This window comes from Megascapheus bottae, chromosome 6 (genome assembly GCF_031878675.1).
Source record: "Megascapheus bottae isolate mThoBot1 chromosome 6, mThoBot2.hap1, whole genome shotgun sequence".
NCBI classification, from domain to species: domain Eukaryota; kingdom Metazoa; phylum Chordata; class Mammalia; order Rodentia; family Geomyidae; genus Megascapheus; species Megascapheus bottae.
The window spans coordinates 73,026,483-73,097,632 of NC_143514.1; the positions used below are offsets into that span (position 1 = coordinate 73,026,483).

At 45.7% G+C, this 71,150-nt stretch overlaps 2 protein-coding genes and 1 pseudogene across 4 annotated transcripts; 2 read left to right on the forward strand and 1 right to left on the reverse strand.

The window, feature by feature from the left end:
- The first annotated feature begins 3,140 nt into the window (after positions 1-3,140).
- Positions 3,141-4,340, forward strand: LOC150062390 (rRNA-processing protein FCF1 homolog; annotated as a pseudogene). Its single transcript, XR_016535876.1, has 2 exons — positions 3,141-3,151; positions 3,615-4,340. The product of XR_016535876.1 is annotated as an rRNA-processing protein FCF1 homolog (transcript).
- Positions 4,341-11,493: 7,153 nt separating this feature from the next.
- On the forward strand, positions 11,494-24,497 carry Pla2g2e (phospholipase A2 group IIE). Its single transcript, XM_090333882.1, has 5 exons — positions 11,494-11,600; positions 20,400-20,476; positions 21,072-21,210; positions 21,373-21,479; positions 22,935-24,497. The coding sequence occupies exons 2-5, from the start codon at positions 20,431-20,433 to the stop codon at positions 23,075-23,077; spliced, it is 435 nt and encodes a 144-aa protein (XP_090190008.1). The 5' UTR covers positions 11,494-11,600; positions 20,400-20,430; the 3' UTR covers positions 23,078-24,497.
- Positions 24,498-33,474: 8,977 nt separating this feature from the next.
- Positions 33,475-57,641, reverse strand: Otud3 (OTU deubiquitinase 3). Of its 2 annotated transcripts, none has more exons than XM_090335690.1 (8): positions 57,387-57,641; positions 51,769-51,917; positions 46,403-46,515; positions 42,863-42,985; positions 38,781-38,912; positions 38,096-38,192; positions 35,306-35,499; positions 33,475-34,004 (listed from the first exon to the last, which is right to left on the reverse strand). In XM_090335690.1, the coding sequence occupies exons 1-8, from the start codon at positions 57,608-57,610 to the stop codon at positions 33,828-33,830; spliced, it is 1,209 nt and encodes a 402-aa protein (XP_090191816.1). In that variant the 5' UTR covers positions 57,611-57,641; the 3' UTR covers positions 33,475-33,827. The 2 variants fall into 2 exon arrangements, with proteins under 2 accessions (XP_090191816.1, XP_090191817.1); XM_090335691.1 differs by having other exon boundaries at positions 57,401-57,488.
- Between the last annotated feature and the right edge of the window lie 13,509 nt (positions 57,642-71,150).

A 71,150-nucleotide genomic window follows, 5' to 3' on the forward strand; every position in this document is an offset into this window, starting at 1 on the left:
AGTGGAAGATCACTAGCTTTGAGCAAAAAGAGAACTCAGGGACAACACCCAGTCCCCGAGGTCAAGCCCTGCGACCAATGAAATTAAAAAAAAAAAAACAACAGCAACTCCACCCTTCTACTCAGCAACTCTATCCTTGGTGGTAAAAGCTGGGGAAGCCTCTGAGATAGAGACCAGATAGAGATCTCTACACAGTGTTTCGGGCTCTTGTCACCCAGAGTTCTAGGCCAGATGCCCAACTCCCTAGAGCTCTATATGTCAGAGCCAGCCGCTTACTTCAACACAGCAAGCAGAACTGAGCAGATGGAGGGCAGAGGAAAGACGGTGATGAACACAGAAGGACAGCCTCAAAGAGACCAAGGAAGCACCACAGCCCCTCTTCCTGCTCCAGACTTGAGCTTCATATTTAAACAGAGAAAGAACTGGCCTAGGACAAGGGATATACATAATGTCGAAATAGCCCCAGCTGCTGCTGTGGTCCAGTAGTCAGAGGCAGTCAACAGTGCTGTTTAGTTGTTCATTACACAGGGGCTCCAGAGATGTGGTGAACCTTGACAATACTAGAATGCAGAAATTTGTCACGGGAGGAATCATTATTGTTGGCAGGTAGTCTGTGTAAAATTTGTTTTTTTAGACTTGGGGCCCAAAGTCCAGGCATCCTTCCCTCTCCATGTCCAACGCAGAGACTGATGAGGGTAGAGAAAAATGTATCACATAGCAGCTTTGGGAAGACGGCACTTCAGTGCATTTTCAGCCATATTCAGGGCTACAAACATTTGCCTTGGGTTTAAACAGGGAGACAGAAAGGCAGGACTGATGAGGTGTGTGAACAATTCAAACAGTCCCAAGACACTGTGATAAGCAATTCTCCAGACAGACCTTCCCGGAACTCCATGATTGCTGGCAAAGTAACTGGAGAGAATGGCTCAGGAAAAAAAAAGAGAAAATGGAAAAGTTGGAGATGCTTAGCCTTTTTTCCTATTCCTGGTTAATTTATGCGTCCAAGTAGGGAGTCAATGTTTCTCAGCAAATAATAGTAATGATTACGTGAATCATCTCTGTATGTCCTGCAGAGACCTTTCCTTGTGGGTAGTTTCCATCCCTTCTTAGTTCCTGTGCCCTGTCCCTTATTATAAAGATGTTATCCATCAATTATTGCAAAAGAGACAGAGAACGGGGAGGAGAAGAGAAAGAAGAGGAGGAGGAGGCAGAAACAAATGAGGCAGGTAGAAAGTGGAGCCAAGGCTACCAAGCTTCTCTCTTTAATTACCCTTTGGACATTTGCAGGCCTAGGTGAGGAGAAGTCAGCGCTGCTCAGCAAAAGCACTTGTTACTTCATCACAAGGGAAAAAAAGGGGGAATTTGGAAACAGATAAGGTCATGTGTTGTTGAGAGAAGGTTTATTTATTTCAGAACCAAAGTCCACGCGCTGGAGGGAATTCGGGTTTCTCAAGAATGAGTCACACCATCCAGAGTTTTGTACAGCTTGTCCTATGAGCAGACTTTAATGGTGGGGAGGCCAGGAAATGGGGGGGGGGGAATTCGAGGAATGAGTTGAGATTTTTCTCAGAAGAGGGTAGATTTCTTTTTCCTGTGTTTACACAGGGATCTTTTGGATGCCTCATGGCACCAGATGCATGATGGGAACAGTTTGTTCAATTAGGGCTTTGGTTGGAGTCAGACAAAATGTTTACAGTAAGTACAATGACCTCCAACTCTCTCCATGGTAACAATGCAAGCAAGGTGTTCTTGCTTCCACTGCTGCGTTCACATTGGCTTTCAGTGGAGTTGACGACCCCATCCTCTTTCCAATCTCTGTCTCTCTTAGTGTGGACACCATTGGTTCCTGGTTTCCTTCCCCCAAGTCATCCTCTGTTCTGTCTTCTTTGCTAACACACCATCCTCTACCCAACCACAATATATTGCAGTTGCTCATTGCTCTTCCCAGAAGCTTTATTTTCTTCATTTCATACCCTATGTGTTTGTTAGTTTCTTCATCACAGTGGCATGGTAACTGACAGATTCACAACGGAAAGCTCAGAGGCTGGACACTATTGAAGCAGAGAGTCTGCCAACAGTAAGGCAAACTTTGGGGGCTACTAAGTGCTCAGAGTCTGGGCTTTTGGAGCTCCATGCTGACAACCTAAGAGACTGATGATAACCTTCTATGTCCCTGTGTACAAAGAACAACAAAATATGTGACAGTGTATATGAATTTCTATGTTGTTGTTGTTGTTTGTCGCTTGTGGGGCTTGAACTCAAGGCCTGGGCTGTTTCTGAACTTTTTCACTCAAGGCTACCATTCTACCACTTGAGCCACAGAACCACATAGGGTTTTCTAGTGGTTAATTGGAGATACAAGTCTCATGGACTTTAGTGCCAGGGCTGGCTTTGAACTGGGATCCTGAGATCTCAGTCTCCTGAGTAGCTAGGATTACAGGCTTGAGCCAGCAGAGCTGGGCCATGTATGGTGTCTTTTGGCTTGTTTACATCTGAGGTAGGCCATTTACCATTTAAGTTTTACTGTTTAATATTTACTCTGTCTCATTTTTTGAGTTCTGTCTCTCCCCCCCTTCCTTTGCCTAAAGCCAGTTTATCTGAATCATAACATCTACCTCTCAGTATTTAATTTTAAACTACATTTTCACCTACTTTCTGTAGACTTCCCCTATTATACCTTCTTCCTATCTACAAGTAGAATTGCTCTGTTTTCTTGTAACCTGTTCCCCTCTCCCCAAGCCTTCCTCACTAGTTACACTCTTACTGGTTAACTAGATTACCCATTTTTCCTAGCTTTTTTATATTCATGTTAGTTGTTTTTAGTTTTGCTTGGGTTACTTTTTTCCTCCTCCTCTTCTGTCTTGTTCTTTTCTCTCTCTCTCTCTGTCATTGTTGGTTTGCTTAATGTATGCCTATGTTTACTTATTCAGTTTCCTTCGTTGGCCCTTTCTTTCTCTGACCCAACACCACATTAACTAGACTTTTCTACCACGCCATTCCACTCTCAGAGCAGCCTCTCATATTAGGTTCAGCCAGTACCCCTTCCTTCTCTATATTCCTAAATCACACTAAGTAGTATTTGCGTTATCCCCACCATATTCTTCCTACTGCTACCCTGATTAAGACAGAGCTTCGGTGAGGCGAGAACATGGTGAGAAGAGTTGGACCAATTTCGGGGATGGAGTTGTGGGAATTTAACGCTACAGTGAGATTCCTGTACTTCTTTTTCATTCTGAGCTTAGAGCTGGGCCTTCTTCTAACGGAACCTGTGCTTTGGGGGGGAGACTGAGGAGAGGCGCTTGGGGAAAGGACAGGGGGGTGTTACTGTAGAGATGAAAAATAACCACCCCCAGACCCAAATTATTCCCCTCCAGTAAGCAGAATCAAAAGAAAACTCTGACTCGAAAAATCTCCAAGGACCCAGAGGCTGCACAAACAGGAACTTCTGAACCGTAGTCAGCCATTGTTCACACAGGTGTCCATAAGCTCAAGGAACTAACCTATTTTGTGTCAAAATTAGACTGCACATATAGCATTGTATAGCATTTGCTTCCCAAACCATAAAACTACTCTCTGACAGTTGAATGGGACCCAGCCGGCATGAGAACTTCCAGGGGAAGCAAAAGAAAACGAGGAAGTATGCGACCATGAAAAGAATGCTTAGTCTCAGAGATGAGAGACTGAAAGAAAAGGATAGGTTAAAGCCTAAAAAGAAAGAAAAGAAGGATCCCAGGGCACTGAAGGAAAGAGAAGTCCCCCAGCACCCTTCCTGCTTATTTTTTCAATATAATACACAGCTGGGTCCACCATACCACATCCTGGTTGATACCAACTTTATCCACTTTTCCATCAAAGCCAAACTGGACTTAGTACAGTCGATGATGGACTGTCTATATGCCCAGTGTATCCCTTGCATAACTGACTGTGTAATGGCTGAAATTGAGAAATTGGGACAGAAGTATAGAGTGGCTCTAAGAATCGCTAAGGATCCACGATTTGAATGATTACCATGCACACGCAAAGGAACCTGTGCAGAGGACTGCTTAGTTCAAAGAGTAACTCCGCACAAGTGCTACATTGTGGCTACTGTTGACCAAGACCTTAAACGAAGAATCCGGAAGATCCCGGGAGTTCCTATCATGTACATTTCTAATCATAGATACAACATTGAGCGGATGCCAGATGATTATGGAGCCCCTCGGTTCTAATACTTACAAGACACAGTTACACTACCTTCCTTGGACCAGCTTTCTCTATTGCCTGTTCCTAGTAGTTCAATAATCAGCATGATTATTATTCTCTTCACTCATTGGCTCTATTATGAGCTGATTATGGTTAAATATACTCACTTTTTAACATTTCTATCGAATCATAATCCCAAATGCAGAAATCCCAGTGTGTGTGTGGGGGGGGTGGGAATCACTAAATTTAGGAATAAACAAGATAATAGGTCTCCCTCAAGGGCCAACAACTCTTTGATAAAAACACTTAAACACAATAATGAAGAGGAAAAAAGGCACAAACAAGTGAACTCAATGAAATAAATGATAAGAAGGGCCAATGGAATAAAGGAAGTGAAATATATATATATATATATATATATATATATATATATATATATATAGAGAGAGAGAGAGAGAGAGAGAGAGAGAGAGAGAGAGAGAGAGAGAGAGAAGGGATCCAAAGATGATTCAAACAGAAAGAGACTAAAAACAAGCAACTAGAGAACAGAAACAGTGGCCAAATGGAATGAAGAAAGCAATGCAGAAAATGTGAGAGGGAAATTCATAAGGATAAGAAATCCTAAAAATAGATCAAGGGCCAGTGGTAGAGTGCTTGCCTAGCATGCACAAAGACCGGGGTTTGATTCCTCAGTACCACATACACAGAAAAGGCTGGGAGTAGTGCTGTGGCTCAAGTGGTAGAGCTCTAGCCTTGAGATAGCCCGAGGACAGTGCCCAGGCCCTGAGCCCAAGCCCAGGACTAGCAAAAAAAAAAAAAAAGGTCAAATTGAAATGCTGAAAATAGCTCAAAAGCACAAATTTTAAATTTAAAAAATGTATTTATAAACCTCCCCAAGAGAAGAGAAAAAAATTAAAAATATGGCATCAGAGGTTGAAGATAAAGCAAAGAAATTGAATTAACACTTGTTAGAAGATATTAAGGAGCGGGGCATGGTGGCTCATGTAATCCTAGCTACTCAGGAGGCTGATATCTGAGGATCACATTTCAAAGCCAGCCCAGGCACCAAAGTCTGTGAGACTCTTTTTTTTTTTTTGCCAGTCCTGGGCTTGAGCTCAGGGCCTGAGCACTGTCCTTGGACTTTCTCAAGGCTAGAGCTCTACCACTTGAGCCTCAGCACCACTTCCGGCTTTTTCTATGTATGTGGTACCGAGGAATCGAACCTGGGTCTTCATGCATGCTAGGCAAGCACTTTAACCACTAGGCCAAACTCCCGGCCCCGTCTGTAAGACTCTTATCTCCAATTAACCATCAGAAAACTGGAAGTGGCTCAAGGGGTAGGGTGGTAGCCTTGAGCTGAAGAGCCCAGAGTCCAATCCCTACGTCCGCCAAAAAAAGAAGATATCAAGGAGACACGAAAGACCTCTGAGACTCCATCAAAAGATCAAACCTATGCTATGGATTACGGAAGGAGAAGAAACTAAATCAAAAGAGCATTGAGAACCTATTCAATAAAACAATGGCTGAAAATTTCCTCAACCTCGAGGAAGAGTGGGTCTTTTGTTTGAGGTTTATGGAACACCAAGAAACACTAAATAAACAAAAGAAAGAACAAATTCTGAATGCTGGAGAAAAAGAGAGAGAAGGCAAGTCACTGACATCGCAAACCCATTAGAAAAACAGCACATATTTTTTTTTTTCCAGCACAACTTCTAAATGCATATAGGACACGGAAAGTCATCAATCAAACCTTGAGAGGTAACAACTGTCAACCTAGATGACAACACCCAGCATAATTGAGGGGGAAATAAAAACCTTCCAGGATGCACCAAACCTGAAGCAGCACTGCACAGGTATTTAAAAGGTATTATGGTGGCTCACGCCCATAATCCTAGATATACAGGCTGAAATCTGAGGATCAAGGTTTAAAGCCAGCCTGGGCACAAAAATCTCTTTCTCTCCAGTTAACCACCAGAAAACCAGAAAGTAGTGCTGTGGCTCAAAGTGGTAGAACACTAGCCTTGTGCTGAAGAGCTCAGGGATAATGCCCAGGCCCAGAGTTCAAGCCCCATGATGGAATTTTTAAAGGGGAGGAGGTCTGATAAAGACGCTGATAGAAATCCTGAGGGTCAGACAAACTTGTACCCAGTCCCAAATAGCTGGGAAGTGTCTCTGGCAATGTGTGTGTGCATGACGATGAGAATGATGACCTTACAGGATCTTCTTCTGGCCCTAGGGTACCCAGGACCTAGACTCAAGACTATTCAGTCTCTATAAGGAACATGCCCAGAGCCAACCCAACACACCTGGGCGTGCACAGAGCCACATCTGTGACATAAGCTCCACCTGTCCATTAACCTGTCCATCAGAGTTGTAACCAAACGAAAACACTACCTACATCTAACTCTGGCCTGAATAAAACCCAGTCAAGCAAAGCCTGGTGGGGGTGGGGCATGGGGGGTGGGGGGTGGCTAGGGGAAAGGGCATCCTGGAGCCTGACTTGAGCCCACTGCTCCTATTTCCACTTTAATAATTAAAATTCCTATGTCATCTCATGATGCTCCTGGTTTTGCTTCAGTTCTCTTCCCAATACCAAAAGAACTGAGAGGATTTGCCCCCCCACATCCATAATACCTCCAAGTGTTTGGTGACCCAGGATCTCTCTGAATCCTGTCCTGTTGACACCGTGAAGAAACCCTCTGGTTCTGCTTGCCTTTCTCTTCCTTTCTTGTCACTGGCTTTATGGGTGACATAACTAAGCAGCGTATTCCCATGAGCCCCAGTGTAGACAACAGGTCTGACCTAAACACCTTAGTGGGCAGGGTTGAGGCCGCTCTTTTGGCCAGCTCACACCCACTGAGACCATCAGCCCCTTACTTGGGTCTGTGAAAGTGTCCAATGTGTGACCTTTGGGTCTCAAGAGGAACAATATTCTTCCCTCAGAGCTCACTAATGCTGTCATTTCCTCATCATGTGTCCTATGAGAGACCGTGAAATTTGATTAGTACACGCAGAACCACAAATCGTGTGTCTCTTTCTTATTTCCAATCACCTGCCTCCCAGCCTTACAGCACCCTGCTTCTGTCTACTATGTATGCCCCTAAACACAACTGTAGGGGAGGGAGATTTACTACTTTCTTGAAACAGACAAGAACCTCCATGAGGAAAAGGACAGGTGCAGGCCTAGAGACTTAACTCAGCAACCCCCCCCCACCGTTTTTCATAAGGAGTATGATACGTATCCTTTCCTTCCCCCTCAGTCTCCTAAACAATGCAGTCAGTCTTAAAACAAAACAAAACACCCTCAGGTATACCAGTAAAACCAGGATGCGTTTGCTATACCATCTCCAAGAATAAACTAGAGGAGAGAATGGGGCCATTCATCTCGGGGGTTTTAGTCCTTGGTCCCTTCTGACCCACAGGAGGGATAGAGAGAACACACCCTGATCAGAGGAGCCGAGAAAGGAGAGGACCAAGAAAGGAGAGGTCCGACTGACCGCCTGCACCCAGCCCTCCCTCGACAGAGGACAATCAGACGCGTCAGGGAGACCTGTCAAGGCAGGAGCTCATTTATTGAGGAAGTATATTCAGCTAATATAGGATGCAGGAGCCTATCAGCACAAAGGTGGGCAGGGTGGAGGAGGTCCACGTGTTTACTCTCACTACAGGTCTCAGCAGAGAGTGATAAAGCAGTAACACATTTGTACCCAATGGTAATCAAGTCTCAGCAGAAAGTGATTCACAATACCGACGACATAGCTCAAAGTTAGGCATGGCGTTCATACATGACAGCTCATTTCTTTGTGTGGTTATCTTACTCAGTGATGCAGATTCATGGGCCAGCCTGACCCTGCACTCGGCTCCCAACAATTCAGGATCCCACTCAGAACAGAAGACAGAACTCCTGGGCCCAACCTCTCTCACAAGTATAATCCATGCTTTTCCACCTCTCCTTCTCTGAACAGCTACGAGCCCTGTCCTGATCACAAAGCCAGGATAATTTCATAGAATGAATTACTGAAGGAGGGGAAGCATACGATAGCTCCCAGGACTTCTCAAGGCCAGGGAGTATACGTAAGAGAGAAAATCTGAGAAATCAGAGAATCTATTAGTACTGGAGCTTGAACTCAGTGCCTAGGTGCTATCCCTTAGCCTTTTCCACTCCAGATTGGCCCTCTATCACTTGAGCCACAGTACCACTTCCAGCTTTTTGCTGATTAGTTGGAAATAAGAGTTTCACAGACTTTTCTGTCCAATCTGCTTCAAACTGTGATCTTCAGATCTCAAATTATCTCTTCTGAGTTGGTAGGATCGCAGGCCTGAGCCTGTAATCTTTTTAAACTATGCCCAAGAAGCATGCTACAACTTTTGCAAATGACTAGAAACCTTGCCTCTTTCTTTGCTCTGTCCAGGGGCAGCTTGATACCATTTCATCTCCTGATTGGTACTGTTCCTCATCAAAGTCAGCCTGACACCATTCCGCATCTCTTCAGCCCCAAACTCCTTCGCTTTCCTGTTTGAACTTTGTCTGCAAAGTTTATGCTCTGCCTGTATTTCATTTCTGTTGCCACAGAGAGAAATCTCCTTGTGTCACTGTTGGATGCCATGTCATGACAAGGCTTTCTCTTTTGGGGGAAACTTGTCATTTTACCTGCTGGTAAATCAGGCCTGGTTGAAACAACACTGTGTGTGTGTGTGTGTGTGTGTGTGTGTGTGTGTGTGTGTGTGTGTGTGTGTTCCTTCTGGAAGTTTATTAAGTAAGTGTGATTGAGTAAGTCATTAGCCGTTGCTGATCAACTCTACTTTCCTCCCCACAGGTCAGGGGTTGGAAGGTACACAAAAGGCCTAGCCCTCTATTCCCATGGGTTCCCCTGACAACCAGCCCCCATCCCCAACCTCTAGGCAGCCATAGTCTCATTACAATGCAAAGCATCTGATATTTGGAAGATTCCAATGGTTTAGGAGCTGTGTACGAGAAAAAAAAATAACCACATTCAGTATAATATAAATCTATTTTCTCATAGGGTCTTTGCTGTTACTCGCTGTCTCTCCTTCTGCTTCCGTTTCAGATGTCCATTATTCTTGTCCCTGAGGCTGGAGGCAGACACAACCTCCTTATTGTCATGTAGCAAACATTCCTTTCACTCCAGAAGACTGAACTTACACAGGTGGTAAAGAGACCCAAGGTTTCTGGGACAAGAGATTCTGGTCATAGACACGTAGATAATGGTTCACAAGTGTAGTAGTACATAGCAAACCTCCCCATCCTAGGGTTTACTCTTAGCTTCTGTAACTCCATTTTGCTTTTGTGACGCCATCTTAAAAACAGGACCGCACTCCTACTGGTGAGACAAGTTCCTTTTGTTTTGTTTTGTTTTGTTTTTTCACTTAAAGCTATATGCACCCATTGTTCAGTCTATGTTCCTAAGTAATGGGTCATAGAAAGGGGTCACAGAAATAAGTCCTAGGAAGAGGTCGTGTTTCCCTAGCTCAGTGCTGTGCTTGGCTTCTGTAATTTCCCACTTGGCTTGCATCAGCAGGAAAGAACTGTTAGGAACTTTCCTCCCCTGAGCAAAGAAGGAGGTCCATGCACTGAGGCAGACCCAGGCCTTGGTCGAGGGGTTCTCATTCAGGACAAACATCAGGATGTACCTGAAAGAACTGGCACCATCTTGGCAACATGGTAGATGACAGGAATTGGATCTGACTGGCGCCATCTTGGTGGATGAAGGTAAAGTCTCACCCTCACCTAATGAGCATGCCTGAATTCCTACAAGCACGGGCTGGGGCTTGGACAATAAGTTACTGGATCTGCTAGTCCTGTGTCATGATCTCAAGAGGCCCTCAAACTGTCTGTGACCCTGGCCCCCCACCAGCTCAGCCACCATTTTTGCACCATGCCTCGTGTCTCCTGACTCTCCTTGGGTCACCATGATGTCCTCTTCAGCTCTCCACTGGAGTTCATCTGGTTTGTTGGGACCATTTTTCTGTTCTTTCTTTACTCTCCTATCTTCATGGCTCAGTTTCCTAACCCTGTTAAGTGTATTTGAGGCTGCAAGTGTTTGGGGACATGTGTCCAACTGCAGTCTTCAGCTTTCTAATAAAGGCTCCCTGACTCAACCTCTCAAGAAGTGGCTTCTCGGCATCCTGCTAAGTCATTCCCACATAACATACCCAAGTGCTAGGATGGTCTTGCTGCTTATCTCAGCTCTAAAATGGATTTTTAGAGAAAGGCTAAGTTGAAAAAGGAAGGAAGGGAGGGAGGGAGGGAGCTTGTCATTATCTCCCCACAGTGCACCTTTACTTTGATATCCCGTTCTCTTATTTGGAGCATGTCTGGGCTCTTGGTGGTCCCTAGAAGCCATCAAAGCCAAATCCAGACCATCTGCGCTTCACAGTCACTTCAGCCCAGGGGACTTGTTAAGGGCAAAACTGTATTAATTCCATTTGCGTGAGAGGCATAAATCACATCAACCACTTTGGAGGTGACCGCTTGGAGGTAACAGAAAGTGGGCTCTCCCACTTTCCAGCCCACTCACCACCTAGGAATCATTTTGATCCAAATGAGAGCCCAAAAGAGGAAGGGACTCCAAAGCCAACGCCTTGATGACAAAACTACAACAACGTCATAGTGGTGCCTTGCGCCAAGAACTTCATTTTCTCATCCAGTCTTTTGAGGTTCAATTCTACCGGGCAGATAATAGCATAATGGCTCATCTTTCGCTCATTATTCCACAAGAAATCACAGGATTTCCATAAGAAAGTTCATTCAGTGCTCTAGATGCAAAACTAGACATTAAGGAAACAACAAAAGCCAAACAGGCAAGATCTCCATCTCGTTTCTGCTCAAAAGACCACACCATGATTTAACCCCAAATAGACATAACAAAGGACTGCCACCAAGCTGCAGAATGAACGTGTGAGAACATTATATTGATTTTTAAAGATATTATTGCTATTTTTTATCCAACTTGGCTAAAACAGTATAATTTTAAAAGCCATGAATAAGGAGGGCTTACTTATTTGGAGATCAAGTGTCAGCAGGGCTGAGAGGGCAGAGCAGAAGCGTGAAGGACATTAATTAGCTAATTTCATGCATGCCTCGGTCTGAAGCAAACAGACATTGTCTGCTCGCCTCCCAATATGGCGTCAGAATTGTCTCCTGTCTGCTCCGGAAGGCAGATATGCCTGCGATGTCCTGCCCCCACAAGAGGGGGCGATAGAGAGACGGGATCAGGAACCAGGAAGGAAAGAGGGCAGGAGAGAATCCTGGGAACTGGGGAGGAGATGGAGCCCAGTCAGCAAGGAGGCCTCAACTGATACAAGACTGATGTGTGTCATTCAGGGGACCCCAGCTCCTGGCTGTCACAGGAAAGGGACAAGCAGCCAGCCTCACTGTCACGCATAGGCTTGGACAGGTAGGTACTGTGAGAGAAAACTATTTTGTTTCTATCAAACCAAAATGTACTTGGTATTTCCACATACAAAGTGTGTGTGTGTGTGTGTGTGTGTGTGTGTGTGTGTGTGTGTGTGTATTGATATTTCCTGGAAGTATGTGCTTTATTTATTTCAATTATAATTATTCTCTGTACTGCTTGTTACCAGTTAGCCATGATAGGGGAAATCTTGTGTTGAAGAAGTGAAAATTTAAAAAAATGTGATAGCCAAGTATAAAAGAAAGAAAGAAAGAAAGAAAGAAAGACAGAAAGACAGAAAGAAAGTGAATCTTTGACAGGAATTAAAGAATGGCCCCCTTTCTGACCTTGACAATTGATTGTACTTAGCCTGTGAACCTAACTCCTTGACAAGAAGGAAGAAGAGTTTGGATTGGCCTAAAAGCTTAGCAAACTGCGCTGCCCAGTGTGCCTGCCTAACTCTGGTAGAGTAACAGCATTGCACCCTTTTGCACAAAAGTAAATTGCCTGGACAAAATCTGATCTCTTGTATGTCTATTCATTTCTGACACCAAGAGTTGTGTGTTTCTAATAGGTACTCGTGGATGATAGGGGGGGAGGGAGGGAAGGAGAGAGAGAAGGGAGAGAGGGGGAGTGAGAAGGAGAGAGAGAGAGACAGAGAGAGAGAGAGAGAGAGAGAGAGAGAGAGAGAGAGAGAGAGAGAGAGAGAGAGAGAGAGAGAGGGAGAGAGAGAGGGAGAGAGAGAAGGGAGAGAGAGAAACAGACAGACAGAGAGGCAGGGGAAGAGAGAGAAATCTCTCATCTTGCGTCTTTGGGGTGAGCCCAGTTCTGTGGGTTAGCTCACTTTGGGCAGCCCTCACATTCTGAGCACATCTGAGCTGTGCAGTGGCATCCTGCAGCTCCCATGCCAGTTGTTGGATGCCGGTTGGTGTTTTTCCTCCTTGGCTCACTGCTGGCCTTTCGCTAACGTGGGAAGACAGTCATCTCAATTGTTTCTGGGTCAGCTCTGCTCTGCTCTCCCAACCACTAAGGACTTCTTTGTCAGAGTATTTCCAAATTTGATCTGCAAACATTCTGTGGTCTGGCCTGGAAGGGTAACAAGCTAACACTACATAGAAAAAGATCCCCCACTGACTTAATTGTGGGTGTGGAAGAGGTGGGTGGGTCTCCCCTTGACTGCTGAGGTTGCCTACTGTACAGTGAATTAACTGTGAGCAGTGTGGGTTTGGGGGAAGCAAGGAGGCATCAGAAGCACAAGATATGCTATCGCTTTAACTTCCATATCTAATTGATTTTGACTTACCTAACCCAAGTGGAAAAATTAAATCACGGTTTGGGGTGGGGGTGGAAAAATCCCTCGCCTCTTGAAGCTGCACAGGCATCTACAGGATGCCTCCAGCCTAGGACACTCGGGAACGTCTCTGTCAGCCCTGCTGGCCTCTCCTCGTATGACTGGAAGAGTGGGGCTGCACTCTGGAATGCCTAGGCTGGGCTCAGGGATCATGCAAAAGTTTCCAGAGCACCCCAGGTGCTCAGCCTCACCCCTACGCACTCCCCATGGACACACCCACCTGGGATCCCCTGGGTACAAGTACGACCTGATTTCTGCCACCCTTGAGAACTGTCTGTGCTGGTCCGGTTTCTTCACAGCTTCAAATGACAGAACAAACATCAGCCAGCCTCAGTCACTGAATGTGAAGCTCAGAATGGACGTCTAAGTTGGATCCAATAGTCCCCTCTCTTTCTTCTCTTCTTCCTTTCCCATTCCTTCTCTCCTCCTCCTTCTTCTATTTATCTCTCTTCCCCTCCCCTCCCATCACTTCCTTTTTTTCTATCTTCCTTTCTTCCCTTCTCTTTTTCCTTCCCTTTCTTCTCTCCCTCCCTCTCCCCTTTCTTCCCCAAATATTGGCTTCATTCTCATATTCCAGCAGAAAGGAGGCAGCCATACACCAATACTAAAGGCTCATGTTGTTCCGTTTGGGTTTGGTGTCTTTGAAACCAAGGGAAATGCAAGACTGGGCTTGGGGATTGTGTGCCTGTCCTTAGGAAGAAAGACCCAGCTAGCATGAGAGCCAACAGAGCCACATGAAATGGGGAAGCAATGGTTTATCAAAATAATAATAAAAAAAAAGACTAGTAACAACAGCATGAAGAGAAGATATTAGCACAAATTTCTCCCATTGCTACACACACAGACATACGTACATACACACACACACACACACACACATAGACACAGACACACACACACACACACACACACACACACACACACACACAGTTGCCAAGAATGCCTACAACCTGGCCATCCAATCCCTACCGCCACCACCACACTACCGCTACTAACCTTTCAGGAAAAAAAAAAGGCAGGAAGATTTCCTATAAAGAGTAGTTAGGGCAAGCCGGGTGCAGTGGCTCACATCTGTAATCCTGGCTACTCAGGAGGCTGAGATTTGAGACTCACAGTTCACATCCGGCTCGGGCACTAAAAAGCTTGAGACTCTTATCTCCAATTAATCACTAGAAAATGGACTGTGGCTCAAGGAGTAGGGCAGTAGCCTTGAGCTGAAGAGCTCAGGGACAGCGCCCTGGCCCAGAGTTCAAGCCCCATGACAGCAAAAAAAAAAAGAAAAGAAAAGTTAGGGCAACTAGAGTGGAGTCCAATGAAAAAGAAAAACTCTTTCCATGCTGGTATCCATGACCATTTACCATAAAACAGAACTAACCAGGGAGAACATTTAGTGAAACTCTCTCTTAAAAAAGTAAGCCAGGAAATCACACATGGTGGCTCATGCCTATAATATCAGCTATTTGAGAAGTAGAGATAGGAGGATCACGTTTTGAGGCCAACCTGGGCAAAAAGTTAGCAAGGCTCTATCTCGAAGAACAGTCCAGATAGAGCAGTATATATGCAGACCTCAGGCCAAAAAAAATAAATAAATAATAGCTAAAACAAAATGATATACACCTACATATGCACCTACATAGCAAGAACAGGGCCTCAGTTCCAACTCCTTTCTTCTCTTCTCTCTCCAATACTGCCCGAAAAAAAAGGAAGGAAGACAGGGAGACAGGAAGGCAGGCAGGCAGGCAGGCAGGCAGGCAGGCAGGAAAGAAGGAAGGAAGGAAGGAAGGAAGGAAGGAAGGAAGGAAGGAAGGAAGGAAGGAAGGAAGGGGTCAGGCATGGTGGTCAATTCCTGTAATCCCACAAGATATAAGTAGGAGGATCACAGTCTGAGGCCAGCCCAGACAAAAAGCAGGAGCTCCTAACTGGAAAAAAAAAATCTAAAAACAGACTAAAGATGTGACTCAAGTGGTAAAGCAAATGCCTAAAACAGTATGCCAGAGAGAAGGGAGGGAAGGAGGAAAGAAGGGAGGGAAGGAATTTGGAAGAAGATGAAGAAAGGAGGAGGAAAATATGGAGGAGGAGGAGGAGGAGGAGGAAGAAGAAGTGGAAGGAGGGAAGGAGGAGAAAGAGGAGAAGAGAAGGAGGAGAAGGAAGAGGAGGAAGAGAAGAAAGAGAAGGAGGAGAAGGAGGAGGAGGAGGAAGAGGAGGAGGAAGAAGAAGAAGAAGAAGAAGAAGAAGAAGAAGAAGAAGAAGAAGAAGAAGAAGAAGAGGAGGAGGAGGAGAATCCAGGCCTTAGAAAAGATAGAAGCCCAGGGAGGCTCTCTCAATTGTAAGACCTATTAAATAGTCTCTGCAGGACATGAAATGCAGAACGGCTGTGTTCCACCTGCCTTGAGCTAGTATATACTCTGCTAAAAGCACAAAAGTCCCAGGAGAGTCTAATTGGCAGACAAGTCATGTGCCTGCCCTTGGAGGTGGGGCCTCATTATGATTGGTGGCTCTGTTTATTTACTTTTTTAAAGGAGTTTCTCCCCCAAAGAAAGAGTAGGGTGTAGATATCAAAGGAAGAGACAAGAGATGCTGTGATAGATATAGTTATATAGATATGTAGATAGATATGGCCAAGGAACGTGTTCACTGACCAATGGCTCTTCCACATCAGCTGCATTCTGCTCTGGTGACATATTCCTCCACAGCTCTCCTTAAAGGTCCTCCAAGAGGAGTTATTGTCCCCTCCTCTGTGACTCTCAAGATGCCCCACACCACATCCTACCATCCACCAGGTGTTAGCTTTTCTGTTCCCCTCGGGACCTGCATGGAACCTTTCCATCCTCAATCAATACGGTGTTGGAAACACAAACATTTGCTACGTTGCATGTGCTAGATTCTTTTTCTCACCATGTAAGGACTTGGCAACCACTCATTTGCACCTATTTTGAGTATCTCCAGGCAACTGCTATTTGCTCCTTGGCTGGTGATTGGTCTCTGACTTCCAGCAATTCTTTATTTGGGCTAGAAGATTTTCCAGGAGTTCCTGAGCTGCTTTGCTCTGGTTTTGAAAGGTGTTCTTTGGACATCATGCTTCTTCTCTGTATATGTGTGTGTGCACGTGTGTGTACGCATGCGTGTGCGTGCGTGCGTGCGTGCGTGTGTGCAGCACGTAGACTGAACCCAGAGATCTTGTACATGCTGGGCAAGAGCTCAACCACTGAGCTACATTCCCTAGTCCCTGCTAATTTTTTCTTCATAACATCCTCCCATTCCCCCCCACCCCGCTCTCTCTTTCCTGAGGTTGAGCTCAGAGTCTCATGCTTGCTAAGCCCTTCTTGCTGTGATCATTTCTCAGGTAGGTTCTCTCTGCTTTTGCTTCAGCTTGCCTGGACCTTACCTTGAGGGTCTCCTCCCACGTGGCTTAGAGACCAGGTATGCACCACCATGCCCACTCTCTTTGTTGAGATGGGGTCTTGCTAAGGTTGGTCCCAAACCCTGTTCTTCCCAGTCTGTATCTCCCAAGTGGCTAGTTTACAGGCATGAACCATTCCTCCTAGTCCATCATTTCTCTTTGGATGAGGCAGTTCAGTTGTTTTGCGCTCTGGCTGGCAAGGAGACATCCTGGCCCATTCTTAGTAAATTGGTTCCTTCGGCAACTTACAGCAGCAAAATGCATATCCCTGGGTCAAGACCCTTGGGCTTAGAGAAAATGGCTCCTGGATTGCCCTAATTTAGTTGAGTTTGTTTATTTTTTCCTGGACTTTCCTCTGTGAGTGGAGTTTCAGCTACACACTTTTATTGTCTTGGCTTGGCTTTCTCCCCCTCAATCTCACAAGATCAGAGTCTTCTCCTCACCCCATTTCTGACTTCATAGAATGACTGAAAGGAGGTCTAGAGAGGCCCTTGGTCCTGGAAGCACAAAAGTAGGAGAAATCATCTCTGACCATTTCTACGGCATCCACTGTCTTCATGGTTTGCTAACCAAAGCCAGGTGTTCCTCTGGGAGTCACCTGTCCATACCACACGCCAGCTGTGCCATTGAGTGACATTTCCCCTCCCAGATCCAGAGGTGAGCCTCGAAGGACAAGTGAGTCAGCTCCCATCTACGCCCCTGTGCGGCACAAAGCAGGTCAAGTTAGTTCTGGAGAGTGTTCAGTAACTGTGGAATCTTTGCTGCCTTTGTCATCCAGGGATGACTGGAAGAAGCATGAAGCCCCAGTACAAAAACAGCCACCTTTACCACCAGAGAACTCAGTCTAGGAACAACACTAGTGCTAAGATTCAGCAACACAGGAAAGAACTGCAAGGGAGACAGAGCCACAGCCATGATCATACCTGAGGGCCCCCAGCCTCCTGAATCTTCCTGACTTCCACTAGGAAGCTATCGTCAGTCTGGTTCTCTAGTACATCCTCCAGTATACAGGATAACCTTGAATAGTGACCCAGCCATCAATCATTCTGGGAGTCAGGTTCTCCCACTTTCCAAAAGCCTGGGGAAAGCAATATCACTGTCCTGAAAGGAGACAAGGTGGTAAAATGAAGAGCCATAAGCATCTGCTCTGGACATTGTAGGAATCTAATGAACAGGGCCCTTCACGCTGACGTTTTTGTTGTTAGGCTGGTAATGATGGTGAGGGGGACATTCGAACTAAAAGAGACAAGGATTTTTTTTTTTTTTTGCATTAAGACAATGAAGCAGAGCCTTGATCTGGGTTCCCCTTCCATTCTCTTCCATCCTGACTTCCATGCCAGCCAGTGCCATGTACCATAGAGAGGACAGGCCCATGGGTGTGCTGGGCCTGGGGCCCATAGCCTGCTTTGGGGGTAAATACTTGGAGCTCCTGTGGCCAAGAGAGGGGAAGGGTAGACAAGGCCGCCTGAAAAGGACTAAAAACAAAAGCTAACTGTCTCTATTCCATGTCTGATGAAATTGGGCTCACAGTGACAGAACCCACCAAGGACACCCTGTCCTGGTCATGTTGATGTACCAATGGAGTACAGGCCACCACACCCACAGTCTTCCTGGAATGTCTGAAACGCCTCTAAATCCAGAAAATAACCACGCTGCAGCCTCCAGTCCTCCCATCACTGCTCGCAAGAAGCACTTCTTCCCGGAAGCCATCCTGGGTTTCTCTCCAGCCTCTGGCTGACACTGCCACATGTACAAGCCAGTAGGGCCCCATCCTGCCCAGGTCAAGATTCCAAATAGATCACATACACACACAAAAACATCGTCTCAGAACCCTGGCTCTCCAGGGAACATCCTCATGCTATGGCTGGGACAGCTGTAGGCCAAGCCTACTTGGACCCAAAGCTAATTTTTGGTTGTTTAGAAGGCAGCTTCCCGATGACTCACTGTTTGGGCCTTCATGACCCAGGCTTAGAGCCAGGGGCTGCCACGAGGTGCCCTCGTTAAAATCAAAAGGAAACGGTCAGCAAAGTGACCCTTCTTCTTGGGGCCATGAGTCAGCCACTGGGTATCCCAGGCAGATGGACTCGCCTCTCTGAGTTCCAGCCCCCAAACTTTCCTGAAGTGTTGGAGGGGGTGGAGGGGATTTTCCCAAGCACAGGCTCTGGAAGTAGATGTGTGGGGCATCGCGTTATTTCCTGGACTTTACGCTCACATTCAAAACCCTTTTATCCCAAATCACAGCCCAGGTACCCCTGGCACTCAGTCTTCATCTCCTGACTCCGCTGCAGAACCTCTCCAGGGACTGTAACCTGTGGCTGGTGCAGTTTGTGTCCAGATGTTCCCATGAGAGCCAGCCCCAGTCAGTCCCTTGGTGTCCTCTACCAGAAAGGAAGTCAACCCCAGGCCCCAAACAACACCTGCAAACCTAAGCCGAGTGTTAAACTCAAAGCCCCATTCCAACCTTGGTCTTTGTGGGCCCTTTCTTCCAGGTACTGATAATCCTAGCTAGTCAGGGGAGGCTGAGATCTAAAGATCGTGGTTTGAAGACAGCCTGGTGTTTTTTGATTTTTTTTTTTTTTTTGCCAGTCCTGGGCTTGAGCTCAGGGCCTGAGCACTGTCCTTGGACTTTCTCAAGGCTAGAGCTCTACCACTTGAGCCTCAGCACTACTTCTGGCTTTTTTCTATGTATGTGGTACCGAGGAATCGAACCCAGGTCTTCATGCATGCTAGGCATGCACTTTAACCACTAGGCCAAACTCCCCGCCCTGTTTTTGTTTTGTTTTAAGTGAGACTTTTATCTTCAATTAACCACCAAAAAGCCCAAAGTAGAGCTGTGGCTCAAGGGGTAGAGTGCTAGCCTTGAGCAAAAAAAAATCTAAGGGAGGAGCTGCGAGCGTGGCCTGGTGGTAGAGTAAATGTATGAAGCCCTGGGTTCGATTCCTCGGTACCACATACACAGAAAAAGCCAGAAGTGGTGCTGTGGCTCGAGGGTAGAGCACTAGCCTTGAGAAAGCCCTAAGACAGTGCTTAGGCCCTGAGTTCAAGCCCCAGGACTGGAAAAAAAAAATCTAAGGGTGAGTACCCCAATGCACACACACACACACACACACACACACACACACACACACACACACACACACAATTAAACTTCACAATTGCCTCAGAATCAAGATGGACATAATCCACTGAAGTGTTAACTGAAGTGTAATAGTCATCCTTCTCCTGACTTTATGGGAAATGAGAACATAGCTCCCTGGAGTAGCACGAGTCCTTGGATACTTGGCACTGCCCTTCCTCTGCCCTGGGTGGGGAGGGGGGAAGGGGTTCTGGGTAAGTTCTGTGAGCTGTGTAACATGGAAGTGGCAGGGACAGCAGACAGGGGACTATTGAGGGTTCACTATGATCCCACTGGAGCATGCTCAGTAAGAGAGGGCTGGTTGGTTACATTTCCTGTCCCCTGGGGAAGGAGGCACTGGTGGGCTGCCTTCCACCCCCATGGTATAGACAGAAAAGCTGAGGAGCCAAACAAGGGAAAGGCCCTGCCCAAGGCCACATAAGAAGTGGAGGAACCAGGACTCCTGGCCACAGACCCAACAGGCTCTAAAAGTTGATGGAAGTGGATGGTCAAGTCAGCCCAGTCAAGAGCAGGTCTAGAGCAGGGAAGGCCAGAGGAGGGGTGCCTGGCCACTGGTTCTGCCCAGGCAAATATAGACTTGACCACTGGGGTTGTCTGTCACTGAACAGATGCAGCAGGAATGAAGGGAAGATGGTGGAAAGGGCAGGTGATGGGATGGGAAGGATGTGAAAGAGAAGAGAGTGGTGGGGTTGCCCTCACCCCTACCTCACCCCCACCTCCAGGAAGCAGAGCTCATAGCTGGCCCCTCCCCTGGGACCTTAGCCCAGGTGTCAGTCAGAGAGGAACCATTGCATCACTGGGTCCTCAAGGGTTAATGATGGGGGAGTCGACGCAGTCTGTGTACTTAACTAATTGGGAGGTGCCCCAGATCAGAGGGCTCTGCTCACTCCCCCTCCTCCTCCTCCTCCTTGGCAGCTCCAGTACCTCTGCTCACCTCCCCCCTGGGATGCAACCTCCCCTGCTTCCGACCTTGACCTTCCTGTGCCTTCTGGGTAAGTGACCTTTGTGGCCTTTCCCATCCCATTTGGCATCCCTGAGCTCTCTGGATGCCCGTGGTCCTGGCTCTACAGAGGGCACCCACTTCCTGTCACCTGCCAGGGGCTGCTCTGGGGGCTGGCAGAGCGGGAGAATGCAGTGGGGAAGGGGTTGCACAGGACAGGGGCTGGCACATTCAGAGCTACTCCCCACCCTGGCTTCCATTTTTAGCCTCATTCTGCCTCTGTAGACAATGGTCACTGGCCTGTGACTGAATCCAGTGAGATCCATTGGGGGTGATTTGGAAAAAAAAGCCAATGATAGTTTTTGGAGTACAGAAGACTCTCAGGGGAGACAGAGGCCAACAGCAGGGGCAAGTGAGTGATAGTCCAGGAGGCAGTAGAGAACAGGGGTTGTGGGGTTGAACTGGCATGGTGGGTGGGGGTCCAGGGAATTACAGGATCAACTCATCACTGATGGGGAAGGGATGTGCTTCGGGGAGAGAAGCTTCATTGGCCTTCGAGGAGATGTATGGAATGGGATTTGAGGAAACTAGAGGGATGGGTCACTGCCCCTGAGGGACCTGATGGCCCCCATTTCCCCCCCCTGCAGTGGCCCTGGCCCACGGGAACCTGGTTCAGTTCGGGATCATGATTGAGAGGATGACGGGAAAATCCGCACTACAATACAATGACTACGGATGCTACTGCGGTGTTGGCGGCTCTCACTGGCCTGTAGACCAGACTGACTGGTGAGGAGTTGGAAAAGGGGACCCCAGTGGGAGGAGGGAGGATTTGGGGCACTGGTGAGCAGAGGACTAACATTCTCCTTTGAACTACCTTGGGCCCGGAGCCCCTGGCAGCCCCTGGTGCAGCCCAGCTGGGCCTGCAACTCTTGACCATGACCCCAACAGGTGCTGCCATGCTCACGACTGCTGCTATGGACGCCTAGAGAAGCTGGGCTGTGAGCCCAAGCTGGAAAAGTACTTCTTCTCTGCTGGCTTCCGTGGCATCTTCTGTGGTAGGTAGACAGGTCCTAGAATGGCCCCAAACATGGCCCAAATAGGGTGTCAGGAGCTGGAGTGGGGGGCCCCCAGACAAGGGGGCATGGCTCACTCAAATAGTAAAGGTTTCCCTGGGTTCAATGGCAAGACCCTAGGTTTCCCCCATTGTCACATGACACTAGAGAGGCCCAGAGGTTCCAGAACCCCAGCATTTAATCTGCCTTAGCCTCAGGTGCTTCCTCCCAGCTCCAGGCTGAAGGGACAAAGTCAAGTCCCACCCTGGGGGCCTACAGCCATGCCACCCCCTCCCCAGAAAGACATCAGTACCACTGCCCGCAGGGAAGCAGGTCCTGGTCCCAGAGCCCGATTGCCTTAGTAGGGCTGTCAGACTGTATTTTCTACACTTTCCACACCCTATGCCCACTTGGTCTGATTAATTTCTTTTTGGTCCCCAACCAGAGAAGCAGCATAAACTGAGATAGGTGTGGGGGGGGAGCCAGGCAAATCAGAGGACCAAGCTTCCTTCTCCCCTAGAGCCAGGTGCTATCTGGAGCAAGGGCAGGGAGGTGCAGGAAGAACTTGGGGTAGGGGGCAGAGACCCAGCTCAGATCTCCTGGGGGAGGAGCAGAACTAGGATCAGACTTACCCAGACAGAGCTGGCTCAGCATCTTGTCCCTGTAGCTTTGTGAGGTAGGGAGCTGGAGGTCCACACAAGGCTGGGACAGTCCACTGTCAGGATAGGACTGAAATTGAGGATGTGATTTGAATCCTTGTGAGAAATGCTGGTCTTTGATGGGGAAAATGAGGCACCAAAGCCTTCTGAACAGGGAAGTTTCTTTGTGAAGACAAAAATAAAGAAGCTACAGCCCCTCTGGGTAGACAGCAGTTACAGTAGAGGGCAAAGCAGCCTTTCCAGATGCCTGGTGCCTGTAGTACGAATGCCAGCTAATTCTGGCTGTATGATTCCCAGGTGGTGGGCAGGGGTAGAGCTCTCTCCACTCTGATAGAAAAAGGTAGACTCTAAGCAGGCCCTAGCTTTGACCTAAGTGCCTTCAACCTAGAGAAACGCCCATCGGGAGCGGGCCCAGGCAAGCTGGGGTTGACACACAATTCCTTCTTTTTGACAACCCAATATGCCATCACATCAGGGAAGGACGTAGAAACGCCCCATGGTGGGGGTCTGGGGGAGGAGGCAGTGAGGGCCCCCACCCCCCATCTCACTGGGACAGGACAGAACTCAGGACCACCTGGGAGCTTGGGGGAGGGCCAGAGGATCGCAAGAACACAGTCAGGTCTTCTCAGCATCCTGGGCTCCCCTGTGCCCTCCCTTCCCTCCCTGCTCTTGAAGATCATCTGTCCTAGAGATACCCGTCCCCACCAGCCTGGGTCCCCATCAGCGGGGGCAGAGACTGGGATTGTGTGTGTCTGAGCTTCTTTCTGTTCACCGTCCTGATTTCACTTGTCCCGTGCAGCTGGCAGGACCGCCTGCCAGCAGAAGACCTGTGAGTGCGACAAGAAGGCTGCACTCTGCTTCCGCCGCAATCTGGGCACCTACAGCCGCAAGTACGCGCACTACCCCAACAGGCTGTGCACGGGACCCACCCCGCCCTGCTGAGGCCTGCAGGCCTCCTACTGCTCCTCAGCTGCTGCAGGCCAGGCCTGGGAGAGCTTGGAACCAAGCAAAGCCATGTGCCCCCCACAGTGCTCCCATGGCCTGGCCTTCTGGGCCATACCTCCTACCCCACCCCTGTGCTCTGCCCCCACATACCAGGTGGGACTCACAAACCCACCCTGGGGATCTCAGCTCTCTCTTCCAAGGAAATGAGTAGTGTTTGCTTATAAATTGAATCCTTTGCTTCTCAGTTCTGCCATCCTAGGAAGTCATTGATCTACAGTTTCAGTGATTCATTCAGATTTTGACACCTGTGCTGCTGTTGGCAGCATGGCTCAAAGCACAGGGACACACGGGAGTAGATGTGACACTGGTGCAACATACGTGCTGAATCTGTAACACCCGCACTGGATCTGTAACACCGCACTGGATTTTGTCCACTTTCCATGAAAGCAGTCTTCTGTAGTTCTCTTTTTCTCATTTCTATAGTTCTTATTCAAGGCAATTGTGGCAATGGCTGTGTCTGACTAGTTGGCTTAATATAAGAAGCATAAAAATACCAACCTAAAAATATTGTCCCCAGGGGGTGGGAACGTGGCTTAGTGGTAGAGTGCTCACCTAGCATGCGTGAAACACTGGGTTCAATTCTTCAGTACCACAAAAACAGAAAAAGCCAGAAGTGGTGCCGTGACTCAAGTGGTAAGAGTGCTAGCCTTAAGCAAAAGAAGCCAGGAACAATGTCCAGGCCTGGAGTTCAAGCCCCAGGAGTTCCCCCCGCCCCCCCCCAAAAAGAAGTTAGCATCAGCCATTTCATTACCCTATTCTGCTGGCCATGTTAACCAAACCCAGGAGGTGTCACCTTGGAAAGACTAGACGTCCAGGGTAGGTCAGCAGTGAGCTCATTGGCCGAACAGGGGGCAAAGAAGCTAAAAGAGCTCTACCTACTGGAGTTGTCAAGGGGACCCCAGCAGGAAGCAAGGTGATCCAGAGGGTTTTCCTAACTCTAACTAGGGTAGCTCCACTATCTGTAACTCACAGGTGGAACCCGGTGGGTTCACAAGGAGCTCACTCAAAAGACACAAGCAATGTAAATATGTTGCGCAAGGCAAATCTCACAGGGGACGCTCCATAAACCTCCAACTCCTGGTATGTGTCCAGCAGTCAGGACTTTGAAGACCATCAAAGGGATGTGTCATGAGCTTTCAAAGGGAAAGTAGCTCTCAGCTAGCAAAAAGAAGTGGGGGACTGATGTATATTCTGCTCGTGTCACTGGCTGAACTCACAGGAAGTCCAGGCCTTCATAGCAAAAATGGCCTCTGTCGGGGGTGAGTGGGAGCTTTATTCCTCAGGAAAAGTGGACTTGAGGCGCCCTCTGGCGTCCATCTTTATCAGATGATTAGGAACAAAGCTGAATTTGGCTAATAGGTGGGTTGTTGGGTTTTTGTTTTTGTTTTGTTCCTTTGTCAGGTGGGCAAATAAAGTGTGCTCCTGGACTGGTGTAATTTCTGGACTCATCTTTCCGATAAAAAATGTCTTATGTGATCTGGAGGAAGGTTTGGCAAACTACCTGAGGGTGTTGGTGCTTCTGCAGAAATGGGGAAATCAGGAAAGAGGGTGGGGGTGGCCCTCGTAGTGCCCTGGTGGAATGGAGAGCGGTAATGGATCTGAGGTACAATGAGATGAGTATCTGGTGATCAATCTTACCGTTGTGTAACGGTTCAATGAGGTGAAACCTGCAAAAGAACAGCCCAGTGTGTGGGTTGTGACACAAGAGCTGAGCTCCTTGGTCTTAGCCCACTCTAGCCTTTTCCCAGGTCTTCATAAATGTTTAATGGATGAAAGAAATCAAGCCTGCCACGGTGGCTCATGCCTGTAATCCTACCTACTCAGGAGGCTGGGGTCTGAGGATCAAGGTTCAAAGCCAGCCAGGGCACAAAAGGACCCGAGACTCTTATCTCTAATAAACCTCTAGAAAACAGGATGTGGGGCTTGACTCTAGGGTAAAATGGTAGCCTTGAGTTGAAGAGCTCAAGCCCCACGATCCACAAAAAAAAAAAAAGAAAGAAAGAAAGAAAGTAAGAAGCCTGTCTCTGATCCATTTGGGTGCATGTCTACAATACATGCAGTTGATTTCCATCTGCAGAATCTGGAAAAAGAAAGGGGAATCTTGAACTGGAAGTTAAGAATTGGGAATAGACCTCCATTCTGTAGAGATTCACTGTTCAATGGGGTCCCTGGACAGTAGCAGCAGAAGAATCTTGTTAGAAAGGTGGTCCCAAATCTGCTATATCAGGACCAATAGGTGAAAAGACCTACAAGTATGAATGAATATAAAAATCTAAGAGGTGCTGATAAATGGTCATGGCCTCAGTCTCTGTCTGCTTTTGAAAAATGGAGCCATGACATTTCCTTGTAGACTTAATGTGATGATTTAAATGCCTTAGTGTATATGAAAATGTATTTATGTGGCTAGCATATAATGCCTACGAATGAATGTCACCACAAGAACATGTAACATTAAGTAAGCCTTTAGTATTTACAGGGCACTCATTTTTTTTTTGGCCAGTCCTGGGACTTGAACTCAGGTTCCAGGCACTGTCCTTGGTCTTCTCAAGGTTAGTGCTTTACCACTTGAGCCACAGCACCACTTCCAGCTTTTTCTGTGTATGTGGCACAAAGGAATTAAACCCAGGGCTTCATGCATGCTAGGCAAGTATTCTATGACCAGGCCACACTCCCAGCCCTACAGGGCAGTCTCCTAAGTGTTTAATTTTAATTTTTTTGGCCAGTCCTGGGCTTGAACTCAGGGACTGAGCACTGTCCTTGGACTTTTCTCAAGGCTAGTGCTCTACCACTTGAGCCATAGCACCACTTCTAGCCTTTTTCTATGTGGTACCAAGGAATTGAACCTGGGCCTTCGTGCATGCTAGGCAAGAACTCTACCACTACACCAAATTCCAGGCCCCTCCTAAGTGTTTTATATGGTATTAATTCATCAGATGGACAGACTGATGGATCAATGAACAGATGGATGTATGCATGCACACATGGATGGATGGAAGGCACTCTTACATAGATGGGAATGAGCACATTGTTACATGACAGTCTTTATTGCTTGCCTCTCCAGTTTTAATAACACGAATTTGTTTCTTTGCATTTCTACTATCTGAATCTGAAGCACTGAATTAAGTAATTTGCAGGATAAGAAATCAGGAATCACAACACATTTTCTGAGTTGATTGAAGAGTTTAGGTATGAGTTCATTGTCATTTCACCTGCTTCTTTAGGGGTCTTCACTGTGCCACTGATAAACAACTAAATACTTTATCAAAGTTCATTCTCTCCTTCAGTAAGCTGTGTACAAACTATGAGTCTGGCCTTTTGCTGGGTACTGGAGACAAATTAGATATCCTTGTTAACTAGCAGACAGGCATTGATTACTCTGCTCTAATAATTTCTACACCAAAGCTAAGAACATAGGTCCAGGCTGGAGTTTGGCCTAGTGGTAGAGTGCTTGACTACCATATATGAAGACCTGGGTTCGATTCCTCTGTATCACATCCATAGAAAGCACCAGAAGTGGTGCTGTGGCTCAAGTGGTAGAGCTTGAGCCTTGAGAAAGCCCAAGGACAGTGCTCAGGCCCTGAGCTCAAGCCCAGGACTGGAAAAAAAACAAAAACAAAAAAACCATAGGACCAAAGGTTCTTGGGCCCCCTGTCTCTGTCTTCCATGTAGTCTGCTGTATCCACTGACACCTCGATTTCCATTGTGTCACTCCAACTATCCATCAACTATCCACTCCAACTGTCCATCAACCCCGAGCACTCGAGGTCTGGTACCATGCATATTTCCAGTCTCTCTTTATCCAGCTGATCTATTTACCTGCACCCCCACCACTCCCGCAACACCACCATTGCCTTTACTCCTTGGCAGCGCACTCGAACCTGAAAGCTTTCCCTTCTTCCCACGTGCTTTGGGGATGTCTCAAATTGTCATTTTTCCATCTGAAGATCTTGGGACCTCCCCTGGTCCTTACCCAGTTATGGGATTCTAGTAAGGTAGACGCAGGCAACCCTGGGTTCAACTACTGCCTCTGCTTCCACTCTGTGATCTTAAGCAGTCATCTATTCCTTCATGTATAAAATAGGGCAGAGCCATCAACCCCCATCCCCCCCCACACATATAATTTTAAGATTTATATAAGTACCTGGGAATTTCAGATGCTCTGTTACCTTATTTCCCTTCCCCCACTGTATTCACCATCCTGTAGAGCCTACATAGAAGTGATAAATATTAAGCCTCCGGGTTCCACGCTGTCTGAATGACCATTTATCTTAAATGGAGATGTTTGAAAACCATGTGCCTTTTGGCCTCTGGATTGGATGAAGAGATGGTGTGGCACTTTTCATAGAAGGTGCTACCTGTCTTGTCTCCAGATCAGAAAGCATGCAGAGGCCAGGTCCACAAACTGAAAAGGGCAGCCAAGCTGGACCAAGCACACTTGATCTTTAGAACTCATGGTGCTACTTATGCTGTGGTAAATGCATGAGAAGTGTTTGGAGATGGAATTTTCCAGTCTTCCTCCCAACTGTCTGCTTAGTAAACTCGACCATAAAGACATGGGGCTTGGGCTGGGAACATGGCTCAGTGGTAGAGTGCTTGCCTAGCATGCATGAAAAGCCCTGGATTCTATTCCTCAGTGCCACATAAGCAGAAAATGCCAGAAGTGGTACTGTGGCTCAAGTGGTAAAGTGCTAGCCTTGAGCAAAAGAAGCTTAGGGACAGTGCCCAGCCCCGAGTTCAAGCCCCAGATCATACCAGTTTCGTTCATGCAGAACCTTCGGCGCAAAATGCCTTTGATTTTGATTTCCACAGCCTGTCTCTCCTCTCATGCCCAGTCCAAGTGTCAGCTCTTCCAATAAGCCTTCTGTGCTCAAGTCACAAATGTCAGTCTTCCTTTAGGACATGTGTTTCCTTGGATCATGTTTATGTCACTTTCACCTTCTGGACTGAAGGTTTTTGAAGACTGTCCATGTGTGTTTCAATGCCCCCAAATAAAAGCCATACACAGAAGAAGAGTACCTAAGGGATGGATTCTTAGATGTTGGAATGAGTGAATACATGACCATATGAAGGTCCAAGGAGCTTTCACCAAGGTAGAAAACATACCCTTCTGTCAATTCAGGGTCTATAAAACAGCAGGACTAGTTGTGGTCCTTTTCAAAAAGTCCTAAATCTCTACCTCACTGCCATCTTTGTATCCACAGTGTCAAGCCGTCCTGCCAAAGCCAGTACATTGCTTGGACAAGCCATGTGTACGGCTTATGCGTACTGAGTGAGAGCAGCTAAGTGGCAGGTGGGAGGTTCACCAGCTCTGGTTTTGAGGCAGCTCTCTGCAGCCCCCACAAGCAGTTCTCAAGGGACACAGGCATAGCCAGCCCATTTCTTTGTGGCCTGAGAACACTTCTGTCCTTAAAGAAAAGTCACCTGTCACATGGGAGTTGAAGGAGAGGCATGTTGAACCAGGCCAGCACTTTGGTCCCTAATGGCATCCTTCTCAAGGCACACGCTGTGTTGAGAGATGAGCATCAGGCATCTGGGCCTCTGGGGATCAGGTGCCATCATTTGTCTAGACTCTAAGTCAGGGACAGACTGTGACCACACAACTTTCCTGCCCAAGGCTGGAATAGTCTTTCATCCAGGGAACCATCCAAGCCCAGATTTTGCTGTCAGGGTACCAGGGAGCTAGTTCAGAAAGCTGCTAACATGGGTGAGAGTCAAGGCCCAAATCACAAGGGTAAGTGAAGCCTGGGTGCCAGCCCCATGCCCCAACTGGCCTGGCTGGCCTGTGGACTGGGTACCTGCTGGGAGCATGGGCACTTCCACTCCTCTGGTCTGCTGTGGTCCACTGTTCTCCTGGCCCCGCTGTGGAGCTCTTCTAGCTGAGTCTGTGTTCCTACTGCTGCTGTCCCCTGCTAGCACATGGGTCTCCTCAATAACGGAGTGTCAGGCCAACTTCCAGGGCTTGAGGAGAATTCCAAGATGGCAGCTGATGGACAAGCTGCTGCTCCCGGGTAAGTGAAGGGCATCAGGGGTGTTGGCAGCCACTCGCAGGTACTGTTAAATGTTCTGGTCTTGAGCATGCTCTGTCCATACTACAGGGTCTGTACTTACCAGACCCCATGGGACCCTCTCTGCCCACAACTCCCTTTTCTCAAATGGTGGTCCAGTGTTGGTAGAACAACTTGAGTTTGGGATGGAGCTCGGGGGTAGAGCACTTGTCTAGCAGGAATGAGGTCCCGGGGGCCCAACATCAAAACTACCACAAAGCACCTGGAAACTGTTTTTAAACTAGAATTTATTGATATACAAAACTCCATTTCATAGATAAAATGGCACATCTTTGCAGCTTCTATTGCACCAAGTATTGAAGGTTAAAAACACAAAAAGAAACATTTGGTTTTGAAAACACTGCAAATAGCCAAGTACAGTACTTTGGTAAATTAAAAAAGAAAGAAAGAAATGGTTCAGATGAACATAATGTGTGGAGAGACAGCCTAGGGGAGTGAACTATGGACACGGGACATGGGTCACGTTTGCCACCATACTCCACAGATAAAGCAGACTTGTGTAGCCTGTGAATCAGGACCCCACGGAGGTCTGAGGATCTCTAGAGCAAAGCTACAAGTGTAGTGCAATTAGAAAAGAGACTCCCCTGCCCTCCTTCCTAGGGGCATGGGAAGGGAGCAAGGGGTGCTGAGTCTGATTCCCAGCTCTCTTCAGCCGAGTACAGCAAAGGATACTGGGAGAAGGTCTCACACAGAAAATGAGTGCCAAGAGCGGGAAGCTGTGAGCCTGACACTCCTGTGGCTCAAGTTTCAGCCAAGGGACATGTCAGGGACATTACCTCACACCACGGGCAGAGGTGTGTGGCTGAGCTGCATGGTTGTTACAGATGTTCGGCAACAGAACCTGCTAGATGCTGACAAGCTAAGGAGCTGAGCCGGACTCGGGTCTCCTCCAGTGACCCAGGCCTTCTGTGCCCTCCAGCACCAGGAGCAGAAAAGCCAGGACCCTGAGTAAACCCTGCTTCCGACAAACTCACTGCAAAAGTGCATGGTCGTATGGAACTTAATTCTTCACACTAGTATTAGCCCCTTCTCAAGTAACTGGATGTTTTAATCCAGTTACAATGTAGTCCTAGTAAGGGTAGTAAGAGACGGAAAGAATCGCTTGGAAGATGTCCTTAAGAGCCTGAGGTTTCTGAAAGGGAGTTTTACCTGGGACAGAAGAGGTCCAGGCCATCTGCAAGGCACAGCTCTTCCCTGCGCCCTCTCAGAGGAGCAGCAAGGAATACACCACACTAGTCCTTGTACAACACACTCAGTATTGCCTTCACGTGCCAGAAATTCTCCCCTCTACTATGTAAAGGAGGGTTTTCATAGCCTAAGTACATTTCTAAATCTTCAAGTTAATGACAGTGAGAAAGCCGTCTGCTGAGCCGGTGACACACCCAGTAGATGGTGCCATGGCAAATGGGCTCAGTGCTTCAACTCCCGCTCTGCAGCAGAGATAAAGGAAGCCAGAGGAGACGAGAACAGCAACTCGAAGCCCTGCACCAAACCCTGAGTCTACTGACAGAGGCCTGAGGAGAAGCATGGAAGACTTCCCAACAGGGGCCAGCGAAGGGCCCAAGAGGATGAGAAGTTCCACCCATCCTCTTCCTGTTCACAAAGACCCTTCTGCCCCCAGACTTAGTGGACTCTCACTAGGGATCTAAGCTTCCTATGGCCAATTGACTCAGTGGATCACTTCACCGAAGTAAATGGAGGCCATTCTATGCTGACCTAGAGTAAAACCCCGGCAGACAGAGTCTCTAGGATGGGAGAAACTGCACACTGACCACAGGGCCTTCCTTGTGAAGAATGCACTCCAGTGCCAAGTCCATCTGATACAAGCACTCCTCCCCTGCCAAGCAGCAGGCAGGCATGACACAGACCCAGACTCTAGCTGCTCACAAAAGACACCCCACTTTATTTCCCTCACAGCCTACAGGGGGGTTAGAGTGTCTTCAGAGCTTATAAAAGAAACTATTTGACTAACATGTAAAAGTCTGACACAATTCCTCAACCAGTTTGCTCCTAAAAGTGTATGTTCATATTGTTGAAATGATTTACACACACACACACACACACACACACACACACACACACACACACACACACTATCTATCTTTCTCATATCTTCTGGAGGCAACTATATTATTTTAAAATTGTGGCTCTTTATTCTATAGTTCAAAGCTTATTGCCACTAATTTTTTTTCCTCTCTTAGCCTTTAAAAGAACAAAACATTCTTAATGTCCATAATCCTTCCTTCCTTCCTCTATGTAAGGCCAGGAAGTAGCTAGGACCACTGCTCATTCAGAGGCCCTGTCGCAAGCTGCCAAGACATAAACCAGCCCCAACACGGGCTGGAGATTAGACTGGGGTCAGCTCCCAGGACAGACTGCATGTCATGTGAGGGCAGCCTCTACCCCAACAGTAAACATACGTGGCTCTGTGCCGGCTGGGTGTTTCCTAAGGCTGCCGAGCCTGTGGCTTCCATCTACTTCTGCTTCAGTGAAACTAAGGCAGTGAGGTCTAAATTCATACTCGTAGCTAAGACACCACTGAAGCTGGGTGCAAGTACCCGGGTTTAGTAATGAACATGCAAAGCAAACCTGTTGTAACAGGAAAGCTGTGAAATGCTAACAACAACAAAAAAAGATTACAGACATTTGACTAGTTTTTTTTTTTTTTAAACTGTCAGTGTATACCAGAAATGCTGAGGCCTATTATCAGAATTAAATAGATTATAAATAAATGTTCCTAATATTCTGTAGTAACTTCTTAGCGGCTTCTAAATTTCTACAACCCAATGGGCCCATGGCTACCTGCTGCCAGGGAGTCTCTGGTAAGCTTTCTCTGGCTTCCAGTTTCTGTACACTATCTCAGTACTCAAGCAGTACTGCGCATAAACAGGACTTGCCATCCCAAAGACCTCAAGAGGGGCTGGAATTATGGCATGGTGATAGAGTGCTTGCCTAGCATGCATGTTGCCCTGGATTTAATTCCTCAGTACCACACAAACAGAAAGGGCCAGAAGTAGATCAAAGTGGTAGAGTGCTATCCTTGAGCACACAGAAACTCAGGGACAGTGCCCAGGCCCTGAGTTCAAGCCCCAAAACTAGCAAAAACAAACAAACAAACAACAACTCAGCCAGGTAGGACCTGGCCAGAGAGGACAACAGACAATGGATTTGAAAACTCAAATCCCACCACCCGTTCAATATTGCAGAAAACTGTTTTTCCTTGTCTGGACTGAGGAAAAACTAGAACTCCATAACATGTAGAAAAAAAAAAGTATTGTACATTTCAAAGTATGCAACATAACACAACAGACTGTGACCAGGACAAAATTCAAAGCACAGCACCCTTGAAGCTGCTCCAAGAGACTTCTGGTGCTCCAATCACAAAATATCCCTAACATGCACAAATAACCATGTAAGACTATCATTAAAACTAAATATTCAGCTTGCAAAGACCATTTGGTAAGTCCATGGTCTGCCCAGACAATAATATGTATATTTGTGTAAAAAAACCTTTGTATCATTTTCCCTTTTCCTCTGGATTCTTATCATTTGGAAGGTTGAGAAGTGGGGAGACAACAAGAAATTTACCTTGACCCATTATATAGCATCTGCTCAAATACTAGGACTGCAGGAGGACTACAGCCAAGATGGGCCACCTGGCATGTGATGGTGCCAGCCTTGACGGTTCAAGGCCAGCCCACTCAGGCTGGGGAGCACCTGCCCACTGCTCAGTTCACAGCTGTGGTCACTTCCCCGCTGTAGAGGCCACTGACCACGTATGGAGATGCAGTTTTCCCAACACTGAAATCCCCAGGGGGCTTAAATAAAAAGAAATAAAGGACACAGTTTGTGGGATTTCATTTCCACATACTAAAAATTTAGCAACCTATGGAGGTCAAATTACCATTTATTTCTCCAAAGGCATCAAACTCTAGAACAGCAAGGAAGAAAACATAGGCATTTAAAATGAAAAGCCTTAGATATTCTTCCTGACTTCTCCTGGAAACACGGGTCATTTCTTTAGATTCTTCCTAGGCAAAAATCCAGGAGTCCTCCCACTTCTCCCTTCTTGTGAAGAAACAAATACCCCAAACCCATCCTCACTGTAGACTTCCTAGCAGAGCCCAGGCCTCGCCCATCGCATGGCTCAAGAGCGACATCAGGGAACATCAGAGGCAGGCGCTGATCACATTACTCTGGAAAAATCACTTCCTGGATTCTTTCTTGAGTAACTTGAATAAGAAAATAAAATCTAAATACGTTCCTGAGTTAGTTCATTAATAAACCACCGTTTATGTTAATATTTGCTTGAAAAAGGAAAGAAACTGAGGAATCGGTCATTCTGAATTTCTAACAATTACTCTAGACTAGTTCATAGAGCAAACTCACCCCAAGGGGGAAGGGGCAATCTCAGAGTCACTGAACGCTGATTCTCGGGATAAGGCTTTCCTGGTCTAAACGAACACAGCATGGACAAAATTCCAAACAAAGAAGAAGGGGATTGAGGAAAACTAAGTGTGCGTGAGGGCTCATGTGGGCTGTTGGCTGGGTTCCATCCTATCCCGGGGGGGCCTCCTTGGAAAGTCTGGCTGGAAGCGCTCACTGGCTCACAGGATCCCAAGTCAGATGTTGAGAGCAGCAAAGGTCTTCACCAAGGTGACCTGCGTGTTCACATCTGCTTCGCTTCTGCTACTGTCCCCGTGGCTACTCCGGCTTTCCAGAGCTTTCTGGCGGTGCCTCTCTTCCTGTCGTTTCTTCTTTTCCAGCCGCTGCTGCTCCCTCCGCTGCTTGTTTATGACCTGAAAGAAACCATAAACCGCAGCTCAAGAGACCCAAAATGATTTCTTTTCCATTACTGCTCAAATTTACTTTGCAATGTATATCCCTTTGCTGATCTAGCAAACCAAATAACTCCTCCCCACAAACCAATTCAAACTTACTCAACTAGGCACCTTACTCAACTGGACCCCTGGGATTCAGTGACACCACTCCCAAGAGAGGCAAGGGACACCTTCCCCCATAAATTAAGAGCTCGGGTATTCTAACCAGGTCCCCAGAAGCTTCCGGCACCAGCGCCTCTGCCTGTGGATTTTCACCTTAGGTGGCATTCTGAGCTCAGAACTGTTATCTTCAAAATGAATCCCAAATCCAGTGAAACAAATGGTGCCACATCTTTTTTGTGACTTGTGGGAAGCAAAGACCGGGAGGCACAACTTTTCTGATAGATACCTGACAATTTACCAAAGTCTTTAAAGGGGCTGGGAGTTTGGCCTAGTGGTAGATTGTTTGCCTAGCAAACACAAAGACCCGGGTTCAATTCCTCGTTACCACTTCCACAGAAAAAGCCGGAAGTGGTGCTGGGGCTCAAGTGGTAGAGCTCTAGCCTTGAGAAAGCTCAAAAACAATGCTCAGGCCCTGAGTTCAAGCCCAGGAGTGGCAAAAAGAATTTAGCTATCTATGCATGCCCTTTATTTAAACTCCTAACTCCTTTTCTGAGACTCTACCCAAGAAAATAACATGAAGCACAATGAGTCATATGCCAAGGCACTCACAGCAAATGATGCCATGAATAAAGATGAGTGCTCCTGGGACTGCCTGCCACACAGAAACACTAGGTGGAGGAGCTAGCTTCCACCAGTGCACACAGGAAGACCTGACGCCAGTGTCTGGATCCTCCCACCTGGCCCCACAATACAAGATAAGGCGTTTGGTCTGCTTCTTGACAATTTTAGGTATCCCCACCTCTCTCTTCCCTGCACAATTTCCCACTACTCATAATAAATCAAAAGACACATAAGAAAATGAACTTCAGCCATGCACTGGTGGCTCACGCCTGTGATCCTAGACTCAGAAAGCTGAGAACTGAGGATCATGGTTCAAAGCCAGCCCAGGTAGTCTATGGGACTCATCTCCAATTAACTACCAGAAAACTGGAAGTGGCGCTGTGGTTCAAAGTGGTAAAGAGCTAGCCTGGAGCTCAGGGACAGCACCCAGGCTCTGAGTTCCAGCCCTTCAACAACAACAAAAAACCCTCAACACCCCCACCTATGGCACAGAATTTCAGCAACCCACCATTTGCCTGTCTGCATCTCTCACCTACCTTAGGAAGCTGGTTTTTATGTGCTTTGTTTTCTTCACGGGGAATAGCTTGTGCCTTATTGTTTTCAGTCTTGTCTTCATTTAAGCCCTGATTTCCAAAGATTCTGGAGCCACTGCCACCCTCCTCCCATAATGGGCCACTCGGCTTCAGTGCTCGGCCACTGAGGTCAAGGTTCTCAAGGTTCTCTTCTGCACCTTCCAAAGAAAAGCATGTTATTAAAACCAAGAACCAGTTTAGACTAGTGGTAGAGTGCTTGCCTAGCATGCAAGAAGACCTGGATTCCATTCCTCAGCACTACGTACATAGAAAACAAGCTGGAAGTGGAATTGTGGCTCAAGTGGTACAGCTGTAGCCTTGAAAAAGCCCAAGGACAGTGCCCAGTCCTGAGTTTAAGCCTTAGGACCAACAAAACAAAACAAAAAAAAAAAAAAACAACAAAAAAACCACCTAGCTGGGCACTGGTGGCTCACGCTTATAATATGGGTACTTAAGAGGCTGAGATCTGAGGACCAAGATTCAGAAAACAGGAGTAGAGCTACACAAGCCAACAGCTCAGGGATAGTGCCTAGGCCTTGAGTTCAAGCCCCAGGAGTAGCAAAGAGAGGGAGGAAGGAAGGAAGGGAGGAAGAGAGGGAGGGAAGGAGGGAGCGAAGGAGAGATAAACCTGAGAACCTGACAGAGGAACAACCCATGCTATAAATTCTCCAGCATCACCTGGGCCCCAGATCGCTTTCTGAAACAAAATTCCATGTCATGTGAACAGATTGGGACAAAACGTTTGGTAGAGCTGTATGTAGGATGTAGTTAAAATAACCTTGTGATAAGTTTATAAGGTTTGTGATCAGCTTCCTGAGGGCAGAAGGGTTTGGCTCCTTAAACTACCTTTACAAATGATTTTCCCCCCCCCTGTCGGTGGTGGTGGTGGGGCTTGAACTCTGGGCCTGGGCGCTGTCCCTGAGCTCTTTAGCTAAAGGCAACAGCCCTACCCCTTCAGTCACCGCACCACTTGCTTTTTTTTTTCCCATATATTTTTATTGTAATTAATAGAAGCGTTACATTATATTCACCAGGTAGAAGGTGCATTACTTCACAAACATTGATACCCTTTCTCATGTCTTGGTCCCCATTTCCCTTTCCCCACCCTCGCCCCTCATCTTGTTTTCCCCCCTTCCCTATCCTATTTCAAATAACCAAATAAGCATATATACAATGTATCAGTTAACAAGGTAAGATACTCTAACAATATGAGATAACCACAGGACATCAAAAGAGATGACAGATAACACAGTATATTAAGGACAACAATCACTCATTATATGGATTTTGTTTCTATATCCTGGAGGTCCTTTCATTTAGCATCATACTATATGACCTCATGTATCTAGGTTTTGTTCTATTGTAAATCTCTGCTAGGAGAGCCCAAGGTTTCTACTGATTATGACAAATGAGGGAAACCATTGAACCTATGTTCCTTTGAGTCTGACTTACTTCACTTAATATGATTTTTTCTAAGTTTTTCCATTTCCTTACAAATGGGGTGATCACTTATGGTTTTCTAGAGGTTAACTGGAGATGAGTCTCTTGGAATTTAGTGCCTGGGCTGGCTTTGAACCGAGATCCTCAGATCTCAACCTCCTGAATAGCTAGGATTATAGGTGTGAGCCACCTTGCCTGGCCTTTGAATGAATTTTTAGGGAGAAATCTTTCATTTGTACACAAAACCCAGAAGAAGATCTAAAGTGATGATATCCAAACCAACAGCCACCAGTCACATGTGGCGACTAAGATTCATGTAAACATCACTTAAAATACAGCTCCCCAGCCAGGTGCGGTGGGCACGGTGGTGTGGCTCACACCTACAATCCGAGCTACTCAGGAGGCTGAGATCTGAGGATCCAGGTTCAAAGCCAGCCTGGGCACAAAAGGACCTGAGACTCTTATCTCCAATTAACCTCTAGAAAACAGGAAGTGGGACTTGGCTCCAAGGGGAGGTCGGTAGCTTCCCTTGTATTGGGAGAGTGACCTAGTGGTAAAGTATTTGCACAGCATGTATGAAGACCTGCGATCGATTCCTTGGTAAGACATATATAAGAAAAAAAACCCAAAAAAACAGAAGTGGTGCTATGGCTCAAGTGGTAGAGCTCTAGCCTTGAGAAAGCCCAAGGACACTGCTCTGGCCCTGAGCTCAAGGTCCAACACTGGCCAAAAAAAAAAAAATACAGCTCCTTACCTCACGCCGAGCATGCCCAGTCCCCACCATACCAGGAGCACAAGTGCTGGACAGTGGTGTCAACACCACAAACACTTACAGTGGATGCTGGTGTGCTTGACCACGTGGGAAAGGGTTCAGGAAATGACCTGAGAAGTCACCTCCCTGAGTCAAAATTAAACTCAGTTCACAGAAAAACACTGAAATTATCACCAGTTGATAGTATGCTAGCATCATAAATATTTCCAAGTAAAGGTATCTGCCACTCTTCCAAATGTCTTTTGAATTTTACCAGCAATCCTATTCCTAGGCTAGTCTTCCATGTCACACTCTATCCCCAAGACTAGATTAGCTGTCTTCCCAACATACTCAGCATCCCACCCTGCAAGGAAGGTTGGCCAGTTGGCCTGTCTGACTCCAGTTTCGTCTCCAGCCCAAACCACCCTCTCCATGCAGGTCCAGAATAAGGGGGGGGGGAACCCCGAAATGCAGCATACCAAGGACTTCAATAAACTAGTGATTATGTTGACATTACCAATACAGCCATTTAGGAAGTTTATCAACAGCAGTCACAGACTTACTATTTCTTTTCACCTCGTTCAACTGAAGCATGGCAATTATTGCAGATTCAATATTGTAATTTTCAGCTTCCAGGTTCTGGACTATTAAATTAAAATCCTATCCAGGAAACAAAGAAACACTTTAAGATTCAAGATCCACTTTTCTATCCAGGTTCTATTTCAGCAAATGCATCAACACGATGTTATTTTATTGTTTGGGGTTTAGTTTTGGGGGAGTCTCACTATATATCCTAGGATGGTCACAAATTCAGAATGCTCCTGATTTGGCCTCCCGATTTAAAATACAAAAATGGAACAATGAGAAAAGACACAGGTTTCAAGATTGTTCCCATTTAGAAAATGCCAATAACAACCATCATGCGAAATAACCACTTAAAATACATTTATAAAATAATTCCATCTATGAACCTATAACTTTACTAGTATAAAACACGAGTCCAAAGAAATTAAATCCACCCTGTAGGACTTGGTGGAATAGTCTAGCAAAGGAGGAAAATAATGACCAGCTCACATTAAGTTGTCTAGGGAACAGCTCATGCTCATTAAGATGTGCCACATCACCTAATCGCTTGGCCAGGCTGCGGCTGGATTGGTGCTGGCATCCTAGTGATGCCATAATAGTAGCAGGTAGGCCACATGCCCAGCCCTGCGGACATAAGTACTAGAGCAAGAAGGGAATACTGACTGAACACCCGGTAGCACTGCAGACTTTCTGGACAGCGTCCTCTACTTCATCTCTCAAATCATTTTCAAAGTCAACTCCCTTTGTCTTGATCTTTTCTTTCTTATTTGATTCACTTTGATGAAGCATCTGAAACTGAAGGGGAAAAAAAGGATCAATAACCAAACTCTGTTTGATCGTCAACATAGAAAGAGACTAACATTAAAACATTCAAACTTGTAGGAGGAAAGATTCTACCAACAATGTGAAAAGCACAGCACTGAACAGCTAAGTCCCATCTGCACGCAGAGATGCTAGGCGACAACAAAAAGAAGGCCCAAGAAGAGAGCGGATGGACCAATCAATAGAACAGCATGAGAGCTCCCAGCGCTAAACATCACCATCTTGGCAACGACCAATGAATGAACAGCATACTTCTGTCTCAGTTCACTTCCTGACCTGTGAATAGAACAGAGTGGATCCTCCGCACTTGCACTTGCTGAGCTTCTACAGATCAATGCTGGTCCTGAAGAAACATTCATTCATCTAACTCTCACGTGGTCCAGGCCCCGTCTGACCATCCGTGAACTCTGGGGTACACAGCACAACATGATTTACCTCACCTCCAGTGCACTCTGCCACACTCAGGGGAACCTGTCAGTCTAATTCTAAAGCAACAAAGGGCAGTTGGCTTGGAGTCAAAGAGGGCTTTATGAGCAAAGCCTGAATCAGAAAGGCTGAAACTCATCCCCTATAACTACCCAGCCCCCTTCTTCCACTTCCTATTAATGCGAGGAGATGGGTAAATGTTTCTATGTTACTTTTGCACATAAAATATCAGAGAAGCCAGCAATGAGCACCTTAGGATAGTCATATAAAAGAATCTACTAAAAGTATACATGAGAGGCCAGGAGTTTGGCCTAGTGGTAGTGTGCTTGCCTAGCTACTTTGGGACTGGGATGTGACCTACGGGTAGAGTGCTTTCCTAGCATGCAGAAAGCCCTGGGTTTGATTCCTCAATATCACATACTCAGAAAAGGCTAAAAGTGGTGCTGTGGCTCAAGAGGTAGGGCTCTAACCTACCTCTTAGACCCTGAGTTCAGGGACTGAGTTCAGTGGCCCAGGACTGGCCAAAAAAAAAAATAAATAAATTAAATAAATATATATATATATATATATATATCCTGAACAATTTGGCACTGTCAGCAGTCTGATTCAGCAATTGCTCAGCTTTGGAATGTCACTAGAGGAAATAGCACCACACATATAGGATTATATGTTACTTATAATGGTGAATTAACTATATACAAGCTAAAGGTTTTGTACTATGGGTTTAATTAGTAATCACTGCAAATTCACAGAATGGTGTCTTCATTTCAATTAAAGTAAGGAAGAATTTCACTAACATTGTCATTATTATTAATATTTTTTTAGAGGCTATAGTCAATGCAATTAGCCAAGACAACAAAATTAGAAATACAAACTTAAGGAAGAACTCACTATTTACAAATGAGGGAGAACCAGGAAGAACAGTAGCAAATCCTGTATTTTCAAGAATCTACTATCTAAAATATATAAAGAACTCATTATAACTCAAGAATGAAGATAGCTGAGTGAGGTGGCTCACGTCTACAATTCTAGCTACTCAGGAGGCTGAGATCTGAGTATCTTAGTTCAAGGCCAGCCTGGGCCTTATCTCCAATTAGCTACTAGAAAACCAGAAATGGGGCTGTGGCTCAGGGGTACAGTGGTAGCCTTGAGCTGAAGAGCTCAGGGATAGCACCCAGGCCCAGAGCTCAAGCCCCATGACCAAAAGAAAAAAAAAAAAAACACAGAATGAAGACAAACCTCTGGGCACTGGTGGCTCACATCTGTAATCCTAGTTACTTAGAAGGCTGAAATCAGTATCACAGTTCAAAGCAGTCCAGGTGGGAAAGTCCCTGAGACTCTTACCTCCAATATACTACCAAAAAGCCAGAAATGGAGATGTAGATTAAGTGGGAGAGCACTAGCCTTGAGTAAAAGCACCTCAGGGACAGTAAGCAGGCTGAGTTAAAGCCCCAAGACCAGAACAAAAAGGAGGAGGAGGAAAAGGGAGGAGGAGGAGAAGGAGGAGGAGGAAAAACAATACAATTATGCAAATCCTCAGCTTAATTTTAATTATGTTCTAAAAGCTAAGCACCAGTGATTATATATAGAGATTCCCTTCTTGAATACTTGTCTGTTAAACATGACATTTGAAATATAATATAAAAATCAATGTTAATAAATTCTTTAATTAAAAAAATGCAAAAAAAAAAAAAATTAGGCAAAGGGGGCCAGAAGTGTGGCCTAGTGGTAGAGTGCTTACTTAGCATGCATGAAGCTCTGGGTTAGATTCCTCAGTACCACATATACAGAAAAGAACCGAAGTGGTGCTGTGTTCAAGTGGTAAAGCACTAACCTTGAGAAAGCTCAAGGACAGTACCCAGGCCTGAGTTTAAGCCCCAGGAAAGATCTACAAAACACATGAAAAACTTAAGAAAATGCATATGGTGGGACAGCCATTCTTTTTTGTTGGCCATGGGACTTGAACTCTGGGCCTGGCATAGTACCTGAGCTCTTCAGCTCAAAGTTACTGCCCTATCCCTTGAACAACAGGGCCACTTTTGGTTTTTTAGTGGTTAATTGGAGATAGGAGTCTCTTGGACTTTAGTGAGGGGCTTTGAGCCTCATCCTCAGATCTCAGCTCCCTCTGTAGCTAGGATTACAGGCATGTGCCCGGCGGGCAGCCATTCTTAAAAGGAAAGAAGAATTGCAAGTGTTGGAGAGAATGTAGAAAGTGGAGTGCTGTGGCTAAAGTGGTAGAACACTGACTGGTCTTGAGCAAAAGAAGCTCAGGGTCAGTGCCCAGGCCCTGAGTTCAAGCCCCAGAACTGACTCTCCCACCAAAAAACAAAAAGAAAGAGAAGGGAGGGAAGGAGAAAAGGAAGAAAATGCAAAGCTGGACACTAATGACTAACACTGCCTGGCTATTTATGTGGCTGAGACTAGGGAAGGTCAGTTCAAGGCCAGTCCTGGCAGGAAAGTTCACTAGACCTGTTCTCAACCAATAGCCTGGCATGTGGCATGTGCCTGTCATCTTAGTTACATGAGAGGCTAAGAAGGGAAGAGTGATTTCAGACCAGTCTGGGCAGAAAAATTCATAAGACCCCATCTCAAAAAAACGTTGGGGACGGGCGCAGTGGCTCATGCCTACAATCCTAGGTACTGAGGAGGCTCAGATATGAAGACAAGGTTCAAAGCCAACCAGGGCACAAAATGACCTGAGACTCTTATCTCCAACTAACCTCTAGAAAATGGGAAGTGGGGCTTGGCTCATGGGTAGGGTGGTAGCCTTGAGCTGAAGAGCTTAGGGACAGTGCCCAGGCCAAGTTCAAGCCCCATGACCCACAAAAAGAAAAAAAAAAAAAGTTGGGCATGGCAGTGGTGCTTCTACAATAGGAAGCAAACATTATTAGAAGGATCAGGTCCAGGTATGCACCTGGGCAGGAAGCAAAGACCTCATGTCCAAAATTATCCGTGCATGAAAGAGCTGGAAGAGTGCTGTGCGCTCCTGAGTAGAGGAGAGGCTACTAGCAAGGGCAAAGCCCTGGGAAGCTTTAAAAAATAAATAAATAAATAAATAAAGATCTAGCTACTCAGGAAGCTGAGATCTGAGGGCTGCAGTTCAAAGCCAGTGCAGGCACTAAAAGTCCCTGAGACTCTTATCTCCAATTCACCACCAGAACACCGGAAGTGGTGCTGCGGCTCAAGGGGTAGGATGGTAGCCTTGAGCTGACAGCGCCCAGGTTCACAGAGTTCCAGCCCCATAACCGACAAAAAAAAAAAAAAAAAAAGATCAAGAAGCAAAACTAAAAACCATATAAATAATATAATCTTGACCATCCTAACGCATAAAACGACTGAAATCTACCAAATCTAATAAAATTTGCACCTAGGTACTCAGTGGAGACTTTTATTTCCTTCTTTCCCTCCTTATTTCCTTCCTTCCCAGCTCCAGGATGTCCAGCTCTGGCCTGGCTTCCTGCTTAGCTGAGAACACGCAAACACAAGGTCTCACTCACGTGGGTCTGGAGGTGTGCAGGTGCTTCTGAGTTGTCATTGATTCTCCGAACACTGTCATAGTGCTCTCCATAGCGATAGGCGATGTGCAATTCCCTCACACTGCTTTTGTCTGTACCCCGAATCTGCAGACAAAAGGGAGATGCCAGAGAAGATCTGAATGACACTGCTTTGGGCCACGAAGCTCTGGTAGCAGGCTCTATATAAACACTGGTTAGGAATGTGCCTAGGATGTGTCCATCTGCTTCAGACTTCTCTTCCTCCCACCCTCATATGCTTATATGTGCTTATTCAATATGTAATAATATGGAAATAAATCATACATATATATGCAGATTCAATGCTCAGGAGCACATTTACAGTAAAGTTAAATCAGCTTAAATGTCAAGGGTTTTCATACCTCTTAGGCACTTAAATACCCGGCCTCTTTCTAAGGTCTAGTCTGCAGACATTCCAAAACCTACATGTCCACAAAAACTAAAAATAATTATAGCACTGTCCCTTAGGAATCCCAGTAGCTTTGTTAAAACTCCACGGCATCAGCATCTGCTTTCTGTTTTTGTTCCAAGTCAGAGTAGTTTAATGCTACTGCTAATGTAAATGATGCCTATGGTTAAAAAAAGAAAAAAACACAGGGGGGAAAAAGAGACAAACAGGAAAAAAAAAAAAGGGGGACAAACAGGAACCTACTACTTCTTTGTAAACTGCTTGGTCATGGCCTATGTTAAAAAAATTAAGTAAAAGTTGAGAAAGCAAAATCACTTTCTCAGATGTGCAGCCCTGTGCTATGACAACCCAGGTCCAGATGGCAGAGCAGTATTTTGCCCTAGTAGAGTAGGTAAGCCCCACAGCACCTGGAGTGGACACATACCAAACAGGGGCCACTCCCCTGTCCCTAGGAAAAACAGGAAGCCAAGGTTTATGAATGATGACTGGCAAATCCCTGACATGCTTACACTCGAGTTGTAATACCTACATGTCACAAACCCCTAGCAGACACCCAATCTATCAGCTAATTCTCCTGAGCTGATGACACATCTGGACTGTGCCCGGGTATGCATGGTCCACTTGTCACCAGGAGAAAGAATGCTGTTGTTGGCGTGAGCCTCATCACTAATTCAAGAACTCTAAGATAGCAGCAACCAATGCGGTTTCAGTTCTTGAAAGTTTTATAAGAAGCTTCATTACAGAAGAAAGAACATGGGGGTGATTCAGTGGAAATAAAATTTATTTTTTTAAATTATTCTTTCCTTTATGAATGAAGACACTATAGATGTAAGTGTGGAAGAATGTATTACATGGATGTTCCATAGATCTAGATCATTTTAAAAGCTCAAGCGAGGGCAGGAAAAACCAAGCTACAGTTATTGCATTGGCACTGAGTATTTTCCTTCAGTATTCAACTTATTTTTGTAACTTCTGCTAACAGTAAAAGTTGAACAACAAAAATTGGATCTAGGGAGTGGAGCACTCGACTCACAGATCATTAGAAAGAAACACTATTGCTCGCTTTGCTGTCAGACATCTGGCAATGAGGCCCCAAAGAAACAGCTACTATTTCACTCCTGTTCACTAGATCTCAATTCCTCGCCAACTCGGGGAGAATTCATTTTGTTGCTATATAATCATGAAAAGGACTTTGTATAGACACAGAAGGCTGACTGACATCCTGGGAAGGTAAAACTAGGAGACAAATCAGATAGTGGTGAGCAGAGGTTAAGGGAGGGCTAGTTACTAGAAAGAGCACTCTGCATATGTTCACAGTGGTGTTTACTGTTAGGAAAGATCAAGCAGACGAAAGGAAGTCCAGGAGGCAGAGATCCCTATGGCCCAGCACTGCAAGGGCCAAGTAACACTGAGCAGAGTCGGAGCTACAATGAGTGCAGGGGGGGAGGGGAAGGAAATCTGAGGTCTAACAGTAGTACAATAAGGACGCTGTTAAGATTGTGAAATTGAGCAGCTACCAGTTTTGCCAGGGGCTATGTGCACTTTTAGAAAGGGCTGTGGCCCTTGGTTTTGCTTTTTGGTGTCAGTCCTGGGTACTGACACCAGGTCCTCAGGGCCTGGGTACTACCCTTGACCTTTTGTGCTGAAGGCTGGTACTGTACCACTTGAGTCACAGATTCATTTCTGGCTTTTTGGCAGTTAATTAGAGATAAAGAAGCTCACTAACTTTCCTACCCAAGATGGCTTTGAACAGTGACCCTCAGATCTTAGTTTCCTGAGTAGCTAGGATTACACCAGCATCCATTTCTAACTAGATCCCCTGCTCCTTGGCAATTTCCTTTTTCCACATGAGAGAAATGAGGCACACAGAGGCCGAGCAGCTTGCTCACAGAGCCACACAGCCTGTGGGGGTCTCAGCTAACCTTTGTTTTTAAATGAGCAGAAGCCACGACTAAGAATTTTTTTTTTAAGTATATGCAGGTAGCATCTTAAAAATGGTATTGTAACCTTTATGATAACAGGAAATGTAAGTTTGTATATTTAAGTATAGATATGCTTAAGATGTAGCTAAGTGTGTGTGTGGGGGGGGGGGGAATGACCACAGATTAGACACTAACATGTTAGTGGCAATAATCCCTAGGTAACGTGACACTAACACCCATGATTTTCACTTGCCTTTATAATCTTTTCGAAATTTTCTAGTTTTTCTAAAATTAACAAGTTTGAAGGTCCTAACTAAAGAATAAGGTAGAAATGGTTAAGTGGAGGAGCAGGGGATACTAGAAATCATATGCTCAGTCTTCAGAAGCTAAACTACACAGTAACAAGAAACTGCTGAACTCTCTGAGGAAGAGTAGGGGCCTGGAAGTGTGGAGAACCTACAGCTCTGCCTTCAATATTCCACACTCCAGAACAGTTTGGCTTTATGCTTGGAAGATAAGGTTAATTAATTTAGGATACCAAAGATAAAGAATGGTGAGAAGAGTTGATGAACAGATCTGTCAGGATAGGAGGAAAAAGGAATTACAAAATGGCTTAACAATCAATGTGTCTGCCCTCCTACATCAGGAACACTATTTGTGCAAAATCTATTTTTTTTTGGGGGGGAGCCACAGGAGAAACAATGAAACCAATATGTACAACTCCACAGATCACAGAAATAAAGCTGGATATCTACAGAACAAGATGAACAAGTTTGTCATTATAATGAATTTAGTCTCTTTCTGTACCCCTAAAAAATACAGAAATATACATGGGAATATGTGCACATCAAAACCACAATTTGTATGCACTGATCCTTTCTCACTTTAGGTATTTTTATGGAATTACCTGAGGTATACTTCCACACTAGATTCTCTGTGTCCAAATTACCCAATTAACTGACTGAACAACATTTACACTGTTTTATGATTTCTGAATTATATTCCAGGCTCCTGCTGTGGATAACACAAGGATTAATTCCAAGTCTCCACAGACCCCTGGCCAGGTTCCTGATTCACATAGTTTCGGGAAGTTCAACATTACAGGTCAAGCCCTGTCACTTATGCATCCCCAAAGCTAATGAATATAGGTAAATTCTGGAACAGGTGACCTACCTGCCACAAAGGGGCATTAAGCTGATGAATCACCACATTCAACTGATGATTTCTTGCGAAGGCTACAATTGCATCATTGCCAGCAAAAGTACCAGGCTTTGCCAAACTGGCCACTGCATGGAAATAAGAAAGAAAAATGAAGCCTTCATAGTAAAAAGAATCCAAACATATATACATTTTGGCATTTGAATAGTTCAGAATGATGAGAGACAAGACCAGGTGCCTGCATAGCCGGTGTGGAGACTGAGCTGGGAGAACCATATGCACACTGCTACTCAGGAGAGCACTCATTCATTACAGCAGGACCCATCCATTACCCACCAGTGAACGGTCACTAAGTACTCTCCGCAGCTACATAATAGGTGCCACGAACACAAGACCCAGGAGCATGCACTAATGTGCCAATGACACATGCAATGACACATGCCTCTAGTGTTGCTCTGATCGTTTCTCATGCATCACCAGTTTTTCCCCTTGTTTGGTTTTACTTCTTTAGAAGACTTTCAGGACATAACTCCCCAACACAATTGTGTTTTAGTTAAACCAATTACAACCAACAAAGCAAGGAGGGAGGAACTTCCAGCTTTAAACTTAGGGGTGGGGCACTTCAAAGTTCAAAAATACTTCAAAAACTTTTCACAGTTTCACAAAGCTCTTTAATACTGGCATCCATTTCCTGCCATATAAGCAATGTGGATATAGGTAGTGTCAACAGGAGCTTTAGAGATTAGGTCACTGACAATATTTAAGCTATTTAGTCAACCCTTACTCCCACCCAATCAGGCAGAGTTGGCACTAGCTTCCAGGTCCTCAGTGATGCCTTAAGGCCCTTCATCTACCCTTAAACTGCTCTGTGGAAAAAGTTTTCCTATGCATGCCACTTGACACAAGAGAAAACAGAAATGCATAACAGTAAATAACTACCTGTGGTCACAGAACCAATGAGTAGAGACTTCACCTAGGAAATCTGGAAAGGCCAGGCTCTTGGTCATCTGAGTTTGCCCTCAAAGAGTTTACAACCAGAATACAGGAATTAGAGACACATGCTTCAGTAAGGAAATGTAATCAGGATTACATCTCTCCCAAAGAGATCTGGCCTATATTCCAGGTCTCTACCAGTCAGCATCTAAACCTTTACAATATTCAAGAAGAGAGGAGTGTCTCTTATGACTAGCTCTAGAACCACACCTGACATCCATCCTTTACCAATAGCAAGCAATCAATAAAGGGCAGGGGGTATCTTGGAATACCAAGTAGGGTATGCCTGGGGTGAGCTCCCCTGGGTGATAGCAATCACAGACTTTCACACATGGATGTCAAGAGGATATTACTTCCCGAGGACAAAGCAAGCTTTCAGACTCACATGTATATCTCTTCCTTTGGCTAAGTTGTTTATTTCTTTTCTTTTCTTTTTGTGGCAGTTTTGGGGCTTGAACTCAGTGTCTGGGAGCTGTCCCTCAGCTTTTGTGCCCAAGGCTTAGGCTCTATCACCTGAGCCACAGTTCCACTTGCAGCTTTATGGAGATAAAAATCTCATGGACTTTCTTGTCCAGACCAGCTTCAAACTATGAACCTCCAATATCAGCCTCCTGAGTAGCTAGGTTGATTACAGGAGGGATCCACCAGTACCTGACGCCTTTCCCTATAAAACTACAGCTATCATTGAGCTTGTAAGTACTACTTTAAAAAACTAAGTATATAAGTGGATGAAGCTAGAGTGAATCATGTTGAGTGAGATAAGTCAAGATCAAAGGAACAAAAGGTGCATGGTATCCTTAATATGTGGTTATTAGATCCAAACAGTACAAGAGCGATGACTCAATATTTGCGTACCCAATGTTATGGACAGGTTATTGGAAATATAAACATAACTACATAGACATAAAAATTTATGACTCTACAGACATAATATTTTATTACATAGATTAACACACATCTACAACATACAAACCCTTAGCTTAATTTTAATTATGTTCTAAAACCTGAGTGCCAGTGATTATATGTAGATTCCTTTCTTGAATACTTGTGTGTTAAACATGTCATTTGAAATATGATGTAAAAATCAATGTTAATTAATTCTTAAAAAAAAAAACCTGACTATACCTGAAGGAGGTCTGCAGAGACCCTAAACTTGCAGATGGTGTCAGAAATAAGGATGTTTTGTGAGGCTGTGCCCTCAAACCCAGGAAGTTTGCCTCACTGTAGGTCCATCGGTATGGCAATGAGAAAGAGAAGGTGAATGAGACTAACTTCTCAGTTCTGACAACTAAGCTGACAAGGACAAGCAGGAGCTACCTAGAGCAATGGGTGATCTTCTCAGCAGAAGCTGGAGAGACTGGGCTGAACTGTATGGCAGGAACTCAGAATGCTCCAAATTGTCTGGAGATCAAGGCAAGCTGCCAGCAGGTTTCAGACAGAGCACACATGTAGATCTCCACCCTGGTGCCATGTGGAAGACACTACAAAGATGAAGAGGCCACACAGCCCATTGACACAGCACTGAGGATTCTGGAGAAATGGCCACCAAGGCCTGACTGTATGAGGGGGCTACAAAGAGGGAAGGTTACTGAGACACAGGAATGACTGGCAAGAGGAAGCAGGGAGATGAGGTGTTCATGACACTCAGGTTTCTGATCTGGCTGTTTGTTGGAAAAGGATGTGCCGCCTCTCTCTCTGAAGCCATGGTTTGCAGGCAAGGACTGAGCCTAAAGACATAGTCAAATACCAGGGTAAATCAGGTCTCTAGTTAAGTGAGCCATCTGTCCATTGACCAGCAATTCATATGTGATTGCCTACCAGATGTTCCAAGTTTCCACACAGAAACCAAGTCTTTTCTCTGCCCCCTCAGAAGTTTATAATACAACAAGCAGTCAGACATTAGAACAAACATAATATGTCTGACCTTCAACCAACGCACAGGAGAATGCACAGACTTCTGTTTCCTTTCATTTGTTTTGCCAGTCCGTGGAATTTCAAGAAAGACCTTTCTACTGTACAGCTAAAGTGACACCACTGCATTAGCAATTGAAGTTTTAAGCCTCACACCCCCAGGTCTACTAGATCATCCACTTCCTCAGAAATGTTCAAAATGGAATTTCACATCACCTGTTAAAAACTCATTAAAACCAAAGTGATACTTTTTTTTTTTTTTTCCAGTCCTGGGCTTGAGCTCAGGGCTTGAGCACTGTCCTTGGACTTTCTCAAGGCTAGCACTCTACCACTTGAGCCTCAGCACCACTTCCGGCTTTTTGCTTTGTATGTGGGGTACCGAGGAATCGAACCCGGGTCTTCGTGCATGCTAGGCAAGCACTCTATCACTAGGCCAAACTCCCGGCCCCCAAAGTGATGCATTTTTTAACTGGGAAAATGAAATTATTTTATTTGTGTCTTGAAGGACAAGGTCTTTCTCTAACTCAGGCTGGGCTTGACCTTACAAGATTCCTGCCTTACCTTCCCAGGTACTGGGATTACAGGATTGTGTAACCACACCCAGCAACACAGTTCACTTTATACACACTAAGCTAAAAGCTTACCCATACAACACCACCAAAGTATGAATGCTGATTCTGATAAACTGTATCCACTCTTGGATAAAATGTGTCTGCTAGACTGAGTAACCACACAAGAAGCTCCACTTCAACTTGGTGACAGCCATAATCTACCCACCAGGAGCTTTGCTGCTATGCCCAGGGTCTATTAAATGGCCTTTTTGCCTAATGAGGACCAAGAAGAGCACTGGTGTCACTGATCACATAACTCCCAAGCACGTACACTTCATCAGCTTCCACTCCGCCCACCACCTCTTCCCCCATCACCACCAGTAAGTCCTCTTAGTTACCCAGCCAGACGCTCCCTGCAGTGGGCCCCCACATCCTCAGAGCTGCCTTCTTCCTTCACCTGGCCAGTGCAGAGGGCCTCCACACTAACCTCCCTTTCCGGTCTTTATCAGGTCCACTTGGCTTCTAGACTCAGTTATGAAAACACAGGGATGATTCTCTTTTCTAATAAGAGACAGATGTCAGACTTATACTGAGAATGCTATTTGTGAAACATGAATGTCTGCACTTGGCATAGTAAACCCTCACCAAGTATGCAATGAAATGCAATCGTTCATACATCGTTTTGATTTGTGCTTGCTAGATAGGAACTAATTAAAATCATTAGCTAGTTTGCCTCAAAGAAAGTAAGTTGTAGTTGGGTTTTTGATGAGAGATTAACTTGACATTATTGATTTTCTGATTACAAAAGAAATGACCAGCCAGGCACTGGTGGTATGGACTCTTATCTCTAATGAACCATTAGAAAACCAGAAGTAGAGTTGTGGCTCACAACTGTAGAGTGCTAGCCTTAAGTTGAAATGCTCAGGGAAAGCACCAAGGCCCAAAGTTCAAGACTCACAAATGACAAAAAAAAAAAAAAAAAAAAAAAAAAAAAAATCAAGACATCTACAGAAGGTATTTTAAAATGCTGGTAGTCCCATCCAGATAATTTACTAAGAGATTACAGAAAGTATGCTTTGAGGGCTGGGGGCTTGACCTAGTGGTAGAGTGCTTGCCTAGCATGAATGAAGTCCCAAGTTCGATTCCTCAGTACCACATGCACAGAAAAAAAGCCAGAAATGGTACTGTGGCTCAAGTAGTAGAGCTCTAGTCTTGAGAAAACCCAAGGACAGTGCTCAGGCCCTGAATTCAAGCCCCCAGGACTGGCAAAAAAAAAAAAAAATGCTTTGAGATGTTGCTTTTGTTCCCTTTTTATAGAAATTTAGAGATCAAGAAATGATCATAATTGGATGTTAGCATCTTTCCAGCCTTTTCTACTACTCTATGTGTGCAGATTTTAAAGGATATATAGCTGGAAGCTGGTGGCTCATGCCTATAATCCTTAGCTGCTTAGGAGACTGAATTGTGAGGATCGAAGTCTGAAGCCAGCCTGGGTAGGGAGTCTGAGGGACTCTTTCCTGCAATTAACCAGCAGTGGCTTAGATGGTAGAGCATCATCCTTAAGTGAAAAAGCTAAGGGACAGCATCCTAGCCCTGAGTTCAAACCCCAGTTTAAGATCTAGATATTGATTCTATGACCAGCTTTTCAGGTCACTGAATATGTTTTGTTAATAATCAACCCAGAAGTTCATACATGCAATGCTCTCTACCATTCACCCACCAAACCCAGCACTTTTATTAAGGTCACACATTCAAAATTTACTCCCCCCAGCTACTGAGCATGCTGCTAATCACAGGATATGAAAATGAGTGTTTGTTGAATAAACTAATGCCACAACTTACATAACCAAAACCCAGGCAGAGTAGAGGATGCTGATGGATTTAATTACCCAATGCATTTACTCCTGAAGGAGCTGGTGAACCTACCATGCTTCTCAAAAGGAATGTCGTCCTCTACAAAAGGCTCAAAATCCTCCCGCTGCTTTATCATGTAGTCCACTGTCTCCTGTCGGTGCTTGAGGTGATTTCGTGAGTGTCCTTCCAATTGATCACCAAGGGCTCTGAACAGGCAATTGCTGTCAAAACAAAAACGATGAGTGATCAAGACCTCTCAAAAATGAGCTTAGTTCATCAAACAGTGATACTTCATGCCAAGCCATCCATGGAACTCTTTCATGCTCAGAAGTAAGACATCAGCAGTCCCAGAATGCTGCAGGGGGAATCCTAGGACAGATATGCAACTGCATTGCAACGGCGAGTTCTCTGTGCCTTATCTCCCCGACAAGTGGAGCTGGTGATACGATGCAGACCTAGAAGGGCTCATTCCAGGACTAAGGACTACCACTCCCAGGTCCCCTTCCAAAACGATGTCAAGTTTCATGACAGATGCCTAGCTAGAGAATCATTCATTTAAAAAGGTATTCAAAAGAGCAGCATGAACATCTCCCAATCCACACTTAATGAGAGGAAAAAGCCCTGAGAAGGCACCCAAAGGACCAACAGTTGTGTCACAGAAACACATCCCAGCTAGCCCCTTGTACCCAGGTAACAGATATGTCATGCTTAAACTCTGCTTTGTTGTTCAAAATTAAAATGCTGTCAAGCGCGCGGAGGCTCACACTTGTAATCCTAGCTACTCTAGGAGGCTGAGATCTGAGGATCAAGGTTCAAAGCCAGCCCAGGTACAAAAGTCCATGAGACTCTTATCTCCCAGTTAACTACCAGAAAACTGGAAGTGGTACTGTGGCTCAAAGAGGCAGAGCACTAGCCTTGAGCTGAAGAGCTCAGGGATATGCCCAGGCCCAGACTTCAAACCCTAAGACCAACAACAACAACAACAAAAATCTTAAATGCCAATGAGAAACTCCAAAAATGATCTTCTCTTTCAAACCCTCAAAGGCTCCAGATTATATCACAGAGTCCCAGATAAGGGAGACAAGTCCAATCTAATGTCCTTAAACCAAGGAACTGTAAACTACTTTGAAGCCAGTTTCATACCAAACTGGTTAATACTCCCACATGAAAACTATGACATTGTGATTCTAAAACATAAATTCATGACCTTCCAAAAAGTTCAGATCTGTGTAAGAGACAGATTTTGGTTTTCAACTAAGAAAAGTGTTTCATAGAAAGTTATACCTGGGAGAGGTTGCTCACACCAGTAATCCTGGAGCTGAAGAGTTCAGGGACAGCACCCAGGCCCCAGAGTTCAAGCCCCTCGATGGACCAAAAAAAAGTTATAAAGCAGCAGGAATCTCTTCTACAGTGTAAGGATTTGTACTTGGGGTGGGGAAAATTTAAATAAGGGAGTGTCTATAAATGAGAAATCAAGAAGTTGTGTGGCCACTTGAGACAAGATTCTAGAAGGATTTGGAATATGGAATTCTATAAACTAGAGTTGGGTGCCTACTGCCAAAATCTAACCATGATCACCTTTTAAATTGGCTAACAGATAAAACATTTTGTTTCAAGCTTTTCTCTCAAATTTCTTCAACCTTTAGCATCTGCCATCAGTAATCTACTCTTGAATCTAGTCTAAAAGGTATGCTTTTACACAAATTATAGATCTAGTTATTTAATATTTAATATACCTAAATTCACAACATTCTGATTAACATGCTTGATAAGAGCTTTTAGTAAAGCTGGATGCAGTGGCTCATGCCTGTAATCCTAGCTACTCAGGAGGCTGAGATCTGAGGGTCACGGTTCAAAGCCAGGTTCAAAGCCAGTCTCGGCATTAAAGTGAGACTCTTTTTTTTTTTTTTGCCAGTCCTGGGCTTGAGCTCAGGGCCTGAGCACTGTCCTTGGGCTTTCTCAAGGCTAGAGCTCTACCACTTGAGCCTCAGCACCACTTCTGGCTTTTCTATATATGTGGTACCAAGGAATCGAACCCGGGTCTTCATGCATGCTAGGCAAGCACTTTAACCACTAGGCCAAACTCCCGGCCCTAAAGTGAGACTCTTATCTCCAATTAACCACTAGAAAATGGGAAGTGGGGCTGAGGCTCCTGGGTAGGGTGGTAGCCTTGAACTGAAGAGCTCAGGGACAGGCTGCGAGTTCAAGCCCTATGGACCACCCCCCCCCAAAAAAGAGCTTTTAATAATATTCATACAAGTCCAAAAATAGGTATAAAAGTAAATATGCCCCATGAGCTTAACCATGATCATATACACAGAAATAACAACAAAGAAAAAACCACCACCGTACAATATGCCAAGGACTGTTGGGAACACTTCCTCAAGTGTGCTCATGCTTAGTCTTCACAATTCTACAAGATACTATTACCAACCTTGGAGCAACATGCTCAAGATCACAAAACCCTTGGTGGATCAGAGATTCAAACCCAAGCCACCTGCCTCTAGCCTGCACTCCCTCTCAAATGTTAATGCCAAACTGCTCACCACAGGAACCCCTGGGCTGCAGAATTGAGAGTGCTGATGATTAAGCTTATCCTAATAAGCATCTATCTCCTTTACCAAACTTTGAGCCCACTAAAAACAAGTCAAGACAAACTGAAACCACCTGCTTTTCTGATAGGATTACAGGTAGTGACAAACACTAGTGAGCTGGGTTCCCTCAGGAAGCCTGGCAAGTGGAACAATACAGCACCACTTCCCTGAGGACCTCTAGGAGATGTGGCTGTTTCCCTGAGCCCCAAACACACAGTGGGTTACACATTGTGGACATGGGGGATAATTCTTTGCTGGCAAGACTGTCCCTAGGATTGCAGGATATTCAAGAGCCCCCTGGGCCTCAGCTCCCCAGATGCCAGCAACCCATCACCACCGGCTCCCTGCCGCCAGCTGTGACAACTAAGGATGTTTCCAGGCATTGCCAAATACCCTCAGGGAGACAAGATCATCCCTATCTGAGAACCCCTGTGCTTAAGGGATAGGAGTAAGGTCTTACATTCCAGTTCAGAAAAACAAGCAATTACAGAACCAGCAAGTACCATGTTTCCCACAGGGTACATGTCTACAGCACAATGCTATCTCAGGCTACTCAAAGTGTCATCACACAATGGAGCACAGACTGTCAACTTTTATTTTGTACAGTACCTTAACTTCATTCTATTTTTACCTTGATTACTCAATAAATATTATGCATAAAAGAATCTGATACTTCTCAACAGCATATATACAGACAACCACATCTATTTTAATAGTAAAAGGATATGAGGGCTGAGCCAACCGACTTCATGGCACCCAATTGAACAATTAGTGACAGAAGGTTAGCTTCATGGAGGAAACATCATTGGATCTAGCTTTGTCCAAAGAATAGGACCTCAGAAGTGAGACACATAAGCATTCAAGCCAAGCTCGCCTCTTCACTCTCATTTCCCCTTATTTCTTCTACTCCTACACGCCTAAGACCCTGCACAACTTGTACATTTTCTGTCCTACTTTCTCCTAAGATCCAAGACTGGGACTCAAACTTGGTACATGACGCTTTCACTCACTGACTGAGCCATGCCTCTAGCCCCACAATGGTACATCTTTCAAACTACAGTACTCCTGGACCTGTGCATACCACAACCTGTTCCTTCTCTTGCCCAGCTGAGAGCCCATCTGATCAGATTCTGACCCAAGCTGAGAGGCATCGAGCGCAGTTTATCAATGAGTATCAGCCGAATGAGCATGGGGGCCTCATTTCCAAGAGTGTTCACACTTTTCCTGGCACTACCACCATAATGAAGAATGTTTTTGGTTTTTTTTTTTAACTTAGCTGTTTTCAAAATGTGGCTCAAAGGTTTGGGGAAGTAGAAAGTCAACTCTTCTGCGACCTTAAGGCTCAGGGTTTCTGTATGTTCAAAACCAAAATGCTACTTTTATCATCTTCGTCCTCATCCTCTCAATGCATGGTACTTTCCAGAAGCCATCAGGTCTGTATGTGTGCCCATACATCAAGTATGGGCAGCTAATGAAATGAATGTCTGTGTTTTAAACCTGTGCCTTACTACTGGTGGCTCATGCCTGTTATCCTGACTACTCATGGGGCTGAGATCTGAGGATCAGTTTGAAGCCAGGCCCAGCAGAAAAGTTCCCATGAGACTCTTATCTCCAACTAACCATTCAGAAACTGGAAGTGGCCCTGTGGCTCAAGTAGTAGAGTGCTGGCACAACCAGGAAGCCTTGAGTGCAAGCCCCACAACAAACCAAAAAAAAAAAAAAAAGTGCTTTACTCTCTAATATAGTAAACATAGTTAGGATCATATTTTTAAAATGAAAAATAAAACGAATTATGGATTCTAAAATAATTATTTTTCGGCATTCTAGGCTTGAGTAAAGAACTGCACATTTTTAATGGGTTTCATCATGATATTTTCATACAGGCATAGAAGGCACATATTAAGAACGCAGAGTGTCCTAAACCCAAACTACTAGAGATCTACTCTTGGCTTTCTACTAGGCGATGAACACACTATATATCTTAGTCATCAAAACTGCTTCCAGCACCTTGCTAAACTAAACTATGTGTAGCCAGGTGTGGTGGCTCATGCCTGTAATCCTAGCTATTCAGGAGGCTGAGATCAAGGTTAAGGATCAAGGTTCAAAGCCAGCCTGGGCACTTAAGAAGGGAGATTCTTATCTCCAATTAATCTCTAGAAAAGGGAAGTGGGGCTGTAGCTCTAGGGTTAGGACTAGCCTTGAGGGATAAGGCCCAGGCCCAGGGGTAGAGCAGTAGCCTTGAGCTGAAGAGCTCTGGGACAGCGCCCAGGCCAGAGAGCAAGCCCCATGATGATAAAAAAAAAAAAAAAAAAAAAAAAGACAAGAGAGTGTGTCCATCCACATACCGCAAAGCATTGAAGAAAAAAGTGGGTAACGCGAATTAGGGCCAGATCACTAAGCTTGCTGAAATCAAGAAAACATCTTGGTTCACAATTTATATGAAAGGCGATTCCACGTGGTCTCTTGGCTTCTTCCTGCTACCCAACCACAAGGAGAAGGACAGGCTACAGAGTGCCTACCCAGCAAGCACAGACTCGAAGTTCAAGTCCTAGGAATGTGCTCACTTCCCCAGCCACCCACTGACCGCCCCCCCCCCAAAAAAAAAGATTCAGGCAATGACACATCTGGGAACCCTTCTCTGCAGAGAGGATGCTAACTGCTCTCCTTCCCCCGCCTCTCCCTCCCCCTCTTGCTTGTGGATGGACGGATGCTGTCCTGAAGTTACTTTTCCTTTCCTTCCTCCATCCCCTCCGTGCAGCCCCCACTCGCTCGCCCCCAGTCCTCTTACACCGCGGGCCGGGGATTGTGATCCAAACCCCTGCGAGGACTCGGTTGAGGACAGCAGACAGGAGGAGAAGCCCAGCTGGGGGGCGACGGGGATGGGAGGAGCTGCCTCGGGCGAGGCGGATCCCCGCACACCGAGTTTCCCAGACGTCCGAGAGGGGCGGGCGGCCCGCAGCCGGGGCCCGCCCGGGCTCCCACCGCCGCCCCACCTCCCCGCAGGCCCCGGCCGCCGGCCGCCGCGAGGCCCCGCCCGGGCGGGGGTGGGGGGCCCCGCGTCCCGGCGCCGCCCCCCGCGCTCCCGGCCCGCCTCACCCGTCCCCCGGCACCTCCCGCAGCTTCAGCCCCAGGGCCTGCAGCTGGTTGGCGAAGCTGACGAACTCCTCCTCGCCGCCGCCGCCGCCGCCGGGCTCCGGCCGGTTCCGCCGCTCCTTCGCCAGGGCCCGGCGCGCCGCCCGCTCGTCCCGCTTGCGCTCGGCCTCGGCTTTCCGGCTGCCGCTGCCCGGCCGGCTCCTCGCCGCCGTCTGCTTTCGGGACATGGCCCTGGCCCCGGCGGCGGGAAGAGCGGCGGGGACCGCCGGGCGGCAGGAGCGGCGCGGGGAACAGCCGCACGACGGCGGGGACGCTGCTGCGCCTGCGCGGGCGGTGAGCACCCTGCCACGTGACGGGGCCACACACAGACACATCACTTAAGAGCAGGTCTGTCAGGCAGGTGCCATAGAGAGGACCCGGGCGGGGTAGAGAGGCACGCCGCGGATTGGTTCTCTGCCGCCTCCTGGTGGTGGGCGGTGCTCAGTGGCCAGCGGGCGGGATTGGAGGAAACCGAACCCGGGAAGGTCAAGGACAGAAGGGTGGAGAGGAGAGAAGCAGCCAGCGGGAGTGAAACCTGAGGATTAAAAGCACAGGGGTGTGCCGGGCGCTGCTGCGGGCTCGCGATCTGAGGATCTTGAAAGTGCATGAGACTCTGATCTCCAGTGAACCACCAAAAAGCCAGAAGCAGAGCTGTGACTCAGATAATAGAGCATCAACCTTGAGCAGGAAAAAGAAAAAAATGCCGGAGCATAGCCCAGCGGTAAGCGTGCTCGCCTCGCGTGCACAGCGCCCTGGGCTCCCCTCCTCGGTACCACATGCACAGAAAAAGCTGGAAGTGGCGCTGTGGCTCAAGGGGCAGAGCGCTAGCCTTGAGCAGAAAGTGTCCAGAGACAGTGCCCAGGCCCTGGGTTCAAGTCCCATGGGCATTCTCACGTGACTCAGTGTTGAATTACCCTGAAATTATAGGAAACAACCTGTGAAGTTAAGTGATGGCTAGATCACTGACCTAAGAGGCTAAGCTTTGCGCAGATTCTGTATTTAATGCTGACCTCTCCATCTTCCCTCCTAACTCCAGGGAGAGGTACTTACTCTGTCCAAGATTACTTCTTCCTCCACCAATGGCTTGATTGGACTTAAGATGCAGAAGCTTGTAAAGCTGAGACCCAGGAAAATCGGGGAAGGTGTGACCCTGGAGAAATGAAAGGGATGAAGTAAGAAAGGTGGTCTCACCTTCCCAGTTCCCACACAAGTCTCAGGAACTCGAAACCCATGATGGAAAGCATTTCAAGTGCAAGAGAGAGAGGGAAACTGTTAGACAAGGATAAAGAGTCACAAAATACATGGTAGGTGACATGTCCCATCATGGCGCTTCTTGTTACCACAGTACCTGCTAACAAGCTTCTTCCCATAATGCCCTGGATGCCCACCCAACCAATGAAAAGAGCCAGGGCAGCACAAGCCATCAAGCAATTGGGACAAAGCCAAGGGAAGAGATACGGAAAGAGCTTGGATCTATGATAATTGTCCTCTGAGTGGACTCCATTGGACTCCTCTTTGAGGCCCCTGGATGAGAGTTGCTCTATTTTTCTTTCTAGGCTTTCCTTTCATTTTCAAATAAATTTACCATAAACACCACCCTGCCTTTTAATTCCTTCGTCGGTAGAGAAAATGACTCCACTCCCCTAGAAGGCATCACAAGGCTCCTCACAAATTAGTTGTTTTAGTTTTTGTGGGTCATGGGGCTTGAACTCTGGGCCTGGGTGCTGTCCCTGAACTCTTCAGCTCAAAGCTACCACCCTACCCTTGAGCCACAGCCCCACTTCCCATTTTCTAGTGATTAATTGGAGATAAGAGTCTCCAGGCTTTGTAGTCCCTGGGCAGGCTTTGATCCTCAGATCTCAGCCTCCTGAGTAGCTAGGATTACAGGCGTGAGCCACTGCACGGCTACCCATAAGGTTTTAACAAGGATATATTTATCCAAACAAAGATAAGTAAGGGGTTGGGTAGGATTAAAGAGATTCAAAATGGAGCTCCTTGTCTCAGGACTATCTTTTGTGAGATACCTAGACATTGGACACATTATCTAACAACCCTTAATCCTTTTGCTAAGTTCAAATTACATGTAAACAGTGGCTTTAGGGTATGTGCCCATTACCCAAAACAAAGACAGCAGAAGCCTACAACTGGCCTTCTTATTACTCAAAACAAAGAACCAGGTGGGGTAGTAGAGACTCACGCCTGTAATCCTATCTACTCTGGAGGCTGAGATCTGAGGATCTCAATTCAAAGCCAGCCCAGACAAGAAAGTCCCTGAGACACTTATCTCCAATTACTCACAGAAAAACCAAGACGTGGTGCTGTAGTTCTAGTGGTGGAGTGCTAGTCTTGAGTTTAAGGATTGCAGCCCGGTGTGTGTGTGTGTTGGTCCTGGGGCTTGAACTCAGGGCCTGGGCTCTGTCCCTGAGCTTCTTTTGCTCAAGGCTACCGGTCTATCCACACAAGCCACAGCTCCACTTTGGATCTTCAGTGCTTACTTGAAGATAAAAGCTTCACAGACATTTCTGCCCTGGATTGCTTCAAACCATGATCCTCAGATCTCAGCCTCCCTGAGAAGCTGGAATTACAGGCATGAGCCACCAGTGCCCAGTTCATCTTCAAGTTTTATGGGCCACAATTCCCTGATTAGCTGTTTTTCTACTAACTTGCATTACCTTCTCCCACATCCACCTTTTTTTTGAACCCTCTCTCTTCCCATAATGCCACTGTCTTCTCTGAACCATCTAACCAGGCTCTTTCACCATCCTAACTATATGCCTGATCATTTTGCCTTTAATGATCTTAGTTTCTCACTCCAAGTTGACATTCTATGCTTTGATTTTATGGTTTATTTGCTCTTTTGTGCAACTGAGAGATCTCAAAGCCAACTATCAGTGCAGGCACATCTACATTGTCACAGACGGTGTGCCTCTAGAATTTAAATGAATGATACCTAATTGTGTCAGATGAGCACTGTGAAAAATTGTAGATATCAATAATTGGTCAGGACAAATATATTCCAGGTGTGAGCCACCAGTCTGCCTCTGCTTTTCCTTTTGTGGTGGTCCTGGGGATGGAGGCTGGCGTAGGGAGAGGGTTGCACAATGTGTGCATGTGCACACACACACACACACACACACAAAGCACAGAGCTTAGTGTCTCCTTTTTCTCACTCAATGTGTGGCTCCTATGTTCCCTGGTATGCGCCTCTGTTTGTCCCATTCTCCCTCTCCCTGGATTGTTCTTTATCTGGAATCTCGGGACCACTTTTGTCTCACTTGCTTCACATTCAAAGGGTCTAAATAAAGAGTTGTGCTGAAAGCTAGATACTGGTGGCTCATGCCTGTACTCTTAGCTACTCAGGAGGCTGAGTGTGAAGGTCACAGTTAGAAGCCAGCCCAGGCAGAAAAATCCATGAGACTCTTACCTTCAATAAACCAGAAAAAAAAAAAAGCCAAAAGTGGAGCTGCTGTGGTTCACATGGTATTGTACTGGCGTTGAGAGAGGAAAAAAAAAAAAAAAGGCTACGGGACAGTGCCTAGGCCCTAAGTTCAAGCCCAGGATCAGCATAAAAAGAGAAAGAGAAACAAACAGACAGAGAAACAGTGTTGAGGGCAGTCCAACAGAATTGCGTTCGATTTTCTTTTCTTCTCCTTGCAAGCTGACTTCCCAGGAGTATGTGCCAGACTCATTCTGAGATTCTAGTTTCCTCATGTGGAAAATGGAGTTTCTGAAGTCACAGGGAAGAGGCAGAATAGAATAGGAAAAATGACAGGAAATCCCTCTGCCAAGAGTCAAGGACCAAACATGTTTGTTACTTGCTTAGTACACAATCTCAAGAGCAAAACATATTTGCTATGAACACTAAGTCTTAAGGCAAAACAGTATATTAATCCTTAACCTGAAGAGCAAAACATATTTACTATTTTTCCCTTTTGCTTTCCTCCTGGATCAAATAGCAATGCACAATTAGGTTTGTGAGCACACAAACCTTGTTATTTTCTTTAGCTTTAGTGTAGTATAACCTGACCTGAGGAACATTCCCCTAATTTAATCTTCCCAGATGATTAACCCAAGCAAACAAATGTTAAATAAAATATCTGGGGCTAGGAATGTGGCTTGAGTGTTTGCCTAGCATGCATGAAGGCCTGGGTTCCTCAGTACCACATAAACAGAAAAAGCCAGAAGTAGCACTGTGCCTCAAGAGCCATAGCATTAACCTTGAGCAAAAGAAGGTCAAGGACAGTACCCAGGCCCTGAGTTCAAGCCCCAAGACTGGCAATATATATATGTGTGTGTGTATTTTATATATATATATAATATTGTATTATATATATATATGAACAAAATAATATATATCCCAGCAAAAATATCCTCATGTGAGCTGGGCACAGTGGCTCATGTCTGCAATCCTAGCTACGCAGGAGGCTGAGATCTGAGGATCGTGATTCAAAGCCAGACCGGGGAACTAAAGTCCATGAGACTCTTTTTTTTTTTTTTTTTTTTTTGTGGGTCATGGGACTTGAACTTGGCCTGGGCACTGTCCCTGAACTCTTTAGCTCAAGGCTACCACCCTACCCTTGAGTCACAACCCCATTTCCGATTTTCTAGAGGTTAATTGGAGATAAGAGTCTCAGGTCCTTTTGTGCCTGGACTGGCTCTGAACCTTGATTCTCAGATCTCAGCCTCCTGAGTAGCTGGGATTACAGGCATGAACCACCGTGCCTGGCTTTGCCTTATTTTAATAGTAAACTTTCTTGAAGGCTACCTTAACACGTCCTGTGATTCTCTCCGTGGACTATGTCATGAACCCAAATCCAGGACTGCAGGTTTTAGGTGGTTAATTGGAGATAAGACTCACAGACCTTTCTGCCTGGGCTCATTTCAAAATGAGATCTCAGATCTCAGCCTCCCCAGGAGCTGGTATCACAGCTGTGAGCCATCAGCTCCTGGCCCTTTTATTCTACCTCTCCCCTTCCCATTCTTTCCACCTTTCCTTCAGTGACTATAAAATTGAAGTATAATCCATATGCTAAATTATTTGTACAAGCAGGTGAAGATTCTAAAACTCTCCATTATTATTATTATTATTATTATTATTATTTAGCTACTACAAATTTGTTGGAAACCTCCAATACCTATAATACTTTTTGTGTGACTCTCAAGGGGATAGAAAGATTTCAGTCATTATTTATGGTGACCTCCCTCGATTTCTCCACCCCTCATGCCCCTGAATGGGGAACTGGAGTGGGCGGGGCACATTCCTATGAATGAACTGGCTAGCCTGGCAGAGGCACTGCAAATCTTATCTTTACAGCTCCATAGCAATTTCTTTGTTTGGTGTCTCTGTGCCAGAGATCCTAATTGGCCCCTTGCTGTTTGTTGTAATAGCAAACCTGCACAAACTAATTCCCGATTCCTCCTCCTTGAGCCAGGACCTCACCTGGCAGGCAGAGAGTTCACCAGGCTCATGAAGCATGAGCCTGCCTGTTGCACAGGGGACACAAGGGGGCAGCAGAGAGACATTTTGCAGCTGGGAAGTCCACTCTCTCCAGCAAGTTTATGGAAATCCAAGGCTTACAGAGCAGAAAAGCACAACCAGACACCACAGGTATTTCACCACAGGTAGCTCCTAACTGTTCAGGAGGCTGAGATCTGAGGATAACGATTTGAAGCAAGAAAGTCTGTAAGATGTTTTATCTCCACTTAACCTGGAGGAGCTGTGACTCAAGTGGTAGAGTGCTAGCTTTAATGAAAAAGCTAAAGGACAGTACCCTGGCCCTGAGTTCAAGCCCCAGTAGGAGTGTGCATAAACAGGGGGAGGGGAATGATGCTGATGCCTCTGTGCTGTTTGACACTCTGTGGCTCTGAGGAGTTGGATTTTCAGGAAGTAGCACATAGCCCTTCCTTTTGCTACCCAACTCCCACCCCTTATTTCCAGAAAACTTGATTCCTTCTCCTTCTTCTCAATACACATGGAAGTTGTGCGGATATGAATGATGACATGTTCATGACAGTCTGTAAAAAGACATTGAAGTATAAAGAAATCGATGAATCACCACACTCCTTCTTTAGAGAGAATGACGGTGGTTATTTGGTGCAATTAGATGAAACTGCTGGTGTTTGACTGCTATTAATCTACAAAACTGATCATTTCATGTAGTTTAACCTGTTTCCATTTTATTTAATTAATTTGTTTGTTTATTTATTTATTTTGCCAGCCCTAGGACTTGTACTCAGGGCCTGAGAACCCTGCTTGGGCTTTTTCTCAAGGATAGATCTTTACCCCCTTTGAGCCATAGCATCATTCTGGCTTTTCTGTGATCATGATACTGAGAATTGAACCCAGGGCTTCGTGCATGGTAGGCGAGCACCCTCCTGGCCCTGAACATTTTATTTGTGTCAGGGTGTGTGTGTCTATGTACCAGGACTATGGCTTAAACTCAGGGTCTCTTTGAATTCTCCTTTGGTTTCTGGCTCATAGCTGATGTTGTGTCACTTGAACAATGCCTCCAGTCTACCATTTTGCTGGTTCATCGGAAGATATAGTCTTGCAGACTTTTTTTGCCTGTGCTGGCTTTGACCCTCCATCCTCCAAGTCTCAGCCTCCTGAGTCACCCTAAGATGATAATGATGATGATTTAGTCACCCTGAATTTGGCATTTTCCTTACATGGATTTGCATTCCTAAACAACATGAATTTATACAGGTTAGCATTTTTGTGTTTGTGTGTGTGTTGGTCCTGGGACTTGAGTACTATCTCTGACCATTTTTCTGCTCAAGACTGGCTCTCTACCACTTTGGCCACTTAACTACTTCCAGCTGTTTGGAGGTGAATTGGAGATAAAAGTCTCACAGACTTTCCTGCCCTGTCTGGCTTCAAACTCCAATCCTCAGAACACAGCCTCCTGAGTAGCCAGGATTGTAAGTAATGAGCCACCAGTGCCTGGCTGTTCAGCATATTTAACTTTGTATATAAATGAGAACAAAGTGGATGTAGCTTCTGAGACTGTTATTGTTAAACATTCACATTTTACCCAGGTAGCTTTTGTTCTTTCATTTGCCATTCACTATTCAGATTTGCAAGCTGCCTTTCTCTGGCACACAAATTTTCTGGGGAATGGGGACACTGTCATAGTCATTGGGGACACTTGACATGTTGTTTAGTCATTGGGGGCCCCTTGAGTGGACAGGACACTTGAATGGACCAGATAAACACCAGAAGTGAAAGGCTGAAATCTGCTCTGCTAGAAAAGCCCCAACTGGTCTACCAGGTGATCAGACAGAGAGCCCCTGGGTGATAAGGAGGCACTTAGTTATGATATCATCTCCAAGTACCACGTTTAAGGTGTGAGGAGACCCCCATGCAGACCTTCAGGGAAGGACAAGAGCATCAGGGGAAGCCTGCAGAACTCTGGTCCAGAGCCCATTCCTCAAAGGTGAGTACAGTAGTCCCTGTCATATAGCAAAGATGATCTACAGTCCCCGGAAGATGCCTGCAACTGTGGACAGTAATGAGCCTTGTACGCACTGTTTCTTCCCATACACGCTGCTATCCTGCCTGCTACATGGCACCAGAGTTAATCCATCCATCCGTGTCTGATGTTCCAGAGGCTCCTTTGCATAACAGTCTTGCCCCTGGGGACATACTGAAGTGAAATGGGGGTAACTGGAACACACATCGCATCGATAGATCAAGTAGTAGGTTTGATGCACCAACACAGCAGTTAAATGGTTGGTGGGCAGGGAACGTTACACAACATGGCAGAAGGATGATCCAAGAACAGGGTGAGAGGGCACGAGTTGGCACTCAGCATGATACAAAATTTGCTACTTACAAATGGTTTATTTCTGGGATTCTCTCCTCAGTGTTTTCAGATCGTGGTTGACCTACAGCAACGATGAAATTTCTAGACATGGAACCCCAAACCTCCCCAAAGGAAGGGAAACCTTGCCTTGCCCCCTGCTCATCCAAAGGTAAATATGCATCTATTAGATGTAGATGCAGACAATATGTAGGTTTTTTTTTTGAAGAAAAAAAGTAGTAAATTGGGATAAAAATGATCCTTTGGGGATAGATGGAGCCAAAGAAATGAGCACTTGATTTTGACATTTGCAAGTGATTTCTAGAATCGTGAATCCTGTGTCTTAATCTGCCTTTTGCACAGCTAGGAGCTGGTAGCACTTCTCCATTTTCCTGTGGGAAAGTATATCCTGCAAAAAGCTGCACACAGCATTTGACCCCAGCCAATCAGGCTATTATAATCATAGGAAAGGTTGTCACCAATCCATATATACATCATTAGCAGATTTGTGCCACTGAAGGACCGGTAGCCATTCAAAATAGCCTCAGAGAAGACAACAGGTGCATGAAGTGGAGGAACGCACATTGGGTGTCACTAAGTGGAGAGAGAAATCTCCTCTCTGTGGACAGCCACCTAGTGTGACAGCTACCAGCATCCTGGCTCTGTGTTTGCCCTCAGGCAATAGCCCAAGTCCAGTTCCTAGTCTACGTTACCCATCAAACTTCTTTTCTTCAGGTCAAGCATGGTCTGAAAACATTGAGGGGAAATAAACCATTTGTAAGTTGCCAATTCTGTGCCACCCTGAGTGCCAACTTGCTCCCTCTCACCCAGGATCTGAATCATCCTTTTTCCATGTTGCATAATGTTCCCTGTCCAGCAATCATTTAATTGCTATTTTGTGCATCAAATCCACTTCAGATTCCCCTTCAGAGAGGAAAAGAATGAGAGACATACAGGCAGACAGACAGACAGACAGGAATGAATGAATGAATGAATGAATGAATTTCAAAACAGGAAGTTCTCTGAGCTCTTGGGAAATGGAGATGATTTGACTTTATTTTCATGCAGTTTTTTTTTCTACATTTCAGATATGGCCAATTTTATTCGAATGCTAGTAGGAAGCACAATCAAAAGAAGATAAGAACTATCTTGCACCCAAAGATAAGAACTATCTTTGCTCTAAGCCTGTTTCTTCTCTTTGGCTCTTCTCAGCACAGGAGTCAAAACCAGGGCTGCAACAACCCCGGCGGGATGGAGAGAGAAAGGGGGGAAGATATTTCCTTCCTTCTTTCCACCCCTAATTCTGCTCCATGCTGGGTATTTGTGACATTCTCTAAGCAGATTCCTGGGTGTCAGGAATTGTCATCACAGCCCTGCTTATCAGCTTGGCTTACTCACAAAGACTATGCAACACTAAGAACACAGATTTGCAGGGAAAAACATTAAATTCTGCTTCTTTGAGATACTCCCTCCAGAATTATGGCCTCCCTGAGGCCTCAGGAATTGTTTGTTTGTGCCAGTACTGCAGCTTAAACTCAGAGACTAAGCACTGTCCTTTAGCTTTGTTATTCAAGGCTGGCCCAGTACCACTTGCGTCATCCTCAGATCTCAGCCTCTTGAGCTAGGATTATAGGATTACCTATTGATACCTGGCTGAGACTTCAGGAATTTGCCCTCAGCTCATCATTCCATGAATAGGTAGATCACTTTAAATGAAGGTTAAAGAAAGCTAGCAACACTTTGCTGGTTTTGCTCCAATTCTGGTATGTTGGTAGTTAATTGGAGATAAGAGTCCTCAGGGACTTTTCTGCCCTGGCTAGCTTTGAACCTTACTCCTCAGATGTCAGCAGGGATTGATTATAGGTGTGAACCACCAGTGCCTGGCATAGAAAGACTTTTTGTTGTAACTATACTGAACATATCCAGACTTTTTCTTGTCATTAATTCTGTAAAACACAGAATTGTAAGTATGTGCATAGCATTTTTTTTACTTTAGTAGCTAGAGATTTAGTAGCTAGAGATTTTTACTTTAGTAAGCTAGAGATTATTTACAGGATACTAGACAGGCGAAGGCTCATGAAATGGTGAATGAGGATGAATGTGGTCAAAGTAATTAATTTACATGTACGAAAATAGAAATTAGATGCACTGAAATTGTTTCAAGAGTGGAGAGAGTGAGAGAAGGGGTGAGGAGGTTTGAATACATTGTGTGCAAGCGTGGAAATGCCACAACACCCCCACATACAACTAATATATGCTAATAAAGAACACCTGAGGATGCATATGTGTTATATGAACAGTGTGCCATTTCATGTAAGGGATTTGGGACCTGTGGGCGGAACTTATAACTCAACCATAGACACCGAGGGCTGACTGCTCGTGCTTCATTCATGCTTTTGTCCAAGATGCATCCAGGCACTCCCGGTTCACTCTTATAACCCTATCTACTTAGGAGGCTGAGCTCTGAGGATCATGGTTTGAAGCGAGCTTGCTTTAAAGAAAAGCCTGAAAGGCTCTTATCTCCAATTAACCACCAGGAAAAAAAAAAAAAAAACAAAACAGAAGTGGTGCCATGGCTCAAAGTGGTAGAGTGTCAGCTTTGAACAAAATTGCGTGGAGAACATCATCCAGGTCCTGAGTTCACGTCTCATATCAGAGATGGGGTGGAGGGAGGAAGAAGATGTACATGAAGAAAAGAGGAGGAGGAGGAAGGGAAGGGGGGAGGAAAGGAGGAAGGGAGTGAGGGAGAAAGGGAGGAAGGGAGGAAAGAAAACAGATGCTACTAGAAGGTGAATGACACATTACAGGAAATCAACATACGGGCCTCCCCCGAGCTCACTATCAACTGACATGATGGATAGCTGTCTAAGCTTATAAGGAACAGAAGCCAACTAGGATTGCCAACCACATTGGACAAATAAGAAACAGAGGCTGAGGGAAGTCAAATATACAGCAGCACCCCCTATCTGCAGTGTCAGCCTTAACAGTGTCACTCACTCCATGGTCAATTCTAGTCAATACTCCATGGAAAATGGCAGAAATAAACCATTCCTCAACTTTACATTGTGTACATTCTGAGAGGCACTGCCCTGCTCTACCCCAACCTGGGACTTGAGGGACCCCTTTAACCAGGGTTTCCTCTCTGTGGACAGCCACTTAGTGTGGATGGTTGCAAGCATCCTGGCTCTGTATTTACCCTCAGGTAGTGGCCCAACCCTATGTCCACCTCACCCATCACCTCTTCTCATCATGCAGGCCATGTGCCTGCGTGTACATCATTACAAGCAGGGGGCGGGGAGTGTAATACGTTAATGCACTTGAGAGATAGGGAAAAGGAGGGGAGAGAAACCATAGCATATAACCTGCATTATTCTTTGTTGTTATAGTTATCATTTGATCATTATGACTACTTTTTCTTTATCTTTTTTTTACTGTCTGACACTGGGACTCAAATTTGGTACCTGGCACTTGCCTTGATTAGCTAGTTCCCTACCAACGGAGCCATGCCTCCAGCTCCTAATTTACTGCTACTTATATCTTGTTGTGTCTAGTTTATAAACTAAACTTTATCATTGATAGCTATTCATAGGAAAAATTTGTGTCGTGAGACATACTCGCCCAATGACAAGGAGAATCATGGTATAGTATAACATTACAGTAGGATAAAATGTTGGTTACAGGAATTGGGAGGGGAGAAACTGTGAGAAAATGAGGAAGGGGTACATTGTTTAAAAAGAAATGTGCTCGGGGCCGGGAGTTTGGCCTAGTGGTTAAAAGTGCTTGCCTAGCATGCATGAAGACCCGGGTTCGATTCCTCGGTACCACATACATAGAAAAAAGCCGGAAGTGGTGCTGAGGCTCAAGTGGTAGAGCTCTAGCCTTGAGAAAGTCCAAGGACAGTGCTCAGGCCCTGAGCTCAAGCCCAGGACTGGCAAAAAAAAAAAAGAAAAAAAAAGAAATGTGCTCATTTCCCGACTTAAATAATTGTAACCTGCTGTATATGACCTTTACAGTACTATAAAATAAAATAGATGCTGAATGAACAATTTATTTTGTTTCATTCTGGGGCTTGAACTTAAGGCCTGGGCTGTGTCCCTGAGCACTCTACCACTTGAGCCACAGTGCCACTTCCAACTTTTTCTGTTTATGTGGTACTGAGGAATTGAACCCAGGGCGGCATGTGTACTAGGCAAGCACTCTACCACTAAGCCACATCTCCAGCCCTTGGTTTGTTCTTAGTTATTTTGTGTGCTGGCACTGGGGCTTGAAGTCAGGGATTGGGTGTTGCCCCTCAGCTTTTTCCCTCTGGTGGTGATCTAGCATTAAAGCACAGTACATCTTCTGACTTTTTGGTGGTTAATTGAAGATAAGAATCTCACAGACTTTGCCACCTGGGTTAGCTTTGGCCTGAGATCCTTAGATCTCAACCACATGAGTAGCTGGGATTACAGGCATGAGCCACGGGCACCTGGCTTATTTGTTAAGACAGAGTCTCTCTATGTCGTACAAGCTTGCCGTGAACTCTCCATCTTTCTGCATCAGCCTCAATTACAAGCTTGAGTTACCATGTCTGGCCTCACGCAAAGATTTCATCGCATTTAAGGTCCACAGACAATTAGAGAAGGCATGAGATTGGTATCGTTCCGTTCATTTTGTATGTGAAAGAACTAAAGCTCAAAGAACTTAGAGAACTTTTATTCCTCCACGAGCCATGACTTCCCTGCATACCAGACCCTGCTAGATGCCAAGGGATCAGCAATGTGTGACAAGGACGCCATCAGTCCTGGCTTACAGAGCGCTCACACACTCTGCAATGGACAGACAGATTGATAAGGGAGCAAGTTCAAGAAGGATGAGTCTAAAACACTCACAAACTCAGGATGTCAGAGGAGTTGAAAGCTAAAACTGCCTAACTCAGGATGGGGCGATGGGAAGTATTTTACGATTCTCTAGATATTAAATAAGTTGTGAATTGTGGGTAGCATTTAACTAGAAAGAGCTCTGAAGAAAAATATTCCAAGAGTAGGAAGCTGCTGAGATGGTATTTTTCTTTATCTCTTTTGGTCTGTGAATTGCTGGGCTTCTTGTATCTACGAAGATGTGTCCTTATCAATGGAAATTTTGTTTTAGCAGCTATTATTGTCAAATATAACCTGTGCTCCATTCTACCATTCTATTTGGGGGAATTCTTAATTCATCTCAAATCCGTATCCCTTACCTCTCCTGTGTTTCCTGCCCTTTTGACTGTCTCAGCTTTATTTCAGAGATTTTACTTTGACCTGGCCTATAGGTCAGTGCTGTTCATTTTTACTCTAGTTGTACTGAATCTAACATTGAGACACTTCTATTCTTGAATAGAAGTGTTCTCGTAATTCTTGAAAATGCCAGTTCTAAGACTGACTTTGTTTAAATCACTTTCCTATTTCTGACAAATTCTCAGGGTTCTATTTTGTTTTGGTTGTTTTTTTTTTTTTTTTTTTTTTTACCAGTCCTGGGCCTTGAACTCTGAGCCTGGGTACTGTCCCTAAGCAACTTTTCCTCAAAGCTAGCACTGTACCACTTGAGCTACAGGGCCATTTCTTACCTTTTCTGTGATTAATATGAGATAAGACTCTCCAGAACTTTTCTGCCTAGGCTGGCTTTAAACCACAATCCTCAGGTCTCAGCTTCCTGAGTAGCTAGGACTATAGGCACGAGCCACCAGCGCCTGTCTCATTCTGTATCTTCTTGAAGACAGTTAAATATGGTTGTTTCATTATTGATTTCTAATTATAGTTCTGACCATCTTAGCCAGGTGCAATAGCTCATGCCTGTAATCCTAGCTACTCAGGAGGCTGAGATCTGAGGATCACAGTTCAAAGGCAGTCTAGGCACTAAAGTCCATGAGACCCTTATATCCAATTAATCACCAGAAAACCAGAAGTGT

Excerpts from the sequence above, each read along its gene's own strand:
- Pla2g2e (XM_090333882.1), top strand. The coding sequence starts at position 20,431 with ATGCAACCTCCCCTGCTTCCGACCTTGACCTTCCTGTGCCTTCTGG. Across the intron at positions 21,211-21,372 it reads CCTGTAGACCAGACTGACTG|GTGCTGCCATGCTCACGACT; the intron begins GTGAGGAGTTGG and ends TGACCCCAACAG. Across the intron at positions 21,480-22,934 it reads CTTCCGTGGCATCTTCTGTG|CTGGCAGGACCGCCTGCCAG; the intron begins GTAGGTAGACAG and ends TGTCCCGTGCAG.
- Otud3 (XM_090335690.1), bottom strand. The coding sequence starts at position 57,610 with ATGTCCCGAAAGCAGACGGCGGCGAGGAGCCGGCCGGGCAGCGGCAGC. Across the intron at positions 51,918-57,386 it reads CGGGAGGTGCCGGGGGACGG|CAATTGCCTGTTCAGAGCCC; the intron begins GTGAGGCGGGCC and ends TTGTTTTGACAG. Across the intron at positions 38,913-42,862 it reads CTGCACACCTCCAGACCCAC|TTTCAGATGCTTCATCAAAG; the intron begins GTGAGTGAGACC and ends TTTCCCCTTCAG.